Raw genomic sequence first — 63,475 nt, 5'->3', positions numbered from 1 at the left:
TTCTACAATTGGTATTACTAGGAATTTTGATCACAGTATTATATTAAATAAAACTAGGTTGAAATTATCCAAATTTCCAATAACAGGATGATGTTTGAGTAGATCATTCAATGAAATATTGTATAAAAAAGTCTTATTGAGGAACATTTAATATCTAGAAATTCTCACTATATAATATTAAGTGAAAAAGCAGGACATTACATTATATATTGTGTTAAATTATATAATACAAAAACAAGGTGTTAGCTCCTTTATAGTTTTCCAAACTTTTACCATGAACATCAATTGCTACTATGAATATTTATCAGAAAAAGTTAGCAAAAACTTTACCACTCCTAGAAAAATGTTAGCCAAAATATGAATGGTTAAGCTGGTGATTTAAAACAGAATATGTTTTAAATCATATGTTCAGAAGAGAAATGATTAGATTATGAAAGCTGTAACCTCACTGGTAGATTAATCTATTGATGGATTAATCATTTGAATGGATTACTGGGTGATAACTTTATGCAGCTGGAACATGACTGGAAGAAGTAGGTCAGCTGGGGTATGACTTGGGTTACATCTTCCCATGGCTCCTCCCTGTCTCTCTGCTTTCCTGATACCATAAGCTGAATATGACTTCACCAAATGTCCTTGTTACTAATTTAATTATTAGACTTACAGTGACTTAAGACAGAACGATATTTTGATATCACCCTAGAATATGCTACCTGATGTCATTTATCTCCTCATATGCTGTAGTTCCACAACTAGACTCAAAATCCTCAAGATACTTAAAGCCTGAAGACTTGCAGTACTTAAAGCCTGCAGTACGTCTTGGTTACCCTGGAACTCAGGAGCATGCATTGTACATAAAAGGACCTTTGTGTTTATTGATAACAGAAATGGGCCTTCCATTCAATGACTCAAAATAAGGGGAATGTTCCACAAACTGTTCATCCACACTACTTCCTAAAAAAAGTATCTGAGATGGCTTACAGTGAAAGACTTGTAGAAAATATCAGTTAGAAGTTTTTTAAAGGAAAAAGCAAATATTCCCTAAATTTGTGTGAAAGATTGAACCTCATTTCGCATTCATTCAATTAAGCCCAGGCAGAAAGAAAAATGAATTTTATGATTATGATTATTTGATTCTTAAAGTACATGCCTCTTCTTTGAATGGAAACATTTTCCTGGTACCAATTCTAAAATATGTTTATCTTTTTAAAAACATTATAGAACAATATAGTTGAAAGGTGCTTTAATAATCATTTTTAAGAAAATATAGAACCAAGTCAGGCACAGCGGTGCAGGCTTGTAATCCCAGCGACTCGTGAGGCTGAAGCAGGAAGATTGCAAATTCAAAGCATCAGAAACTTAGTGAGGCCTTAGGTAACTTAGCAAGCCTCTGTCTCTGAATAAAAAAATCAAAAGGGCTGGGAATATGGCTTAGTAGTTTAGCGCCACAGGTCAATAATCAATTTGATTATTTTAGGATATATGTATATTATACAGGTACTATTTTATATATATATATATATATGAACATGTCTCTCATATATATATATATATATATATATATATATATATATATATATATATATATATGAACAATCTTGATGTGATTGTTTCTTGAAGCTGCCTGTGATCAATGTGAAGAGGGTATCCCTAGAACACTTCCATCAAAAACCACGTCAGGCAATTGATGACCCATTTCTTAGCTCTCAGATGGTGTTACTTGATACAAGCATAGAACTTCCATGCCCATAGCGGATTTCTAAGTGCCCTTAATAAAGCTCCCCTCTGAACAGTTTTCAGTGGGCACTGAATAGCAATCAATTTAAGAGAAAGCAAGATCTCAGAATGCAAATATCTGAAGTTGCTGGTTACAAAAGAGCCCATATGCTTTGAATTATAAGAATGCATTCAACCTTGGAAATTACATCTCACCACCACTGCCTCGGATGCTGGACATGGAACCATGGCACCTAAAGTTTGCCCTGCTAGGTTTCCATCTTGCTTTGGTCTCATCCCTTCTTTCTATGCCTTTATTCTTCTTTTTTGGAATGGGAACATTTACTCTGTGCCATTGTATATTGGATGTATATAACTTGATTTTTATTTTTACAGGGGCTCACAGCCACAAGTTTGCCTTGAGTCTTGGAGGAGACTTTGGACTTGAGCAATGCAGGAACTGTTCAGTCTATGGGAACTCTTGGAAAAATACTAAATACATTGCACTGTAAGTACTAAATACATTTGCACTGTAAGTACTAAATACATTGCACTGTAAGTACTAAATACATTGCACTGTAAGTACTAAATACATTTTCACTGTAAGATGGAAATGAGTTTGGGGGGCCAAGGGGGGAATGTTATGGTTTGCATCTTGGATGTCCCCCCAAAAGCTCATGTATTAGGTAATTCAAGAATGTTCAGAAGAGAAATGATTAGATTATGAAAGCTGTAACCTCACTGGTAGATTAATCTATTGATGGATTAATCATTTGAATGGATTACTGGGTGATAACTTTATGCAGCTGGAACATGACTGGAAGAAGTAGGTCAGCTGGGGTATGACTCGGGTTACATCTTCCCATGGCTCCTCTCTGTCTCTCTGCTTTCCTGATACCATAAGCTGAGCATCTTTCCTTTCCAACGCCCTTCCACCATGATGTTCTACCTCACTCTGGCCCAGAGCAATGGAGTTGGCTGACCATGAACTTTGAAACCATGAGCCCAAAATAAATTTTTCCCTCTACTTTGTTTTTATCAGGTATTTTGGTAATAGTGACCCAAAGTTAGCTAACAGAAACAAATTTAGAACATGGACACCGTTGCTTTATTTTACACTCTATTTGTGAATTAATGACTTTATATGTTATTAACCACTATGAGTCACATTTCTTTCATCTATAAAATGAAAAGCATGGACTAGATGAGTTCTAAGATCTCTTGTAGTCCTGACATTCTTTAATGCTATTTTAACTTTTTATATGTTCAGGATCGAACACACCTTGCCCCTTGTTTCCATTTTTGATTCACAGTTTAGTTTGGACGCAGTCTTGATTCTGAGTTTTTGCTAATCACCAAATATGTTGCACTTTTAATAAATTTAGGCCCAGCTCCACTGACAGATTTCCTAACCCCCCAACCCCTAGAGCTCTTCACTCTTCTTCATATTTTCTCTAACTTTTAGACATTGTCACATTACATAATACTTATTTGTCTGCCTTCTCTATAAGCCTGTGTGTTTCTTGAAGGAAAGGGCAAAGGCTTATTCAGCACAGCCACTGGCTTATGAGAAAGGAAGGAAGGGGAGGAAGAAGGGAGACAGGAAGGAAGGCAGGAAATGATTGGCTGAATTATATCTGATGTCATAATCCCACTGAGGTAGAAAAAATTTACCAGACAGTTATTCATCCTTAAGCTGTCATAATTCTACCTCACAGCCAGAAATCATTTGTTCTAGAGAAGTATAATGTGTCAAATATTTAACCTGGCAAAGACTTTCTGAAAGTCCTTAATTTTGTCTACTCTGAGTTTTATTTGCATCAATCAACTGGACGTATTTTTCATTTGAGATGTTAAGAAGCCAACAAAAGATTAACTAGATGAAATGAGAGCTCAGCATATGTAGTTCACACAACACTGAACATAAATATATGCTATAAACCACAAGGGTATACAGTGGATCCTCATCCTGATTCTTCCTTACTAAGGACAGTGGCACACCTTTAGCCAGTATGGTCATAAGAATAGTCTGTGTCCTGATCCTCTTCTATGTGTGCTGGGCTATTCTTGTCCTACTGCCGTCTGGGTTAGGATCTTGTTACTTTGGATCAGGGCCTGTAGCTGACCCAATTTCATGACATTGTTTTTAAATACGGGGTTTATTGGTGGTACGCTAAGGCACTTTTCACTCAGAAGGACAAATTCTTATAGGCAGAAAACATTTCTTTGTTTCCTTAGCGTTCTCTAACCTGAGTGCTTTGTGTTCTCATTTCAGGAGCTTCATTTTTGTCCTTTTTATTTCTTTGCCAGATTGGAGGAAAAGTGAAGCAGGGGAAAGTCCCGTTCATTGGGAGGAAGAACTAATTGATGAAAGTCTGAGCTGAAGGCAGCTTCTCCCACTGGGCAAAAGCAAAGATGCTGTGTCCTGTGTGATCCCAATACCAAGAAGCATTTTCTGCTCAAAGCAGCACATCAGAATTTTCCTGCACAATTAAATCATGCCCACTATTGCTTAAACTACAAAAACAAGAGGGGAAACTTCATGTATCACATTGTCTCACCATAGCAGCCAAATAAACTACAAACATTTACAGAAAATACAGAGTAAAGAGGGAAAATTAAAAGCAAGGTAGGTGTAGTGTGATATTTACCAAAATACTCCTATCTCAATCTAGGTTTCCATCATAGCACAAAAAAGACATCACTGTCCTTGATATTTTGGGCTCGGCTAGCCATATCAGTGGCAAACATAAAGCTTCATGAAATGGAGTATGTGAAGTATGAGCTCAGGATACATTAAGTTATTGCAGAGGAGCACAGGTCATGGCTCACCCACTAAGCATCTCAGGAGAGTGACATGGGACAGCATGACGGCCATCTCTAGGATGAGGGACGTTGGAATAGAAACTTTTCCGCACATTTAATGAACATTTACAGGATTTCTACTGGGATACAACTACCTGACTTAAGTATGAGGCAAAATTAAACTGAGTTCCTGGTCCCTAAGGTGTCATGTCATTCAAGAGAAAACTGCCACAACCATAGTTCACTGTGACAAGTTATAAAATTCTGTGAAAACAATGACTTCCCTTATGGTCTTTCCTGTTCTATTAAAGAAAGAATCAGGGAAAGTTATGGAAGAAGGTGACATTTAGGGCCAGTTCTGAAAGGATGGAGAAGAGTTCACCGTAAAGACGAGAGAAAGTGGGAAGAGGAGGAACAGTAGATAAGAGGCGTGTGACTGAATGGAGAGTCAGGGAATGAGGAATCATCACCAGTGTGACACAGAAGAATCAAGGAACAAGAGAAAAGGCCAGGATAGTAACCTATTATTTTGACTAAATATATTAGACTAAAAAAACCTAATTTTTATTTCATAGGCAGTGGGGAAGCAGCTAAGGTTATAAACAAAACTTATAGGATTAGATCTTTTTTATATCACATTGGAGGTCTTAGAGATTAAGTTTGGAAGAGGTGGGACTGGACCCAGGAAGAGCACTTAGGAAACAGAGAGATGAGGAATGATGAGGTCCTCCCCTGGGATGTTGTATGATAAGTGTTAGAACGGACACATGCCAATAATATTTGTTACCCATTAAAAAATTAACCCAGTATTCATTCATCAAAGTTAATTAGTATGTATTATATATTGGTTCCTAATATGTTCAAGACTTAGAGCGACATGGAAGTGATAACACATTACCCCTGCTTTGTAAGAAACTCACAGTCTAGTCAAGACTAAACTAGGGCAGGAAAAGCAAAATAACAGGTTAGTATATTAAGAATCAAATGGGTATCATGTATCATAGTGAATGGGTACAATAAGTTAAAAGGAGAAAGCAACAATGATTGGCTGTAGTTGTCTGGAAGAGGCATAATTGATAAAGATGGGTAGAATTTGAAGAGGTACAAATACACAGATAAGTAAGACAGATGGGTAAGTAAATTTCCACATAGTGTGATTCATAATAGAGATGTACTTGAGGATCACAGGGAAGAGAATGGATATCAAGTTTGTGATAAGGAGAAAGATTAAGAAAGGTTTGCTAGAAAGGAATCCTTTCAGCTGGGTTTCAGTGGACAAGTAAAACAGCTCAATAAAAAAGAGAAAGATCCACAAAGGGATAGGCTCAGGGACATTAGAGCCTCAATATGTTTAGGCATATGTGTGTGACTACCAAATATTACATGATTGAAATTAAGGATGAGTTTTTGGGAAAGGCAGGAAATGAGGCTAAAAGAGGTAGACCAGATTCGGCAGGTAATAGCCCTAATGTGCTAATACAAAGAGTATAAATGTTATTATGGAAGGACTTGGGGTGAGAGTTTAAGCTTAAGGAGGAGGAGAGACATGATTCAATTTGTATTTTAGAAAGATCACTCTAGAAATAGTACAGAATGACTTTGAGGTGTATGACTGGAGTGGTGTCATTCACTAAGAGAATATAAGGAAAGCAGATTAAGGGGAAAGATTTATGAATTTCAATTTTGGATGTGTTGACCTTGAAGCATGTATTAGTGCCTGTGACTACTATGACAAATTACAACAAAACTTGGTGACTTCAAACAGAAATTATTTTCTCTTAGTTCTGGAGGCTAGAAAGTAGAAGTCAGCAATGTTGATTGCTTCTAGAGGCTCTGAGGGAGGAACTGTCTTTTCTCCTAGCTGCTGGTGGCTGATGACAGTTCTTAGAGTTCCTAGCCCAGTAGTCAGATTGCTCCAATCTCTCTGCCTGTGTCTTTCCATCATGTCCTTTGTGTATACCCTGTCCTCTCCAAAGAGACCTTCCCTTATGGGCCCACACCTCTAAATCCAAGGTCATCTTTTTTCGTTCTGCAGTGCCAGGGATTGAACCCAGGGCTTTGTGTATATTCCATAAGCACTCTACCTCAGAGCTACAACCCTAGCACTGGTAATCTTATCTAGAGATCCTTAACTTAGTCTGTGTCTCAAGCCATTCAAGATGCTATAATAGAACACCACAGACTGAGTGGCTTATTAAACAAGAGAAATTTTATTTCACCCAGTTCTGGATTTGGGGCAGACTAAGATCAAGGTTTGGAGTCTGATGACAGCACATTTTTAAAATTCATAAATGGAAACTTATCAATATGTTCTCACATAGTGGAAGGGACATATGAACAATCTTGGGTATAATATATAAGGGCATTAATCTCATTCATGAAGGTTTGAATTGGTTCCCCAAATTTTACGTGTTGGAAACAATCTCCAAGTCAATAGTGTTGAGAGGTATGACCTGTAAAATGAGTAGGCCATGAGAGTTTGGCTTCAGAAAGGATTAAGGATTATCTTGTGAAATTAAGTTATCTCAGGGGTAGACTCCTTGTGAAAGGATAAGGATGGCCCCTTTCTTCTCTTGCCCCCTTGCCTTTCTCACCTTTTGCCATCCTATGGTGGATGTCAGATGAGCAGCAAAAAGGTCATCATCATATACAGCCCTCTCAACCTTGGACTTCCCAACATCCAGAAACATAAGAAACAAATCCCAGGTATTCTGTTATAGCAGTGAGAAATGGAACAAGACATCTCCCAAAAGCCCCATTACTTCCCAACGTTCCACTTCCCAGTGCTATCGTATTTGGGCTTAGGATTTAAATATGAATTTGGTATTGGCAGAGGCACACAAATATTCAGCTTATAGCAAAACCCTATTTCCACAAAGATCACAAAAATACTGAGGGTTTTATGTCTTGGATATTACTTTTTTGAGGGACACTATGCAACCCACTACAAAGTGATTGAGAGGATAAATATCTTCATAGTCTGCTTCATACTGGGGAGTATGGGCTGTAGAGCTCTGCTTTGTGCTTCCAAATTTAATAACATACAATAGGCAAAGGAAATACAAAACGAAAGGCCGTGTTGTTTGACAGAAACAGTAAAGATTTGAGTAAGATGAACATGAGTTCAATCTTAGCTCTTTCTTCGTTGAAAACTTGGTCAGTCATTTAACTTCTACAAGCCTTGATTTCCTCACTTGAAATATGGGGACCTATCTCATAAGACTGCTGTGAGAATTATAGAGACATTAACAGGCACACAGTGGTCTCTAAATACCATTATGTCAAATTAAAAAGTTTGAAGATAATATACTTGATATCGCTTATGTTAAAGTTGTGATTGTATAAATGAGTTGGATCTTTTCATAAAGGACAGAGATTGGCATCAAGGACAATAGTGAAACAACCTATCAGAGACAAAGATCAACAATGAAGAATCCAAGAGAGGGAGATCTTCAGATAGCCAAAGGAACATTTGGCTTCAGGAAAATTTGCTGTAAGGGAGGTATCTGTTATCAGAACCCAAGTGGGAGCAACCTTGGCAAAATCAAGGCAACACTTTCTAGTCTCAAAACTGGAATATTAGGCATATTTTGAATAAATGTAATAAGCTTCATACTGTATCAGGCATTGGAGATAAAAGGATGAGACATAGACATACAATGCAATCTGAAGTATTACACAAGGGTAGGAATAGAGTTAAGAGAACTCCTAAAACAACCCTTGATAGCCTTGGAAGGATTTGAAGAGAATGAGACATTTGGATGGTCCTTGAGGATAAATAAAGAGTATGTCATCCAGAGAAAGGAGAAGGACTCTACAAATAGAGAAAAAAGAAGCAATGCATAGGAATTAAGGGATACCTTTCCAGATTCAGAAACAGAAACTCAGGAACAATTAAAAGCCCAGTTATCCAAATTTATGAATGAAAACAGAGCCAGGCTATTAACAGAGATTTAGTGTTGCCTCCCAAAGTCTACACCCATATATTTTTTTTAGTCTTCCTGACTACAATAGCAAGTTTTTCCTAGGGTCTGAGGCAAGAGCAAGCCTTCAGATGTGAGTCAGATAATTTCTAGCATTTGAGAAAGAAGATATGCCGATACTGATGACCAGCAGTCAGATACAGACCATACATAAAACCAGAGAATAGTAGGGAGAAAGATTAGGAAGCATTTACTACATTGAATTATCTAATTTAAACTTCACATTAATCCTCTAACATACATTACAGCCGTGAAATAACCATTCCAGCCATCAAAAAGCAAAACTGACCTAGTTCCTGGAGAAAGGAAGCTTTCTGCTGAGAGTCAGCCCTGGGTCCCAGGATGCTTTCTAAAAGTGATTGCCGCTGTGAGAAACAGTTCTTGCACCTTGGTTGCTACTCTTCATTACGTTTTTCTTTTTCGATGAAAGGATTGTTGGGTAATATCAACGACAAAGAACAATGAATATGTACTCAAGTTACTTGTACCTATGGGTGGCTTCCTGGTGTGCAATAAATGTTAAACTAGGTTTTCTAAGGACATAAATCTTCAACACTATTTCCAATATTCTGAGGGAAAACCACCCCCAATACCGTAGGGAAAAAAGCTTCAGATTTCATAGGTCCTCCAAAGTTTAGAAGCAGCCCTGAAGCGACTCGGTGTCGTCCCTGGGGACACTTTCCAAGATTTTAACCAGCTATTGGCAACTTAATTTCTGTCCACCTTGTCACATCGCGTCCTCGCCCATGAGTACGCAGGATGTCACCCCTTCCCACCCTAGCCAGGGAGACGCTGGCCTGGAGGACGTCACAGCTCGGGATGGCAGCAGCCCTTCACCAAGGGGAGTGGAGTGGAAGGGGAGAGGCGAGTTCTGTGTTTTGGTGGCTCCCTTTCGGGGAGAATCTAGGGGCGGCTGGGGGTCGCCTGGGGTCCCTGTTAGACCCTTTCCTGACTCGGCGCGGGAAAACTCGCCGCAGCCGCAGTCGCAGCTCAACATCCCGGGAACGCAGCTCCGGGGCGCGGCGGGGCGGGGAGGGGTGGGGCGGGGGTGTGAGCGGCGCCCGCCTCCAGTGCGCAGGCGCGGGCGCGGCAGGCGAGGCCGGGCCGGGAGCTCGGCGGCGGCGGCAGCGGCAGCGGAGAGCGCGGGAAGATGGCGGCAGCGGCTACGGCGGCGGGGGCCGAGCAGGTCTGTGAACCCCGCTGCGGCTGGGGCTAGAGGAGCGGGAGAGGCGGGGCATTGCGGGTAGGCCACCGGAAGGGTGGCCGGGGGGCGCGAGGGCCAGCGGGGAGTGGACTCCGCGGGGCGGGGCGGGAGGAGCTGTCCGCCACCGGGATGCTGGCAAAGGCGGGACGCGACCCCGAGCAGGAGCTCCCTTGCCGGGAAAGGGGAGCCTGCCGCGGCCCTCGGCCTAGCTTGGCTTGGCTATCCATCGTCGGCGGTGAGAAGCGGACACTGTCCTCAGGGATCGGGAGGCCACCGTGCCAGTCTGGAGCCTACTCCGGGACGTGCCCGGCTTGGCAGCCAGCAAAAATGCGGATAAAAATAACCTCAGTCCGGGCCGAGAGGCTCCCCAGACACCAGCCAAGAAATGGTCAGCTGTTGCCTAGTGTCAGATTGCGGCCACGTCTTGTTTCTGCCAACCCTGATATGCAGACGTGCCAGATTTCCCCTCCCACTTTTTGGTTTTTGGAGATTTAGTCGCCAGTATAAAACCTTTCCTGTCCCGTGGGTTTAAAATCACTTTTAGGAATGCATTATCAAGTATTTCCTGATCTGCATTGTAAACTTGTAACTTAGACTAGTTTCAGAGCCCCCCCCCCCAATCAGCCTATATTCATGCATACATATACATGCATATATGTGTACATACATGTATATATGGATGGTTGCTAGAGCGGTAATTTTCAGTCACTTCTTAATTCTTGTTTCCCTTTAAAGTAACTTTTTAGTTTATCTTAAGGAAGTGTCATTCTTCAACATCGTTGCAAAAATAAATGAGCCAAGTTGCAAACATTCTTTTTGACCTTTGGAAAGATTTTCGTAGGTGATTAACTTTTTAGGGACCTATTAGTTATATGTCTGGAAGTCTCATTCTAAGGGACAGAAAAAAATAGGAAAATGTGAAGTCTGCCTTCAAGGAGATTAAAGTCAAACTGCCAAATAAATGAAGAAAAATCAGCTAAAAATTCCAGTCAAGCTGCTAATTTAGTGATAGTTAATGTAAAGGAATGAGTGAAATGTAAACAAGTTTGGGACTGTTGAGATTAAAGCTGTTCCTTGGCTCTCATGACTTTCCTCCTGATTAAACAGCTTCTGTTTTAGATTATTCTTTTGCCATCGGTCATACCCTCTGATACTCTTGAAATTCTTGATGTTCTATTCTTCCTTTACACATAAGCTGGGTATTGTGATCCCTCCTAATCTTCCTTGTGAGCCATCTTAGACCCCTCTGTATCACACTCACATCCAAGAAGTCACTAAGTCCTCATAGTTCTACCTGTTAAATCTTCTCCCCAGTCTTCTTTTCATCTCCAAAGCCATGGTTCAGTTAGGCTCTCACTTGCACTATTAGAGGAACCTGCTGTTCTATTCAGTTCACCTCTTTTGTCATGATTTTGCTTGATGTAAATCTGAGTTGTATCACTCATAATTTTTAAATCTTCAGTAGTTCACTGTCTTTTGCAAAAATTCCATTCTTGCATTGGTACTTAGTGTCATTTACTGCCTCCTGCCACCACATCCCTTACTTCCTCTTTTGATTCATTACTATACCTATCCTCTCCATTCACATAAAGTTACCAAAGTTCCTTGACTCAGAGATGACTTGAACTCTAAATCTCAAAGTTGTTCCCTATGCCTAGAATGCCTCTCCCTGCTCTTTTGATGGACTAAATCCTGACCATCCTTCAGAATTCAACTTACTGTAGCCTCCACCCCCTAAGAAGGTTTGCAGTCCTCTTCTGTGCCCTTTTGGTATTGCTTTCACTGCTATGGTATGGCACTTACCATGTTGTACTGCAATTGTTAGTAACCTTGTCTGTCTACCTTATTGTCCTATAAGTAAACTCTTTGAAGGATATCTTGTTTACCAGTTTGGAGTAACTGTTACCACATAGTAAATAGTCAGTAAATGTGAAATACATCAAATTGAAGATAATAATGTAGATGAATTTGCAAAGACTGCATTTTGCCCTTTCTCTCTTATCTGTGGACCTATATTCATACTCAGCCTGAGACCTTTAAGTTGCCCATCTATTAAGCTATCACAAGCCCCTACTGTTCTGTACAATAAAAGAAAGCACTCTCACTATGGCATTTTACTCCCGCAACTACAAAAACAATCTAAACGCATACTCAATTCTAAAATGTTTGCAGGTCATGCACCCTCTTAGGTGTTGCAGCCTCACGAAGTACCCAACCTACACAACTGTATTTACATCTGTTTTGTTATAAAATCTTTTTTTTAGTAGAGTATTTTACTTTCTACAGAGCCTTCCTTATCATTCCTGATCTATGTCAGATCTAGCAATGTGGGGAGAATAAAAGTTTTGGACAAGTAGGGCATGCTGAGGAAGTTGTTGGATAGCAGAGTAGTTTTTTATGTTCTGTGGAGCTAGAGGTCACCAGTGGTTTTTGATCATGAATGACTTATGTTTCAAGGAATGAAAAAGGTAAGGCCATCTGTCAAGGACGAGTGAAAAGGGCAACTGGAATATTAATGTGGTGGCAGAGGTAGCAGGCTGATCAAAAGCTCATAAAAAATGGGAAAAAAGGGAAGTATTTGAAAGTTATATCTGACCCACCTACTCCTCCCCGTTTCCCTAGAAACTACAGCTCATCCTGATTCTCTCCCATTTGAAGCCTGCAGCATGTATTGCTATGCAGTTGGTTTGGCACCTGAATATTCAGAGTACTTTATTGCACTGTTAACTATTTCTGGCATAGGACTGTAATACATAGAGAATAAGGATGCTGGCCTATATGTCTTGTATCCCTAAGTATGATATTAATGTTCAAGCATAAAATTCTTAATACATATCTATTCAATAAGTGAGTTTTCTCAGAGCTCTAAAAATTATATAAGTTGAGCAGTGTCCATTTCTACCATTCCTTTCATGCCTAATTAAATAGGATTATTGCCTAATATGTCATTCAACCATAGTCTAGTTTAATGGTTCTCAAGTTTTTTTGATCTTCTATCTTTACACTCTTAAAAACTACTGAGGTCTTAAAGAGCTTTTGTTTATATAGGTTACATTCATTGATATTTACCTGATTAGAAATCAAAACTGAAAAAAAATTTGAAAATACAAGAATGTACAAACATTGCATTATCTCTGAGAGTAATAATGTCATCACATATGATCATGTACCCATTGTCCATTCAAGAGAGGAAAGTGAAAAAGGAAATGATATCTTAACATTATTTTGAAAATGTACCTGGCATTCCAAACCCTGGAAGGGTTCACTTGACCCCATCACAGCCAACACACACACACACACACACACACACACACTTACATATACACACTCAAAGGACTGCCCAGTCTGCTGATCTATGATAATATTAGCTCTAGTCAATGGAGTTTTAAGGAGCAAATTACATCAAGTACCAAATTCTTTTGAAAATATGCATATGAAAAAATTAAACATGTTAATAAAACATTAATAAAAATAAATTATCCACCCTAAGATATGTTTGTCAACTCCAACAAGAAATGAGGTGTACACCTGATTGACAATAAGACTGTTGAAAGCAAAGAGGGAAAATATGTTATTCAACAGTCACACTGAAGTTTCTGCTATGCAGTGCCTCTAAGTATAGTAATGTCCTTATTTGGAGCCTGCAACGCCATGACTTGCAGGGTTGTAGTGGAAAATATATCAGTAACTAGTTTAGCTTTTTTAAAAAATATTTTTTAGTTGTCAATGGATCTTTTATTTATTTATTTGTATGTGGTGCTGAGGATGGAACCCAGGGCCTCACACATACCAAGCAGGTGCTCTACCACTAAGCCACAATTCTAGCCCTAGTTTAGCTTTCTTTAGTTATGAATTTGCCCTTAATAAATGTATCAAAAAAGTGTGTTACAACTGTTCCATTGTGCTGTATTTTGTTTTTAGCCAAGTTCCAATGGTCCTGTAAAGAAGTCCATGCGTGAGAAGGCTGTGGAGAGAAGGAATGTTAATAAAGAACACAATAGTAACTTTAAAGCAGGATATATTCCAATTGATGAAGATCGGCTCCATAAAACAGGATTGAGAGGGAGAAAGGGCAATTTAGCCATCTGTGTGATTATCCTCTTGTTTATTCTGGCTGTCATCAATTTAATTGTAAGTATATGGTGCAGAATATTCTCTTTTAATCACCAGGGGGAAATTTTCATCTTGCTTTATGGTGATATTCTGAACTTAGTTTCTGTCACTTGTTGGGGCGGGGGCTGTCTTACTTTCTGATTTTCTATACATGTTTTATCTTGAATAGGCTTTAGTCAACATGTATAAAAAAACCTAGTAGGCTGAGGAGACAACACTAATTGCAGGAAAAGTTGAATGAAAAGACAGGAATCTATTGTTTTAGGAGAGGCAAAGACAATAAAATCATGGCAGAGTTCTCTTTTTGACATGACAGATTCTTCCCTTTAAAGGACTTAACTTTTAATTAGGATAGAGTCAATTCAGTAGAGGAGAACTTTGCCATGATTTTGTTGTCTTTGCCTCTCCTAAAAAATAGATTCCTGTCTTTTCATTCAACATTTCCTGCAATTAGTAATGCCTCTTCAGCTGGATTTTAAAATCATAAACCTTTTTAAAAATTATGATTATTATTGTTATTAACACCATACGCAATTTCTTCTTATTTTTTATTTTTATTGGTTAATGGCAGTAAAGATTTGGGTTTTGTAGTCCCAAGTCCCTATTGTCAAGAATGAAAGGATCTGCTGGGTGTGGTGGCGCATGCCTATAATCCCAGAAGCTCGGGAGGCTGAGGCAGGAGGATTGTGAGTTCAGAGACCGCCTCAGCAATTTAGCGAGGTGCTAAGCAATTTAGCAAGACCCTGTGCTCAGTGATTAGGCACCCCTGGGTTCAGTCCCTGGTACCAAAAAGAATGAAAGGATCTGGTAGGTTGATTCATACTATGGTGCTGAGGATCTATAGCCACCTTTTCCAAAGATATTTACTTTTTTACAAAAAGGGCTTATTAGTCTGAGTTCATGACTCTGATGGTTAATTTTGAAATCTGGAATGCATTTAGGTTGATATTTTTATTTTCAGAGAGTGATTAATGGTATACATAAGACTGCTCATAAACATGATCTGCAGCACTTCAAAAGTGAATTTATGTTATTATTACTTCTAATGCTCTCAAGTCAGCCTTGTATTCTATGTACATTTTATAGTAGGTACCATAAATAGCTTTACTAGGAGCACATATTCTAAATTTATTTTTATCTTATAACCTTGAAGATTTCTGGTTAAAATGGCAGAACAAAGACATTTCTGTCCTCTTCCAAAAAAATTTATCCCAAAGTGACAATGTCGAAATATCTTTGAAGAGGGTGAAAGACAACTGAAATCCCAAACCACAATATATGAAGACAAAAAGTAGGAGAAGAGATGCCAAACACTTGTCAGTGAGGAGAGATTGCGTGCCTGTTTGTTGGGAGGGGTTGCAGGGTGTTAGTGAAGTGCCTTGCTGAACCCTGCAAAGCCTCAGGAGTTGGAAATACAAGTACTTTGAAAAGCAGAATCAAGACAGGACCTGAACTTGTTTGAAAAAAATCTACAGTAGTCAGATGCCTAGGCCTCCCTCTGTCTCAGCCAGCAGTTAGGCAGCCGCCCCTCTGAACACCATCCGGCAGGTGTCTAGACACTTTGGGCCAGACAGGGATCTTTGTGCCTAAGCCTGTTGTAAAAAGGTGGGTTTCCAACCTGAAAGCAGTGCACTGAGGCTGCCTTTCCTGAACTCCCTTCTCCTCCTCCTTCAGCTCCCTGGCATCAGCCAAGAGGCAAAGGAGCCCTCCATAGGTAACTGAAGCACCTAAACAAAAGATGTGACAGTAGTGACTTTTGGCAGGTCCCAGTGAAAAAAACATCGACTCTCACTACCATGAAGCCAATAAGTCACAAGCCCCACCCCACATAGAGAATTTCCTATGATCTTTTTCTCAAAAATCACTGTTAAGTATGAACACTGAGCAAGAGATCAATAGATTTTTGAAGAAAGCTCCAGGAATTGAGAAATGAAAAGGACAAAATACCCAAGTCCTGGGGAAGTATAAACTCAAATTTAGGAAGATAAAGAAAATGCAATGATTGACAGAAAATATTAAGGATATTGAGTCCATGAGACAAGAAAGACATACCATATAAAAGGAGCAATTGAAGAATAGGAAGAACTCATAAAGATATACACACAGATGGATGAATAGATTTTGGAAAACAAAGAAAAGTAGCTCTTCCAGAATGTTCAACAAAAATGAAGAATCAGTCTGGGAGTTTTCTATTAATAGGAGATTCAGAAGCAAAAACAGAAAAACATTGGAAAGTTATCATAAGAAAAATTTCTAGAAGAGATTAAAAGCTACCATTCTAGCTCTGGAATAATGCATCAAGAAAAAAAAAAAGAAATCCAGACTCTTACTATGAAATGTTAAAAAATAAATAAATAAAAATAAATCATAAATAAAGACCTTAAAATCTTCCTAAAATTTTTCCAGGAAAAAAAAAATGACTCACTCTTATATAAACAGTAAGTCAGAGTGGCATTGGACCTCTCAAAAACAGAAGAGAGCTAGGCATGGTGGTGCACCCTGTAATCCCAGTGACTCAGGAAGGTGGATGAGGCAGGAGGATTGCAAGTTCAGGACCAGCCTGGGCAATTTATCAAGACCCTGTCTCAAAATAAAAAGGGATGGAAATGTAGCTCAGTGGTAGAGTGTTCCTGTACCAACAGAAATATTTTTTAAAACTAGCAATGGAAACTGGAAGGCAATAAAGCAATAGCTTTCAAAGTTCAGAAAGAACATCGTTTAAAATCTAAAAATGCATACCTAGCCAGAGTGTCAGTCAAATGCAACATTCTTGCCATGCACATTCTTCAGAAAATTTTGCTTCTACTCTGTTTGTGAGAAAACCACTAGCACTAAAGAAAGTTGGAGATAAGGAAACTGGGTATCTTTCTTGCACAGGAGAAAGACAAAAGGAAATTCTAGAAAAGTACAGGGTTACAGCTGTGCAAAAGGCCAGAGATTGGAGCAGGAAATCCCGACTAGAGCAGGAAGACAGGGGTTCCAGAAAGATTTTCTGAGAGAGAAAAATAAATACATTATCTGAGGAGTTTGGAAAGAACATTCATGGAGAGATTTATAGAAATGTTGGAGGGTTTGAGATTTAGTTATATTTTCAAAGAAGCTAAGCAAATTAAAGAAGTATACAAAGTACAAGAAAAGAACTGCCATCATAATATCATATTTGCTTTAGCAATGAGCAGTGTTTACATGGTCATAATACTGAAAATACCGAACATAGATTCATCTGAAACTTGAGGTTGGAGTTGGGAGAGAAAAGAGGTAGAAATAAGCTAAACTTCTCATCTGCTAAAATAAGAAATTTCTAGATAAAACCTAAATTTGATAAATGTAGAAATAATAGTATACATATATTATTTCATATATTATTTAAAAACAAGGAGATAAAGCCCACAGCTAAAATTGTTGAAAGTGATTAGCCTGGGGAATGAGACCTGGAAAGGTAGAAGAAATTATAAACCTTTCCTTGGTCTTTTGCATATAATGGCATGATAAGAATAAAATTGGTTTTGTTTATAAGTGGAAAATCAATTAATATATTCATCTTACTGATTAAACATTTTAGTAACTCTTTAATATTTTGGCAATGATTTTTTTCTTTTCATTTTCCAAGTGTGTCAAGTGTATACCTGTTAACAATGGGCTTGTGCTTTTTTTCAGATAACCCTTGTTATTTGGGCTGTGATTCGCATTGGACCAAATGGCTGTGACAGCATGGAATTTCATGAAAGTGGTCTGCTTCGATTTAAGCAAGTATCTGACATGGGAGTTATACATCCTCTTTATAAGAGCACAGTTGGAGGAAGGCGAAATGAAAATTTGGTCATCACTGGCAACAACCAACCTGTAAGTTACGACATTAATTGAAATGCAGTGTGAATGAAAAAGTGGAATTAGAAAACAAGTCTTTGTAAAAACCTCGAGTTGATTATAGGAAAGAGATATCTTCTTTTAGAGAAAATTAATATATTCATTTTATATTCGCAAATGTATTCAATATTTGTAAATATTTAGTATTCAATAGGGTTGGTTTTATAATCTATTAAAGTTATATGCTTTCTTAGTATTCTAGATTTTGTTCAATGGTAGCATTGACAGATATAATTAGTGTAAGAATGGGTAGATTACTAATCTCCACATGAAGCCATTAAGGAAGCTCCTTCCTGGGTTAGAATATCCCATGTTTTCTGATAATCTGAAAGAGAGTATGCCTCTCTGCTCAGTAGCAGGCCATTCCAAGTGGTTGCTCTAACATAGGCTTTTAACTGAGTGAAACCTCAAGAAGGTATTCTCACTTTCATCCCAGCCACCTTAGGCCTTGAGCCATGTTCCCTATGTTCCTCTCTTTATTTATGCAGAGCCAAATAAGCAAATAAACATTTAAGTTTTCATTTTAAAGAATTCTTCTCCCAAGGAAGTAGAGACAGAACACATGCGTTTAAAATCATTTGAAGTTAGTCTATTATTATAGTTAGTTAAATAGTGTTTCATAGTATTTTTTTAGAATAATGTTCTTCATGAATTTTGGTTGTAATATTGTTTGAAAATATATTCACAATAGAGTGTTTTTCTGAAGATTGTTTTTCAGCAAGGGACAACAAAGCTCAGTGTAGAAAAGAACAAAACTTCTATTACAAGTGACATTGGTATGCAGTTTTTTGACCCGAGGACTCAACATATCTTATTCAGCACAGACTATGAAACCCATGAGTTTCATTTGCCAAGTGGAGTGAAAAGTCTGAATGTTCAAAAAGCATCTACTGAAAGGGTATGATTTCTTTTCTTCACTTTACTAATGGGAGACAATTATTGTCTAAAGTTATAAAGTGGGAGGAGAGTTTCACTTCTTTTTTTTAAATATTTATTTTTTAGTTTTAGGTGGGCACAATATCTTTATTTTATTTTTATGTCGTGCTGAGAATCGAACCCAGTGTCTCATGCATGCTAGGCGAGCGCGGTACCACTTGAGCCATATCCCCAGACCCTAGTTTCACTTCTTTACAGTGGTATGAAAGAATGTATTCCAGAACATTGGAAAGGATTAGTTCTAGATCTTTCATTATCTAGTTTATGTGAGCAATATCAAGTCCTCTCTTTATTATCAGTTTCCAGATGTAAAAAATTTCCTATCCTCTCTCATGTTTTAAATTCTCATTTATCTGAGATAATTAGTCTCACATTATTTAGAAAAGCTTATCAGTATTTTTTTTAATTTTTAGATTACCAGCAATGCTACCAGTGATTTAAATATAAAAGTTGATGGAAAGGCTATTGTGCGTGGAAATGAAGGAGTATTCATTATGGGAAAAACCATTGAATTTCACATGGGTGGTAATATGGAGTTAAAGGCTGTGAGTATTTTCTTAAGAATTTTAAGAGAGTTATTAGGTTCTTGGATACATAAATCCATGTGTAGACTAGTATACAGTTACTAAAAATAGTGATGTATTTTTTTGTCATGAAAATATTTTCAAAATGGATTGTGAAGTAAAAGAAAGTTACAAAACAATTTATGAAATATTTCATTTTTATTTTTTAGGACATATCTGTTTATAAAAACTTACAATAATATGTCAAAATATCAACAATATTTAGTTATGGGTAGCAGGAAAACAGACAATTTAATTTTATGTTTATTTCTGTTAGTTTGTATTTTCTGAATTTTGTTGGTATTAGTTTAAAAGGCAAAAAAGAAAAACCCAAACTGGAAGATCAAAGTATGCATGCCCTAAAGTTGTTGTGTCTTCATGTCCTTTCCTGTTTTTTATCCAGTGTCATGATAAAAACAATTATCAAATGTATCAAGTGTATTTTATTTAAACATCTATTATTAATTATATAGGGAGAAGATTTTTGCCTTATTGCAGCTGCTGAAAATTAAATTTCTTTGTGTTTCACAGATTTTATATGAACTTTAGCAGATATCATACTTCATATAAGGGAGCCATAAGTTCAAAAACTTTTACCAGCTCATAATTCTGGTCAAATGCCTTTGGGCACTTCTATATACTACTTAAGTAAAACTAATAAATTTGTCTTACCAAGAATTGCATGATAAAAGTCACTTCAAGCCTAAAGACTTATTTACTCCCTTTTTTAAAAAAGTGAATTGCACATTTTTTAGGAATAATGAACTTTAGAAAATGAGGTAGTTGTTTCACTTTCATAAACAAATTTTTTCCCTAAAGCTCATAATTTCATTTCTAAATAATAAAGATAAGCAGAAAGTGTAATTCTTGCCAGAAACACCCTAACATTATTGAGTAGTTTTACTTGCATTGTGCTAAGAAGCCCTTCCTCTAAGAGAGCAATGTTGAGCACCAGCCACAGCTGGGCTGTTGTTTTGTGCATAAGAAAGCTGAAGAGAAAAGCAAGAGGTGTGAACCATTTGTAGAGACCATACACAAATTGTTTAAATGTTGAAATACTTGAAAATATGTATACATACCAGTTTCTTCACAGCTAAAAAAAAATGAAAAGATAACTAGCTTTATAATTCAGTTAATATCAATGGTTAGTTTTAAAGAATATAAGCTACTCATAAGAATTTTATCAAACTACCTTTTCAAATCCCCTTTTTCCTCACTTTCTCACCCTCTCTCTCTCCCCCTCCACCCTCCCCCCACCTCTCATTTTAATTTTTCTTTTTTGTGGTACTGGGAATCAAACCCAGAGCCTCACACACATGCTAAGTAAGCATTCTCCACTGAGCTACATTCCCAGCCCTTATTTTTCATTTTTAATTAACATGTCGTGTACATATTTATGAGGTACAATGTGATGTTTTGGTAGATAAATACAATGTGTAATGATCAATAGAGTAATTAGCATATCCATCACCTCAAACATTTATTGTTTCTTTGTGGTAAGAATATTCAAAATCCTCTCTTCTAGCTATTTTTAAGTATACAACATATTGTTAACTGTATTCACCCTACTATGTGATAGAACTCTAGAATTTATTGAAAATGCCTAAGTAATTTAAAGAAAGTAAAATTAATGACCACAAGGTGGCAGCATTGCAACAAAATTTGAAAACTAATCACTTAAGAATTATATTTATTCAGTATGTAGCTTGAGCATTCCTATTCCAAAAATTTGGATTTGGAATACTTGACCAGTAAAATATTCCCAAATCCAAAACACTGTGAAATGTGAAACACTTCTGTTCCAAGCATTTCAGATAAGGGATATTCAGCCTGTAACACCACTACATAGTACATTAGCCATTTCTATTGCTTTTTAACCATCTTCCTGTCATCTCATCTTGTAAATACCCTCTGCGAGATGATTTAGAACTCCTGCCTCAGCCTTTCCTCTGAACTAATTCATGTGCACAAATGCCTACTTACTTTCTCCACTTCCATGTCTAACAGCACCTGAAATCTAACAAGTCTAAAATCTTGATATCCTGCTTCCTCACCAGTCATACATTTCTTTCAGTGTTCTGTCCTGTAAAATGATAACCCATCAACAAAGCCTTCTGGCTTTACTTTCAGAAGATGTACAGAGGCTGGCTGCTTCTCATCACCTCCATCATCACCACTATGGTATGAACTGCCATCATTTTCCTGCCTGAATTGTTGGAACAGCCTCCTAACTGGTCCTTTTGTGACTTTCTTCACACCTATAGTTATTTTTCTGCCTTTCAACCAGAATGATTTTCTAAAACAGTCACATCACTTTCCCATTCGGAATCCTCTATATGGCTTCCGTCTAATTTCAAATAAAATCTAGAATTCATTCCTTTGACTTTCACGTCTGGTTCCTGATTATTTCTCCTCAGCCTCTGTGCTCCATTCATAGTGGCCACCTTATTGTCCCTAGAACGCCAGGCACATCTTTACCTTTGCATGTACCGTTTTCTCAGCTTAGAATTCCCTTCCCCAGTTACCTACCTGACTTAAGTTCTTCACTTCTTCCAGTTTCTGTTGGAATGTGACCTTATCAGGGAGGCCTTTCCTGACTTATAAAATACGATCCCCACTTGCTCACTCTCTCTACTTACCCCGTTTTATGTTTCCCCAGAATTTATCCCGTCTGCTGCCTTATGTGTCTTACCTCTTCATTTGTTTATTGTTTGCTCCCCTCCCTGAAATGGCGGCCTTCTTTTTTACTTCTGTGTCACTAGCACCTAGGATAGTGCCTGGTACATAGTGGGCACTTAATAATTATTTATTGAGCGAATAAAAGAGAGAACAAAGAAAGGAAAGAAGTGAGATACGCTTAGTGTTTCCTCTTAAAACAGGGGTTTTAAGAGCCTATGTTATAAACGTTTTTCTGGAGCAATGGCCTTAAAGAGGAAAAATCTCCAGACAGTTTCCTTTGAGTATCTGGTTTTCTAAATTATATGGTTTTAATCTAGTTAATTCAATCTTCATTAATTAAAATTAATTGCCTGTAAGAGAAAATGCCTTCTTCTTCTCATCATCACAAACTTATCAGTCAGTACCTTTGTTAATATTCTCTTAGGAATTAACAAATGAAAATGAGACATAATCAACATTAGTTTTATTATACACTTAGGAGTTTTGATGTAACTTTAACTAACAATTGAGAGTTATATGGCAGGTTTATTGACATTTAGTCGAACTGAATAAACTAAGAAGTCACCAGTTGAATCTTGATGATTGTTTTGGTTTTTGATGCTGCCATTATTGTTTTGGTCGTGATTTTACTCTCTAACTGCCTTCTTTTCATGTTAATATTCTGGCAAGTTTTGTTTAATAACTTTGTTCTATACTCATATGTGGAAGTAAATAAATTGTACTATTATCCTTTTTGTAGGAAAACAGCATCATCCTAAATGGAACTGTGATGGTCAGCACAAGTCGATTACCCAGTTCGTCCAGTGGGGACCAGCTGGGTGGTGGCGACTGGGTGCGCTACAAGCTCTGCATGTGTGCCGATGGGACTCTCTTCAAAGTACAAGTAACTGTACAGAACATGGGCTGCCAAATCTCAGACAACCCTTGCGGGAACACGCATTAGAAGAGCCCAGAGGTCATCAGTATGTTTATATCTTGACTTGACCTTTTTTTTTTCCCCCCTAAGTATGCATGCAAATCATGTTTTTACAGAGTTTGTGATAATTTGTAATTATTTTAACTGAAGAGCACTACTGTATCTATTATGTAGTCTCCATATTTAAAATATTCTTGAGAGTCTAAATTCTAATACATTTTATTAAGTTGCACTGATTTTTCAAGTGACAGTCCCCTAAAATCATTATAAGAAGTTAATAAAATCAAAATTAATCTTTAAAAAGTGTTTTTTTAAAATTCTACTATACTTGACTAAAGGATAAAGGGCTGACACAACTATTTAGATTCACTGTAATCAGTTTTTGATAATTCTAATGGGAATAGACCCATTAGAGATGTTTAAAAGGCATACCATCAGTGTTTCATGTTCTATCTTTTGGTTTCAAAAAGAAAAGATGTGGATTTTTAGGGTATTAACCTTGAACCATATTCTCACATGCCAGTAAAGTCATTAAAGAACTTGACATTTGTGAGAGAATAAACTGTGGTTCCTTAGCTTTTCACTAAGAAGAAAACACTCTGTGATAGAATGTTTATTTGCTATAATGATAATTATTGAGAGTTCACAGTGTGATAGAAAGCAGACACATGCTCAGTTTTAACTTTTAAGTAATGATAGCTTTTAAGTCATTTGTTGAGTGTCTTAGATTTCCAAGGCTTTGCATATTTAATGTCTCTAGTTCTCACTGAGGCTCTCTGAATAGGTGTTATTATCCCAGTTTTACCCATTAGGAACTGAGGATCAGACAAGTTAATAAACTTGCCTAAGATGATATAGTAAATAGCAGAGTTGGGATTGGAATGCAGGTGTGATTCAAACCTAAATGTAATTGATTCCAAATACCATGCTCTTTTCACTATCTGCACTGAATTCTCAATTATTTAAAACTCTAGAAAGATGAAAAAGGAATAATTCTAACTTCCCTAAGGTAAGAAAATCAAACAAAACAGTTAGACTACTCTAGTTAAAAGAAATAAATCTCAGATTAAAAAAAAACAATCACTGTCAGATTTTAACTATCTTTTAAGACAATTCCAAAATACTATTCTATATAGAGGTGTAATTGGCCTACCTATGACTTACCAGTTTTCCAAATAAAGGTCATTGGCACACTGGATTACCTGAATAGGTTCCAGAGGTACAGGGACATTCTCACCCTTCGCCCTAGGGCAGCTCAGTGCAGTGGGAGACAGTAGGCCTAGCCAAGTCCTGCTGGTTTTACTACAGCATACCACACTAATGTCACCCTTTTTAATGGGTCAGGATACGGAACTAAAGGCAGGAGATAATACACAAAATTTTTGAGTGTAAGAAGTTATCTTCTAATATCACTATCTCATTATAATTATACCCTCAAACCAGTTGATTTTTAACATATTTTGTATTTGATATGAAAGGAACTCTCTGGTATTATTAAGACACACACAGGATCAGGGACAGGGACCCCAAAGTAGATTGCCATAGAATAGGCAGTATAGGTACATATCATAGGTTCTGTTTGCAATGAAATATAACCATGTTCTATCATGGTCACTTTGAACTGTGTAGATAAGAAAATCAGTGCAAAAAATTGTATTCAATATAGTCATGGTTCTCTTTTACAGAAAAACCGTATACCTTATAGATTATGAAGTCAATAAATTTTACTGAAATAGGATTGATTTACTATATAATACTGAGAGCAGTTTTTAAGTGAAAAGAAAATGAGAGATTTCTGACCTCTGAGTATTATTAGTTACAGTGATATTTGAAACCTTTTGGATATCTTTTAATGTCTGAATGATTCTCAGAAAAAAACCATTGAAATTTTCATTTAGATGCTCAGTGTATTTTAAAATTGTACATTCATTACTTGTCTATTTAGATTTGTTTTGAAAGTTTCTTTAAATATTTTTATTAAAACCACAGAACACTGTATTACAAAGTATTATTTATTGAATCTAATTCATGATATAGTCTATTTTTACTTCTCTTTGAGAAATATTTGTGTTTTTGATACATTTCCATTAAGTGCTTTTGACATGAGAAGATATTTTGGTGTTTTTATAAAACTGACTGTTATCAGGTATAGCATTTTAGGATATTCTATAGGTAGTCTTTGCTTTTCCACTGAAATGTAGACCTGGAAAATTTATTGGGAAGCAGAACAAGAACAAACCACCCATTTTACCTGTGACCTATTTGATTCACAGTGAAATTTCAGCAACTCAGTAGCACCCCCTGATGGTGTTTTTCTATAAAGGGATAAATTTACCTCTTCCTGATTCCATTAAGCACTGACAGAGCAAGCAGCAGGTTTGGGGGAGGTGGATGATAGAGGACCCTGAGAAGGATGTAGATACATGCTTGTTTGAATAATGACAGTATTGTAGAGGTGGATCATCATGACATATGGAATAAAAATAAATAAATGCATGATTTCTTAGAGACTGTCTAATGGACAGATAGGAAAAATGCAAAACAATACAAAGCAGGGACTGCCTATACATAGTCTGCAATATTTTAAAATACACTAATTTGTATTTTTTTGGCATTGTGAAAAAAATAAATTTTGTGTGATAGTTTTGATGATGAAAGATAGAAATTCTATCTAGTTTTGAATGAGTGTTTTTTAAGGAAGTAAAATGTTTTGGTGCTAAACTTGACAACAAAGAGACCACTGAAATGCTGATAGTTTTACTCATCTGAAGTGTTAAGAGGGGCAAAGATTAGAAATCATGCCATACAAAAAAAATTAAGTAGATAAAAATTTGTTTCAGATTGCTAACTTGCATTTCAGTTCATTCAATTTGTAATGACTATTAATGACCTCTGTTTACAATAAAAATTCTGTAAACTATTGGCTGTTAGTTTTTTAGTATTTATATGTTCATGGATTTCCACTTGATCATGCAGACATTATAAATTTAAATATATTTTGAGAATGGAACTTCATCTGTATTTATGTAATATCTCTGGATATCAGATTTAGAAAGTTGCAGTGTGGATAGTCCTACCCCATTTGCATTGCAGAAGGCGTCTCTCCAGCATCCAGGGAATTAACTGTGCACACTGTTACCCTGGCAAGCGGCCAGTGCTGGAGATGAAAGGGTGAAGGCTTGCCACTTAGCTAGCATGATGGCAGGAGGGGAGGAGCCTCCAAGGCTCAGTTCTGAAATCATCCACTATAGACCCATTTGAAAACTACCTAAGGCTCTTAAGGTATGTCTCAGAAGCATTATATCATATTTTTTCCACATCTTCTCATCACCAAAATAGTCTTACTTTTTTTTCTTTCTCTTTTTCCAACTTGTTTTTATCTAAGAATGAATTCTTCATTTCATTTCCACTTTTTTTTCCTCTACTGCCTTCTTCCTCCTCTTTCTCTCTGATATATGCACACCCACGCCCAGTATTTCTAACTGCTTCTTCAAACTTCAGCTTGAATATATCTATTTAAAGACTTACATTTTATCTTATTGTTTTCAGTTTCCTCACAAACTTTTTCTGGAGTTCTTAGTGCTAAACAGCACTAAGAATTTATATATACCCAGTCTATATAAATTTCTATGTAATAAAAATAATGTTTCTTTATAAATAAATAACTTTCACTGTAAGATAATAGGATTATTCTTATGTGTTTTGAACTTAAATCCATTAACGTATCAATGTCTTCAATTTAAAAAGAAGCAAGGCAATAGAAATCTTTAAGTTAAAAACTTTTTAAGAAAAAGTATTTTTCAACTACATCTTTCTCTTCAGTACTACAAAGTGATGTGCTTCTTTAAATGATTTTGTTGTTGTTGCTAATATTATAGTATTAGCTGCATATACAATTATAATGATTACAGCTTGAATGTAGAAGGAAATATTTTCTGACTGGACAAATTAATTCAGTTTCTGTGCATAAGGGACACACTATAAATCACTCCTCCTGCTATAGGGCAGCTTTGCAGTTCATGGTCATGTGTATGAATTTAGATGTCATCCAGAATTTGGGAGAACTGACCTTGTGTGAAAAAAAGTTTAAAACTTAACACTGTAAATTTAATTTAGTCCACACATTCATTCATGCAAACAAAGCATAGCCCAGAGACAGACTACAGACTATTAAAAATATAAAATGGAAATGTGTATGTGTGTTTAAAAATATAAAACATGGAAATGTGTATGTGTGTGTGTGTGTGTGTGTGTGTATGAGTCATGATCCTTACTTTATTTCAGGGAGTTCAGAACAGACACAAAGCAAAACACTAAAAATGCAGGATAGTATTCATTCAATAAATATTTAATGAAATATTTGTGAAGGCATAAAGACAAATAGAGGCTAGAGCATAGGATTTGAGATGAGTATGGAAGAATGTATAGGATTTCGACAGAGGAGAGGAAAAGGCATTGAGCTTAGAATTGGGAATAATTAAAAAGCTAATTTTGACATGAGATGTGCATATATAGTTTTGTGCCTAAGCCATATCTTGTGGTTGCTCCACATGTATTTTTCAAACTAGTTCATGAGGTCAGCTAGATAACTCAAATCTTTGAATGCCACTCTGAGAGATTTGGACTATAGGCAGTAAGTAGCCCTTTGAGGATTCTGATCATATAATTGATAAGGGAATTACACAAGAAAAACAGTATTATGGGAAGATAATGCTTCAGAATCACCTAAAATGGATCAAGAAAAAAGAAGAAGAGTCAAGAGTCAAAGGCAGGAAGATCAATTAGAACATTCTAGTATTTTAGACTATAGCAATGAAAACTAGAAAGTGTGCCATTAAATCAGAAAGGAAGGAACTATTTGTTGTAACTGCATACTGAATAATGTGGTTATTTATACACTGATTTTTAGGTGGAATTTTAAAACAATTGCAAAAGCCCATTTGCATTTCTTTTTTAAATTATTTTTGTGTATGCATTCAGCCTTTGTGGCTTGTATTTATACTTATAAAACTTTCAGTTGCTTCTCAAGAATTTTTTAATGAAAAAGATACCTGAGGTTTCTATCTCTCACTATATCTATGTGGTTCTGAGGCAGAACATCCTTTTCATAACTCATTTATGTTGTATATATTAAATGATTTGAAAAGTCACACAAAAACCACAAAGACAAAGATTTTAGTTTTTCTAGTCATGGAAAAAAGTATATGTTTGGCAAGTTGAACTTTCTACTTACAGGGTTATGGGAAGTTCACAGTTTAGTGTAACTGGATATCATTCATGTAATAAACCACATGGCTTACAATTTTCTAGATAAGCATAGCAGACTTTGCTCCCTACTAATGATCAGCAAAGAAACAGAGAAGTCTTCTTGGTAAGTTTCACTCACTCCAAAGCAGACTACGCAGTGAATGATACTGAAAAAGCAGGTGTCAAGGTGAGGACTTATTAAATGTATATTTTCTGAAAATACAGACAAGTCCTTTCTTTAAAGTGCTATAAATAAAATTTTATGCTAGTTTTACCATTTCAGTAACTACTGAAATGTTTTTAATGTCTTGACTTCTAAGAAATCAGTCACTTAAATTGACAATCAAGATAACTTTCCTGAATCTTAGAAGTGGAAATTAAATATCCTGCTTCTTATTTGCTGCTACTTTTTATGTAAGTTATTTTGAAAAGTCAATTTTATTTTTTATTTTTCCAGGCATTATGAAAAACTTCTATTTCAGAGTTATTACCATAGTTATAGGTGTTTTCTTTACTGGAACAAGAGAAAATCCATCAAGAAAAAGCAGTATTTTATTCAATTCAGAGTACCAAAGTAATAAATATCTCCTAACAAATTGTTCTACTGGAAAGCATGAGCTACCCATGGACTCATCACAGACAGCAGCCACAGTGAACGTAAGCTTCAGTTTCTTTAGAGTTCTCTTACAGTCTCACACGATAAAAGAAGAATGGAAAATAAAACATCTGGACCTCCCTGATTCTCTCATATGGAAAATGACCTTGAGCCCTCTCACACATTTACATGCTTTGGAAATACTCAACCTGAGCAACAGTGCCATCCACTCCATCTCGTTGGATCTATCCAGTCCTCACTCCTCACCAAAAAAACACCAGAGAAGCAGCTTCCAAAATGAACTTCTCTTTCTAAAGGTGCTAATTCTTCAAAGAAATAAACTCACTGACACTCCCAAGGGTGAGTACAATTTGAAAAGGTGGACTAGAGAGAGAAACGAGTATGAGGAGAATTAATGTTTTATGTTAATAAGAATTCCATATTTGTTTTCAGTTTCAAGGGACCAACTGACAATAAAGCAATTTGATCAGAGCAAATACAGTAAAAGGTTTCACAGTGGTATTGGAAGTCATATGTAGAATTTATAATCAATACAATTTAATCCCTCATTATTATAACTTTAATGTTAAATAGTGTTGTTGAGAGACACTAAGAAGTATTGAAGTGCTAAATAAGAAAGTGTGATTTTTAAGCTATTTTGTTTATCAGCATTTTGTTAATATGGAAAAGCATGAGAAACAGCTAGTTCATATATTTTTAATATGTAATGTAATTTAAATTATGTTGCCATGTTTATAAATTTTTCTTTATAGAATATGTTTTGCCTCTTCTGATCTAGTTGTCCTTCAACTGTAGGCCAGAAATGTGCCAATATTACATATAAGTTTGTGAGCTTTCTGATTATCAAATCAAAATCAGAATTCCTTATTCTAGATTCTAACAGAATACTTTTTTTCTTATAGTAAATTCTCATGTGACATTCAGTAGTCTACGTGTTAGAATCCCTTTACTGTGAATTGTTTTATTTAGAATATATATCAGGTTCATAAGGCAAAACTTCTTTTGCCCTTTTTATATTCTGGAGTGCTGGGAAATTTTCTTATTCCGTTATTGTTGTTGTTTGTTTGTTTGTTTTGAGTCTTGTTCACCGTTTGTCAAGCACCTACTTGAAGCAAGATACTTATGCTTAAAAAAGTAATGATTTTGCCTGCTTTCTCCATCTCAAATTATGCATATTTAGCTTTTCTCATTTTTCACTTCTTATGTTTCAGATAGATAGTTATGGAGTTTTTTGTTTGTTTGTTTGTTTTGTTTTTTTGTTTTGCCTTTCCCCAGCTTCAGGCCTTCTTTTAAGAACCATTTGGCAATACTAATCTCTCAGGTAAAGGCATGATTGTTTCAGTCACCTTATCAGCAGAACTGTGTGAGAAGGTGGGAGTGTTTTTTTCTCTTTGACCTTCTGCATGAATACAATGTATAGTATTTTCAATGCAAAGTGTAAATGATTAGATTTCATTTTATAATTTTTATTTTTTGTTCTTATTACAAAAGGAATGTCTGCAATTTGTAGAATTTTCAGGGATTTAAGAAGCATTAAAAAGTAAAATTTAAACTCACTTATGTAATATATAGTCTTTAAGTTTATTCTTTATATCTAAATATACATTTTTCTTCCAGTGATACTGTACATAATATTTCATAATTTGTATTTTCCTATCAGGACATTTTGGGCATATTTATATAATTAAGTAATCTCATAAATAATATTTGAAATAGTTGGATAGTTCTCATATATGTTTCCTAATTGGATTAATAACTTTTATTTTCATTTTGATATATTTAAATAAGCATTATTATAGTTATATGTATCCATTTGACCTAACATATTTTTAAGCAAGTGTCGTAGATATAAACCTCACTCCACAAATTCAAGTGTCCTAGAGATGTAACATTCTGCAGTCTCTAACATAATTTGTGATTCTGAGTCCCCAAGGGGGTGGTTGTAGGGATATGTAACATCTTTCATTGGCCTTTCTCTGCCTTTCCCCAGATGTGTACTGTAGCTGTAGAGTCTTATGCCCTGACAAAATGTGTGTGTTCCTACCTGCTGCAACCCAGAGAATATTTCTTCTTAGTCTGTACAGTTTGGAGAAAATTCCTTCCCCGTTTTGTTTCTTCCATACCCTGTGTGTCTAGAAGGTCCTTTCCTCTGAAGGTTTAGAACTTATAGGCTGGGCTGCCTCTGCCTTGCCATGTGCCTTCTCTGGAGTAGTGAGCATGGAGCCTGTTTTCTGCTTGAATGGAGAGAAAAGGAAAGAGAAAACTATAGGCAAGGATAAAGATAAATATGTCAAAATATTATTCTACCACAGAGTACATAGAGAAGTGCTAAGTCTCTCTCCTTAGAGCAGATGAAGACCCCAGGTTAATCAGTGTTTAGGGCTAATACAATTCTACTTCAGGACCAAATATTCCTATAAATACAGCTACAGACTCATCTTCAAGTTAAACTTCTGCCTCCCAAGATATGTTGAACCTTCGAAGGTCAAAAATAAATAAAATGAGCAAATCCTGTATCTGAAATTCCATTAGAATTCTGGCAGATGAAACCATAGAGAAATGAACAAAGTAGATACTGAAAGTCCAGTGTAAGTCATAATCTAATTAGATATAATTCAGAGTCCTTTTATCCTTGGCATTTGGTGATTTGAATTGTTTTTCTGTTATCATGATATGCTTTCAATTTGTCCTGGGTTGAATCCCCTGTAACTGAATTTAAAATTCCATTTTGGAGGAAAATATTTTATTAAAAATATGCTCCCTGGGTATTGTAGTTTGGATGTGAGGTGTCCCCCCAAAGCTCCTATGTTGATGCAGGAATATTCAGAGGTAAAATGATTAGAAGAGCTGACTCACTTTCTCCAGTTAATCCTAGTTAGCATGGCTTGACTGGTGGTAACCACAGGCCTATGGGACACAGCTGGAAGAAGTGGGTCACTGGGGGTGTGCCCTAGAGGGGTGGTTCTTCCTGTGGCCCCTTCTCCCCTCTACCTTTCTCCCTCCCTCTCCCCCACCACCACATTGCTACCATGAGGGAAGGAACTACCCTCTGCTATACCCGTCCCCCATGATGTTCATCCTCACCTTGAGACCTCCAAAACCATGAGCCCCAAATAAACTTTCCCTCCTCTAAACTGTTCTTGTTGGGTATTTTGGTCACAGTGACAAAAAAGCCAACCAAAACACTGGGTCACTACCCAATTTTTGGCCTTTCCTTTATTCTTTTTCAATTCCTTCATAAGTCTGTTTTGGGAGGTTTGGGGTTATGTTTGTTTGTTTATTTTCTTACTACTACACTACTGGGGATCAAACTCCAGGCCTCTGACATGCTACGCAAGCACTCTACCATTGAGCCAGATCCCAGCCCTCTGTTTAAAGGTAACATCTAAATAATACACATGTTCCTCAACTTAAGATGTGGCTACAACTTTGTAAATCCATCGTAAGTTGAAAACATCATAAGGCCAAAATGCATTTAATACACCTCATCTACCAAACATCATAGCCTACCCTTTCTTAGACATGCTCAGAACATTTACATTAGCCTATAGTTAGGAAAAATCATGTAACACGAAGTCTGTTTTATTATAAAATGTTGAATATCTCAGTAGTTTATTGGATACTATAATAAAAGTGAAAAACAGTGATTATATGAGCATGCTTTCATACCTTGTAAAGCCAGAAAACCTTAAGTGGACCCCTTATAAATTGGAAACCATCCATATAATATTTATGCATAGAATTGTGAAGATAAATGAAAAATATATCTTAAGAAGCTAATTTAACATGGTAGCTGGCATAATAAATGGAAGCAATTAAACTACATGAAGGGTATTTTGTAGACTCATACTTTGCAAATGTTAGTTTTTATTGCTCTCTTGGCACAAATTGAGAATAACAGTATACTTAGAAACAAATAATTAATTTGTTTTTCTCTAAATCTCAAGTTAACTTTTAAAATGTTAAATAACTATCACTGTGGATGGGATTCATAGCCCACTATAATTGATGAGCATCGAACCATTTGTGTCTGTCTAGATGTGCTTGCATTCATCTACAATAATAATAAATTAGATATCCCAGAAGGCAGCAGTTAGCCTTGTAGCACATACATACCTTTATAACTCATGTTTCATGTGTATTTAAATGGCAACTGTTTACAGAACACTCAAATGAGCCCATTTTTGTAAGGGTGAATCATCACATTGACAAACAATTATCAGATAATCTCCTGTGTCCAGAGTCTGCTGATGTCACCAGTAAGTTTGTGTTGGGAAAACACACAGGTGAGGTACTGGCCAATGCAATACACACAAAGCAGAAACCATCCATGAATTTAACCTTAATGATGATTGCACCTTCCTTCCTTAATTTTGAAGTACAATGTTCATAACTGAGAAATTGGTGTGTTCTTTAGCTTTCTGTTGCTGTAACAAAATACCTGAGATAGTCAATTTATAGAGAAGAAAGGATTGTTTTGGCTTATGGTTTTGGCAGTTTCATTCCACCTCAGTTGGCTCCTATTGCTTATGAGGCTTGCTGAGGTAGTACATCATGGCAGGAGCATGTGACAAAGAAAGCTGCTTGCCTCATGGTAGCCAGGGAATGGAAGAGGAGAGAGAGCAAGGGACCTGCATCCTATAGTCCCCTTCAAGGGCATCTGTTGAAACATAGTATCTACCTAAAATGTCCAAGGCCAGCCATTAATGCACATCACAACCACTTTCATGTAACCCATCATCATTGACTCACAAAGAAATATTTTTAAAAAACACATTTTCCCCCCATTTAGAAATGCAGCCAAATATCATGGAAGAATTTACTCAGATTTCCCAACTCCATCTTAAATGTCATTTTCAAGGACCACACCAGTTATCTTAATAAAGTAGAATTTTAATTCTCTTAAATTGGAAAAAGAAAAAGTTTCATATAGGAGACATAACTGAACTTTATGGTGTTAATTCTGATCTCCAGAAGAAGCTTACCTTCTTGAAGACTCTCGTTTTGATATTATCAAAGGAGTTGAATAAAATTTTTTATTTCCTTATAACTCTCTATATTCAAAACCACCCATTCCCTCCATGATTGGCCCTGTTCTGGGCCCATTCTCATTTACTCTTATACTTCTGTTATTCTACTTACGTGTTTATTGACCTTAAAGGAATCACTTAACCTAAAAATGCGTCCTGGTCCTTATCTTTAACTGAGGGTAGTTATATACCCAAAGTTGGTGTTATAATTAGAGATAGTGTGTATAATGACCATAACACATGGACTGATGATATATATAAAACATCTCTCATAGTGCTGGTACACAGCAGATACTCAAAAACGATTAGTTCCCTGTGTCAGTCAGCTTTTTTGCTGCTGTGACTAAAGAACCTGACCAGAACAAGTATAGAGGAGGGAAAGTTACACTTGAGGGCTCATAGTTTCAGAGGTCTTAGTCCAGAGAAGGCTGGTACCATTTCTCAGGTCTCCAGATGAGGTTGAACATCATGGCGGAATGCATGGCAGAGGGAAGCAGCTCACATCATGGTGATCAAGAAGCAGAGAGACTGACTCTACTTGCCACATATAAATATATACACTAAAGCCACACCCCAATTCTCACCTCCTATATCTATACCCTACCATTTTGGTTAATCCTATCAGGGATTAACCCACTGGTTAGGCTAAGGCTATATAATCCCGTCATTTCTCTTCCAAACTTGTTTGCATTGTCTCACATGTGAGCTTTTGGGGGACACCACATCTAAACCATAACATTCCCCTTTAGCTCCAATTGGTAATCCTCTACCTCTAATTTCTGTTTCCTGTTCCAATCTTTGCTATAATGATCACTTTCTTGATTTGAGATAAAGATGATTCTAATTTCCTGTCTGTAAATATTCAGAGTTTATATGAAGCTGAGTATTTGTCAGTAGTCTCGTTGCTACTGTTTATACTGTGCAGGTCTGTGTAATATTGAAGGCCTCTGCTTCTCCTGTTTCTGAGCTCTCTCTCATCTGTCCTCTAACTCTGAGCCATACTGATCTGTGAAACTGTTGACATTATCAAGATGATGACCTTTGCATCAACTTAAGTTTCTTCATGCCCTTTTGTAATCTTTCTTTCCCACTCATCACCTCTCCCCAGCCATTGATCTCTTTTCTATCACTGTAGATTCATTTGCATTTTCCATAATTTTACATAAATGCAAATCATACAATAAAAATGGCTCCCTACTGATTCAACTTAATGATTACTTGGCTTCATGCTGGTGTGAAAGCAAAACACATTAAATAGCAACTGTACTTTGAATTTTGATCTTCTCCTACTCTAGTGAAATGGGGAGTGATATGCTGTTGTGATGCTGAGCAGTGGCAGCCAGCCCAGTCAACCAGCCACATGATCACAGGGAGACAACTGACACCACAGTGCACCATGTTGCTAAGCTGTGAAACTTGGTAGGTTAGGTGTATTAAATGCATTTTTGATTTATGATATTTTTAACTTACGATAGGTTTATTGGAATATAACATCATAAGTCAAGGAGCATCTGTATGTTTTGTTTTGTTTTGGTATTGGGGATTGAAGTAGGCATTTAACCACTGAGCCACATCCCCAACCCTTTTTTTTTATTTATTTAGAGCAACTCTCATTTGCTGAGGCTGGCTTTGAACTCACAATCCTCCTGCCTCAGCCTCCCGAGCCACTGGGATTACAGGTGTGTGTCACCTCACCTGGCTTATATCTACTTTTGTTGTAGCTTCTTTCTTTCAGTATAATTATCTTAAGATTTATTCATATTGTCGTGTATATTAAAATTTCATTCCTTTTTATTGCTGAGTAGAATTCCTTCATGTGGATTATCATCTACCTATTGATAAGCTGTCTTTTTTGACTCTTGCAAATAAAACTGCTAATTAAAAGGATGGAGAAATAAATGATTAGATGAATACTAATCAAAAGAAAGAGTATTTCAGACAAAGCAGACTTCAGAACAAGAAAATTATCAAGTATAGGAAGAAATCATCAATTCTTGAAGAAAACATAATAATCCTCAACATGAATACACTTAACAACAGAGCATTAGAATACATAAGAAAAAAAGTGATAGATCAACATCACCTTGCCATTGATAGATCAAGCAAGCAAGCAATCAATAAGGATCTAGTTGACTTGAAGAGCACTATCAATCAACTTGATCTAAATTATATCTATAGAATGCTTCATCTAGCCAGACACAGTGACCCAATGCCTGTAATACCCGCAACTCAGGAGGCTTAGGCAGGAGGATTGCAAGTTTGAGATCAGCCTCAGCATCTTAGCAAGACCCCCAGCAACTTAATGAGATCTTGTCACAAAATTAAAAATTCAAAGTACTGGAAATATAGTTCAATGGTAAAGCACCCCCTGGTACAATCCCCAGTACATTCATCAAGTTCTGTCACACTATGGATCATAAACATATCTTAACAAACATGGGAAAATAGAAATCATATAAACTGAGTAATTCAGTTACAGTGGAATTGAACCATGAATCCATATCAAATATAACTAGAAAACTGTAAAGTCTCTGGGAACTAAATGTGTTAGTCAGCTTTCTGTCACTGTGATAAATACATCAACTTAAAGGAAAGAAAGGTTTATTTTGGCTAATGGTTTCCGAGGTTTCAGTCCATGGTCATTTGGCTGCATTCCTTTTGAACCTGTGGCAAGGCAGAACATCATGGTAAGGGAGCATGTGGTGGAGCAAAGCTGCTCACCTCTTCATGGCCATGAATCAAAGAGAGTAGAGAGGCCAGGTCTCAATATCTTGTTCAAGGGTGTTCCCCCAATGTCCTAACTTCTTTAAACCTCCTCAAGCTCTACCACCTCCAAGAGCACCATGGGCTGGGGACCACGACTTCAACACATACGCCTTCCAGGGACATTCAAAATAATAATGCATAGGTCAAAGAAGCCTCAAGAGTAGTTTTTAATATTTTGAGCTGGTTGATAATGAAAATGCAACTTATTAAAATTTGTAGGATGCAGCAAAAACAGTGGCTAGAAGGAAATTCATAGAATTAAATGTACATATTAGAAAAGAAGTAAAAAATCAGTAACCTAAATTTCCACTTTAGAAAACTAAAAAAACAATGCAAGCCTAAAGTAAGCAGAAGAAAAGAAATAAAATGATAGACAGCAAAAAAATTAAAAACAGGAAAAAATAGATAAAATGAGCAAAATCAAAATTTGGTTATTTGAAAAAATACATAAAATTGAAATCCTCTAGCCAAACTACTCCTCCACAAATAAAATGAGGGAAGACACAAATTAGGCTAATATCATAAAGAGTGGTTATCAGCACTATTCCCATTGACATTTTTAAAATAGTAAAATTTTGTGGCAATCTGTTTTCATTTCCCTTAAGTAAATAACCTAGTGGTTGAATGGCTGGGTCATATGTTGGATTTATGTTTAACTTTTTAAGAAATTATCAAATTGTTTTTGCCACGTGGCTGTACCATTTTAAATTTCAAGTAGTATTATGTGAGAATTTCAGTTGTTCTACATCCTCACCATGCTAGGTATTATTGGTCTTTTTAAATTATAGCCATACTAATTGATGTACAATATCAGTTTCATTTGGATTTTTCTAAATTACTGATATTGAATATCTTTCTGTGTATTTATTTGACATTTGTTACATTTTTTTAATGATGTTTGCAGATCTTTGACTCATTAAATTACTGAGTTTTGAGAGTTCCTTACATATTCTGGATATAAGTCCTTTAAGAGAATGTGATTTCCAAGTATTTTCTTCCAGTATATAGAATGATTATTCATTATCTTTAACAATGTCTTTTAAAGAGCAGTTTTTAATTTTTTTTATTTTATGAAGTCCAATTCATAAATTTGTTATTTTATAGATTGTTTTGTGATGTCATGTCTAAGAAATCTTTGCCTAACCCAATATCACAAAGATTTTCTCCTCTTGTAGAAGTTTTACAACATCTAATTTACATTTAGGTATATGATCCATTTTGAGTTGATTGTTATATGTGATGCCAGTAACCATTTTATTAATGTATAGTTGTTCCAGGTTAATTTGTTGAAAAGATTATTTTTGAAAAGCTTTTTGCTCTTGTCAAAGATTAACATAGGTAAAACTATTTCTGAACTTCTTCCAAAGATCCCTTGGTCTATCTTGATCCCAATACTACAGTGTATTGATTTCTAAAGATTTGTAATAAATTTGAAGTCAGATAATGTAAGTCCTCCAAATTTGTTATTCTTTTTTAAAGCTGTTTTGACTATCCTAGGTTGTTTTCATCTCTATATAAATTTAGAGTCAGTGTGTCAATTTCTAGAGAAAATCTTGCTGGGATTTTTATTGGAATTGTGTTGAATCTATAGATCAATTTGGGAAGAATTAACTTCTTAACAATACTGAAGTATTCTGATATATAAACACAGAATTCCCCTTCACTTATTTAGGTCTTTAATTTCTCTCAACAGTGTCTTATACTTTTCAGTGGATATGTCTTGTACATATTTTGTCAGATTTATCTCTGTGTATTTCATATTTTTGATGCTGTTTCAAGTGAATTACATATTTATCTTTTATCCTACAACCTTATCAGACTCAATTCTCAGTTCTAGACATTTTTTGTAGATTCTACAGGGTTATCTATAATGACAATTATTACATCTGCAAATAAGAGCAGTTCACCTTTTTCTTTCCATTCTGGATGCCTTTTCCTTACAATATCACACTAGCTAGAACCTCCAGCACAGTGTTGAACAGAAGCAGAGAGAGTGGGTGTCCCTGTCTTGTTTCTAATTTTAGAGGAAAAGCATTTGGTCTTTTATCATTAAGCCTGGTGTTAGCTATTGGTTTTTCATAGGTGCTCCGTTTTGGGGTGATGAGATTTTCTGTATTCCTAGTTTGCTGAAAGCTTTTATCAGGCACAGACATTGAATTTCATCAGATGTTTTTTTGGATCTATTAAGATGATCATATGGTTCTTATTTTTCATCTGCTAATATGGAAAATAATAGAAATTTTCAATATTAAACCAAATTTGAATTTCTGGGATGAATTTCATTTAGTCATGATGTACTGTCCTTTTTACATATTATTGGGTTCAATTTGATGAAATTTTGCTAAGGAATATTGCATCTGTGTTCATGAGGAATATTGGACTGTTTTTCTTTTTTGTAGTATCAGTTTAAGGTATCAGAGTATTACAAACCTCATAAAATGAGCTGGGAGATATTTCCTCTTCAGTTTTCTGGAAAAGTTTGTTTAGAATTAGTTTTATTTCTTCCGTAAGTGTTTGGTAGCTTTCCGCAGGAAGCCATCAAGCCATCTAAACCTTCAGTTTTCTTTATTAAAAGAATTTAACTACAAGTGCAATTTCTTTACTAAATGTAGGAATATTCAGATTATCTATTGTTTCTTGAGTGAAAATATTGATAATTTGTTTTTTTCAAGGAATTTGACCATTTCATCCAAGCTATTAAATTTGTCATAAAATTGTTCATGCTAATTCTGTACCTTTTTAATTTCTATAGACTATGATTAGTGATACTGATAATTTATATCATTTCTGATCAGCCTGGTGAAAAATTATTTTTTATCAATTTTATTTTTTATGCTTTATGTTTATTTGATTCTCTCTATTATTTTTCTATCTTATATTTCGTTTGTTTTCTTCTCTTTATTATGTTCTTTCTTCTGTTTATTTTTAGTTTCATTTACTCTTACAAATTTTTTAAGGGAGAAGCTGAGGCCACTGTCTTGAGCCCTTTGTTTTTTCTAGCATAGACATTGTAGTCAATAAATTTCCCTTAAGAATTATTTAGCTATATCCCACAAATTTTGATATATAGTGTTTTCACTTTAATTCATATCAAAACATCATATTTCCTCAGGAAGCTGAGACCGGAAGATCACAAGTTCCAGGCTAGCCTGGGTCACCAAGGGAGACCCTATCTTAAAATAAAAAATAAAAAGTGCTAAACTTGTAGCTCAGTGGTGGAACACCCCTGGGTTCAAAACCCACAGGAATCTGGAAGTTTTGTTGTTCAGTGCATAAATGCTTAGGATTATTATGTCCTCTGGATGAATCAGTTTATTTGTCATTATAAAATCATGTCATTATAAATTATGCCTGGTAGTACTCTTCTGCTCTGAAATACTATATTTTACATTATTATGGCCACTTCAGATTTATTTTCGTTATTGTCAGCATAATATATTGTTTCCATCCTTCTACTTCTTTTTACAATATTTTTTAAAGATATGACTTATATGCATAAAATTCTTCCTTTCAAACTGTTTGATTAAAGAGATTTTAGTGTATTCAAATAGTTGTGCAACTATCACCAATATCTAATTTTAGAAGGTTTTAATCACTCCAGAAATAAACCCCATCAACATTAGTAGTCAACCTTCATATATTTAATTTTTAAAAACAGATTTATTAAGGTATAATTAACATAAAATAAGCAACATACATGAAAGTATGCAGTTGGTATATTTTGACACATCTATACACATGTGAAACCATCACACTCAAAATGGTGAACACACTATCACTCCCCGAAGTGCCTTCAACCCCTTTGTAATTTCCCTCTCCTGCCCTTCACCATGCCTCCACCCTGAAGCAATCACTGATCTGCTTTCTGTCACTATAGACCAAGGTGTCTTTCCTAGAGTTTTATATAAATGGAATCACACAGTATGTATACTTTCCCATCTGGCTTCTTTCATTCAGCATAATTTTTTGGATTTATTCACTTTGGCGTATATATCAATACTTTGTTCTTTTTTGTTCCTGAGCATTATTCTAGTATACGGATATGTTATGCTTTGTTTTATTCATTCACCCATTAAGGGGACCTTTTAATTATGTCCACCTTTCAACTACTATGAATAAACCTGCTATGGAAATTTGTGTTTGTATGGAAATATATTTTCTTCACTCTTGGTTAAATGCCTACTTGTGCAAAGCTTGGATTGTATGGTATATTTAACTTTTTAAGAAATTGCCACACTTTTCCATGGTTGCCATACCATTTTCCATCAGCAGTTCCTCCACATTTAGTAACACTTAGTATGTTAGTCTTTTTCATTTACGCTAATCTAATAGGTGAACAGTGCTGTCTCCTGATTTTAATTTGCATTTTCCTAATACCTAGTGATACTGAGCATCTTTTAATATGATTATTTGCTATCCATATGTCTTTTGCTGAAAATGTCTTCAATGCTCTATTAAAATCTTTGGTGGCTTTTTATTTCTGAGTTTTGGAAGCTTTTTAAAAAAAATGTATCTTGGACACAGCTATATCCTTCTCAGACTATTCTCCCATTCCGTGTCTTGTCTTTTCGTTCTCCTAACAGTACCGTTTGAAGAACAGAGGTTTTCATTTTTGATGAAGTTCCTTTTGTTCCTTTCATTTGTTCCTTTCCTGATTATTTTAGTGTCATATCTAAAAACTTTTTGTCTAGATAAAGGTCTCAAAATTTTGTTTTCTTCTAGAACTATCAGTGTTAGGTGTTGGGTTTAGGTCTAACCATTTTGTGTTAATTTTTCTATAGAATGCCAAGATTTTTTTTCATATGGATATCCAGTTGTTATAGCACCATTTGTTTAAAAGACAAACATTTTTTGTCCTCTTTCAGCTATCCTGTGTATGACTTCATATTTAAAGTGAATTCCTCATAGATATTTTTAAAAAGCAAGATATTATTTGAAAAAAAAAAAAAAGTAAGAGCTTTTTTATCACAACTAAGAATCCTTGCCTTATTTAACAGAGGTTCTTAAGTCATTACTTAAATATACCATTTAGGTTTTTTTTTTCCTGCTTATTCTTTCTGCTGTTTCTCTCTCCTTGTTTCTGTCATTTTTGTATTAGTTGTATATTTTTTAAAAATTATTCTTCTTTATGTCCATTGTATGTTTACTAGCCATAATTCTTTGCCATTTTTTGTTTACTGGTTGCTTCGTGTTTCTAATATACATCTTAATATCACAGTCTGTTTTCATGTAGTATTATATATTACTTGCCTAGAATATAAAAACTACAACTGTATTCTCCATTTTTCTTCTCCTGGCCTTTGTGCAAATATCGTAAGACATCGTACCCCATATATGCTATAAATTTTACAATTCATTTATGCTATTTTTGCTTTAAACAATTGATTGCTTTTAAAGAAATTTTACATAAGAAAAATATTTATTGATAACTCACATAGTTATATTTCTGAATTCTTTGTTCCTTTGAATAGATCCAGACTTCCATCTGATTTAATTTTGGGGGCTTGGGATATAATCCTACAACACAAAACCCAAAAAGTCATAATCTTAAATATCAATATCCAAAAAGAGCAAAATCCCTGAAGTCTGAAATCCCAAAAGTACCAAAGTCCCAAAATTATAATTCTGGAAAAATAATTTTCAAAGTTCTGTAAAATACATTTATTTACATTTATAAAGGGGAGTTCAAGAAACATAAAAACATAACAATATATCATAGGCTACTTAACACAATAAAATTGGCAATAATAATAAATATAGTTTTGCAAACATAAATACTCAAGTACACTACAGCAGTCACACAGAGTTTAATAGTTACAAGTAGACACACCATATTCATAAGGAAATAGATCAAAATAGACATGTGTAAACACTTATCATTGTGGTTGCTTATTGTGTGTACCCAGTTTTACCACTGCAGTCATCTGAAATGCCTGATGGACAACTTAAGTCTTTTGACAAGATTAATCAAAAGCCAGGATGGGTCACTTCAGACTGCTGGTGTAGGCAGTCTGGCACACGTTCAAGCTGTTGAGCTCGGGAGTTGTGATATTCAAGGCTGCAGGAGGAAACACTGCCTCAGCTCTCTGTCACCAATTCACCTTCTGTGTTTACTCTCTGTGGGGCCAATTGGCTGGCGGTTTCCCATATTAAGGGCATATCTTCCCCACTCATACACTCACAGATAGACTCAAAAATTGTATCGGGTATGGGAAACTGAGGCAGGAGGATCACAAGTTCAAAGTGAGCCTCAGCAACTTAGTGAGGCCCTAAGCAACTTATCATTGTGGTTGCTTATTGTGTGTATGCCACAGTCTGGCTGGGCACAAATCACCGAGCTGCCACAAAGCACTTGTATGTTCAAACAGGAAACTTTATTGCCTGAACTCCAACAGCACTCCACGCACACTCCCGAACGCCACCCACATGGCTCCTCTCTGGCACACCACACCAACTGGAACTCCCTCCACTGGAACTTCCCCAACCAACTCGAACTCCCCAGGAAATCCCCGGAGAACTCCAAAGTATCCGGCGCCCTAGGCAGACACAGCAGGGGTCTATATACAATTGAATCAATCCAGCATCATCTTAATGGCTCGCCTCTCAACCATTACTTTTGGCAAAATGCCAGGGGCCATTCCAACTTGGCTGTGGCTCTCAACTTGTGTACCCAGTTTTACCTCTGTAGACCTATTTCAAAATAAGATCCTGTTTCAAAATAAAAACTAAACAGGGCTGGGGATGTGGCTCAGTAGTTGAGTGCCCCTGGGTTCAATGCCCAGTAAAAAATGCTTCCGCAGGTTTCTAGTTATTTATCCACCTAACACAATACCACTGTGTACAATCAAAAACACACCAATCTTCCCCAGAATTTGGCTTTCTACCCCTTTGTTGTTGTTGTTTTAATTAGTTACATATGACAGTAGAATGCATTTTGACATATCATACATAAATGGAGTATAACTTCTCGTTCTTCTGGTTGTACATGGTGTAGACTTATACCAGCCATGTAATCATATACGCATATAGAGTAATAATGTCCAATTCATTCTAACATTCTTTCCCCCATACCCCCCTTCTCCCTTCACTCCCTTCTCTCTAATCCAAAGTACTTTTATTCTTCCCTAGCCCCCTCCTCCTCATTGCAAATTAGCATCCACATATCAGAGAAAACATTCAGCCTTTGGTTCTTTGGGATTGGCTTATTTCACTTACCATGATATCTCCAGCTCCATTCATTTACTGGCAAATGCCATAATTTCATTCTTCTTTAAGGCTGAGTAATATTCCATTGTGTATATATGCCACATTTTCTTTATCCATTCATCTATCGAAGGACATCTAGGTTGATACCATAACTTAGCTATTGTGAACTGAGTTGCTTTAAATATTGATGTGACCGTGTCCCTATAGTATGCGGATTTTAAGTCCTTTGGGTATAAACCAAAACATAGGATAGCTGGGTCAAATGATGGTTCCATTCCAAGTTTTCTGAGGAGTCTCCATGCTGCTTTCCATAGTGGTTGCACCAATTTATAGTCCCACCAGCAATGTATGAGTGTACCTTTTTCCCCACATCCTCACCAACATTTATTGTTGCTTATATTCTTGATAATTAGCATTCTAACTGGAGTGAGATGAAATCTTAGAATAGTTTAGATTTGCATTTCTCTTGCATTGATATTGTATTTCTTCTTTTGTGAAGTGTCTGTTCAGTTCCTTAGCCCATTTATTGATTGGATTAATTGGTTTTTTTGGGGGGGTATTAAGTTTTTTGAGTTTTTTTATATATCCTGGAGATTAATGCTCTATCTGAGGTGCATGTGGTAAAGATTTTCTCCCATTCTATAGGCTCTCTATTCACATTAAAATGTTTCCTTTGCTGAGAAGATTTTTAGTTTGAATCCATCCCATTTATTGATTCTTGATTTTACTGCTTGCAATTTAGGAGTCTTGTTAAGGAAGTCAGTTTCTAAGCTGACATGGTGAAGATTTGGGCCTACTTTTTTTTCTATTAGGCACAGGGTCTCTGCTCTAGTGCTGAGTTTGTGCATGGTAAGAGACAGGAGTTTAATTTCATTTTGTTGCATATGGAATTCCAGTTTTCCCAGCACCATTTGTTGAAGAGGCTATCTTTTCTCTCTCATCATCCCATTCACAAGTCTGCCAGCACTTACAAAACAGTCCAGAATAATTCACACAGTCACCTGAGGCTGATCTCACTAAATGACTTCGATTCTATAAATAAGAAAAATACTGTGGCATCCAGGAGCAGCTCTGATTCTAGTCTATCACAATAGGTTGTTATCCCTCAGGAGATTATACCTATCACCTTGAAGGTGATACGGTGGGTCCAAGTCTATTCCACATGTCCCTCGATTGGGGAAGCCAGGCCATGTTCTTTTTATGGTCCTGGCAGAAGCCAAGAGAACAAGTGCTACCACATATATATGTTTGAAACCTTTGCTCATGCCATATCTGCTGACATTCCAGTGGCCATAGCAAGTCACATGGCCAAAAAAATCTCAGTGGGAGGAAAAGTGTATTCTGTCCACTGGAGAGTGAATGTTTGCTGGACCATAATCTAAACTATTAGGGCTTCCACTGGGCTCAGAAGGCTGGAAGATCACAGTAGTCAAAGCAGATCTCGTTTTCAGTTGTGAGAAACAAGTTGTAAGGAAAGTAACTGAGACATGGAGACCTTAAGTGATGTTCCCTAACTCACATCAAAATCACTAACAAAGATGGACTAAAACTTGGTTTCTAAAGTCCCCCTTCAGGTCACTATTCCATGGCACAAGCAGGATAACTAAGCAACCCTTAACACATTTGACAGTTTTATTATGTATTCCATGATCCAGACCTTTCTCTGATTAGAGAGTCCTGCCCTCTGCCTTCTTTTCCTTTTTTTTTTTACAATCAAGATGGTGTTGTTTTGTTTTGTTTTTTAATTTGATTGTGGGCATGATGACTGGGTAATGTTAAGACACCTGAGTTTTGATCCCAGCTCCATCTACCATGACAGTAGACAAGTTCTTACCTTGCATGAGCCTAGGCGATTTCATTCATAAAATGGTGATAAGCCCCAAGACTTTGTGAAGAGTAAAAGGAGATGTTTGTAAAATGCTTAGAGCATAAAGAGTGTACAACTAAATAGTTCCAAAAAAATTTTCCCTCCACTTCAAAGCTAGTCATGAGCTCTCCCTTCATTGAGCCCTAAGTTACTTATTCAATTCAATTAAGCTCTGAGGATATTTTAGGAACCATAAGTTCAAATTCCGAAATAGTCCAGGCAGATATCATGAAAATGTTAAGGAACCTATGGAGTCTTTCACATTGTTATCTTTTTTTTTTTTAAAGAGAGAATGAGAGAGGAGAGAGAGAGAGAGAGAGAGAGAGAGAGAGAGAGAGAGAGAGAGAATTTTAATATTTATTTTTTAGTTATCGGCAGATACAACATCTTTGTTTTGTATGTGGTGCTGAGGATCGAACCCGGGCCGCACGCATGCCAGGCGAGCGCGCTACCACTTGAGCCACATCCCCAGCCCCTCACATTGTTATCTTAAGCTGCATTTTTCTTACAAATCCATACATATGCATATTAAAGCATGTGGGAATATTCTCTGCACAAAGAAACATATTTTCTCCAGGGATTTTATTAAAAATATTCAATGACTGGCCTTCAGCCGGGGCTCTTCATTTGGATGCTTTATGGCTGAGGTGTTGGAGCAGGGTCCTGCTAGACTGAGGAGAGTGAGGGGAAAATAGACCAAAGTGCCCAGGGCCATGGGGCAGCACATAGGGACTCCAGCAATGGCTATTTATGAACCAATATGGCAATATTTTTTACTCTTATGTGTCAACTAAACATGAGCTTTGGTTTCTCTCATTGTTTTTTAAACATATAGTCATGTTGGCTATCCTTAGTATTCCTATTTTTGTAGAACATGAGTACAAAGAAATCATAGTCTTGTATATGCTCAGGCCCCCATCTGAAGCAGGCAGCCCTCATTCAGCTCCAGCCAAGTGTTGTCTTATGCCAGTTGGAACTTCCAGTTTTTAAGAGAAGCCAGAAATGCAAATTTTTGTATTAAATCTTTAATGTTGGTTCAATGGTTTCTAAATCTCTGCACAGGGCAAACCCTATGGCCTCTGATCTATTGAATGTATACTATATACTCCTCAGACATTGCAAGAATCCAAGCAATGAATTCTTCCCTGAAGGACTTGATCCTCTGGTGGTCAAGTGGACAGTCAAATAATAGGTAATTTTATAGTTGAATGGTGTGCATAATAAACTAATTTGGATAACTAAGTATTTTTTTCTTTCTGTATATCTTATTATACAACCAGAATAAGCTCCTTAAGGGTAAGAATTCTGAGCTCTATTTGTCCTTCGCACCAAGTCCCTTTTTCATAATGTTTTGATTGACTTACTGCCCTAGGAGTCTCTTGCTTAATCCATGTAACTAAAATGAATGTGTAACAACCTACCTGGTGCAGCCATTTTAATTAAGTCATCATCTCTGCATAATCAGTCAGTCCTACAGTAAGTACCTTGCAGACTGGTAGGCAAGAAATAAACCCTTCTGGAATTGAATCAGTTTACTCTGATATGCGGTAGTTAGTTAAAGACAGCCACATGCTAGAGCAGAGCAGAAGAAAATGTAAATATGCAGGCGCTTCCTTGTGAGACCCATCTGGGAAATCAAATTGGGGCGATTGCTATGACTGGCACCTCATTCTCAACCTTTATTTTCAATGCCAAACAGACCTTCTGGTTACTTCCTGGAATCAAGTGAAGTACAAAGGCAGAAACCAAACTTCAGTTTGATTATTGTGCTGAAAAACAAACTCTAGCTATAATGTATTACCTTTGAAAATGCAAGAATACCGAGGAAATGGTCATAATGACAGCAATAAGTAGTATAAGAAAGGACATGGCTACAAAATACAGCCAGATAATCTTAAAACTGGAGATATTTATTTATAATAAAGCACCAAATGACATATTTTCTCAGTTATCATAACAAGATTATTCAATTTTATCCATGGTTCAATAGAATAAATAAATATTTATTCATCACCTCCTTTAATCAAGGTTGGATTTTCACTGATGCTTTTATTTAAAAGTAGTGTATGCTCATTGTAGGAAAGAACTCAAAAGTACATAAAATAATATAGTTTCCTTCCATTTCCCTCCTCCCTTCTCTCAATAATCCTGCTAAGTATAATGACTACTAATAGTTCAGTTTATCTCCTAGGCCTTTTTTCTGCTCAAACATATAGCTGTCCCCCCACCCCCCCAAAAAAAAAAAAAAACATTGGAATCATACTCTATATAGTTCTGCAGCTTAATTTTTTCCTTCCTGTTCAGTCAACTCACAGGTGTATCTACCCATTCTCTTTTAAAACTGCCTATTATTTGATAGTATTAATACACCATATCTGACAACTTCTCAATGGAGAACTATTAATGTTGTCTTCAATTTTCCATGCTTACAAACAATACTGCAGTAAATGCTACCAGTTTAACTTATATATATATATGTGTGTGTGTGTATATATATATATATATATATATATATTTTTTTTTTTTTTTTTTTTTCCTTTTAACAGGACTATGGAAACTGAAGTCATTGCAGAGTTTGGATCTGTCATTCAATGGGATATTGCAGATTGGGCTGTCTGATTTTCATAACTGCCTGCAACTGGAGAACCTTTATTTAAAAAGCAACAAAATATTCAAAATTCACCCAGAAGCTTTCAAGGACCTCAAAAAATTACAGGTTCTAAAATCATTTTTATAATATCTTAGATATTCAGACATATGGGCAATTGCATTGGAAGACTTTCCTTTGAGGAGTATTCTCATATCCTTTTTCACTGGTTATTAATCAAAACATGTAAGTCTATTTTAAAATCCCCTAGAAGAGCTGAAGTCTCTTCATTGCTTCAGAAATCAAAGGCCACATTAATGGACATGAACTTCACCCAAACAATACTCCACAGCAAAAACTGGCACATTATTTTCTAAATCAAATTAAATTGAACTCCAAGCTTCCACTTACCATTTGGCAAGAAATTAAATCTGCTGTTTGTGAGGCTGCCTCCCTAAACTGCAATATGAGTCAAAGCCCTTGGTGTCTTACATGCAAACTGGAATGCTTGGGGAGACCCCTCTGAACCACTCTGGACAATGCTGAGTTGTCAACAATTCAGACTATCTGGGCCACTAAGAGCCTGTGACCCTTTTGCTTCTATGCCAAAATGGTGATGCTAATGCATTTTGTACCACACCCACCACAGGCCTCATACTGTTCTAAACATCAGACACGTACTGGGGGAACCTGTGTCACATTTTGGAGCTGTGCATTAAGTTTCCTGAAGTCCTCACAGCTGTGAGAGTGAGGAACCCCAAGCCCTGTTCTTGGTTTGGCAGCTTCAGCCCCTTTTCCTCCAAGCACTTTCCTCCATGCCCTTGTGCTTTGGAAAGGCATTGTGAAATCTCCCCTCATTGGTCCTTTAGAAATACCAGAAGGGCCTCCAGAGTGGCACACAGAAATAACCTGGGAGAGTCTTCAGTTATAACCTCTATCCCCCACCCCCATTCCTTCCATAGGCCAGTATTATTCACAAAAACAATGTGAGCCACACATACTATTTTAAATGTTCTAGTAGCTACATTTAAAAAGTTAAAATAAGCAAGTGAATTTCATTTTAGTTATATGTATTATTTAACCCAGTATATTATCTTTTACACATGTAATCCATATAAAAATTCTTAGTGAGATATTTTACATTCCCTTTTTTATACCAAGTCTTCATACCTGGTGTGTTTTATATCCCAACATGGACTACCCACATGATAATTTCGTGATAGCTACATGAGGCTCATGGTGGTTTTTATTAGGCAGCACAGACATAGATAACTGACATTTCCCCAGTGTGATGGGAACTGCTATGGAAGCATAGCCATGAAAAAAGTCTCTGGCTCCCAGAATGGCTCCCTAATCCCTCCACCATGGAAAGGAGACTGGGGAAGCAGTGGTCAGGTCGGGGAGAGGCATTCTAGAGCCAGCTGCATGGGGTTCAACCTAGACTCTGCCACTTTCCAGCCACACCATCTTGGTTATCAGATTTCTCATCTATAAAGTGGAGATGACTTGGTTCTTTCTCATAGAGTTTTGTTGAGAATTAAATGTTTTAATGCATACGAAGTTCTTAGAACAGTGCTTAGGATTCGGTAAAACTCTTTTGTTCATGTAGACTACATATAGAAATTTTAAAGTGGCCACAGTACTCTGTTCTGTTAATATACAAATCTGATCATGCCATTCATTGGTTAAAATTCTTCCAAATTTCTCAAGAAGGGTCCTGGCCCTGCCTGCTTCTCTAACCTCATTTGAAGCTACTCTCCCCTTGCATACTGGTCTCCTACCTGTTTTCACCTCAGGCCTTTCCCACTTGCTGATCTTTTACCTGGAAGAGCTAACTCATATTAATTCTTTCAACTTTAGCTTGAATGTCAACTCTTTAAGAAGGGTTCCAGATTAAGTCAGGCCCCCCTTTTTCCCCCACACTTTATAGTATGCTATGTTTAATGCTTATTGCACTTATCCCAACAGAAACCATTTAGTTTTAGTGTGGTTAGTTTATAAAACCCATGCCCCCTCACCCTATTACCAGATGAACACTCTTTAAGTATATACATCATGTCTGTTTTGTTTTCCAGTGCTTAGCTAGGACATTTAAAAATATTTGTTGAATAAATAAATGAATGCATGAATAGATGATGTTCATGGATAATTAGGAAATTATTGCTACATAACAATTTACTACACATTTAGCAGCTTAAAACCACGCACATATTATATCTCACAATTTCTGTGGATCAGGAATTCAGGGATGGCTTAGCTAGGACCTCTACTTGAGGGTATCTCAAGAGGCTGCAATCAAAGTCTTAGCACAGGTTAAGACTCACCTTAAAGAGTCTCACCTGAAAGAGTCTCACCTGAAAACCCAGCTGAAAAAGTATTCATTTCTCAACTCTGATGGTTATTGGCCAGACTCAATTCCTTGTTGGGCTGTTGAGCTGAGAGTTCTGCTCTTTACCAGCTGGTGACGAAAGCCTGCCCTCAGTCTCCTGCCTACGGCTCCAGCTCCTCCACAGAGCACTTTATGGCATGGCAGCTTGCTTCAGAGCAAGTATGATTTACATAATGTAATTATATAACTTAAATAATGTAAGTTCCATTTTATATAATGGAATCACCAAAGTGGCATCCATTGCTTTTGCTGTAGGTTCTTGGCTGGAAACAAAGCATAGGTCCTGCCCACAGCTGAAGGGAGGAGATTGCTCTAGAGCCTAGAAGTTAGGATCACTGGGGACCATCTTACAATCTGTCTGCCATGGAACTTATTAGAGAAGATGAGACGGTCCACTTCATTTGGCAGTGCACGTAGATTGACAAATTGCCTGGGAACCTCATTTAGTGCATTATATATGGATTATATTTGTATGTGTAATTTTCCCTATGTCTGTTTACTTCCTGTGCATTTTTAGTGTACTTTATGAGTCTTCTGCAACTCACAGGTGATAGATGCGAAAGACAAGCTGTAATTCTCAATTCACCAGAACTGCCAAGAATCCTACAATTCCTCCTTCTCTATTACCCTTCCACATGCTTAGCAGTAACTTTAAAAACTGGAACATGATGAACATATTTGGTACCAAAAAAGCTGAATATCACAATGGATGTTGTTTTTCTTCTGGGAGATAAATTTAATACTTGCACTATTCTGTGTGTATTCCCATGTGGGAATCTTTTCAGAAGCTAGATGGATTTTTCAAAGCATAATTTCATCACCATGTTTAAATGCAATAAAATAAGTTCCATTGACATTTCAAATTAGCATTTCTTTTCTTAATCTTATCTCATTCTTCTTAGATGCAGTGATTTGTGAAACACTATTCATATGCTTCTCCAGTCTCTCTGTAATGTACAGCCTTTTCAAATGCTAGTGGATGAGTGTTTCTTTAGGCAAGTGTTACCATTCTGTTTTAATCTTTTCTCAGAAATTTTTTCCTCCTGAATCACTTTATTAATTTCCTTTCTTCCCTTCAGTTTTGCTTTCAGTTCCATGATTTGTAATATAAGATGCCAGGATGAAAACAAAATGCACTACAAAGAAAATAACTATCTGAAAAACATCAGAATATCTCACTCTGCTGTTGAGGAGGGCTACATAAGAAAATAACCATCTGTCTTTTAAAAAATGGGATATCTCAGTCTATTAGATAGTTATTTTATTTCTCAGAGAGTTATTTTCAAAATGCATTTGAAAGGGCTGTAGATTACAGAAAGACTAGGAGATGCATATAATATTGCTTCACAAATCACTGCATCTAAGAAGAATGAGGTAAGAAAGCTACTGATCCTAGGCAAGACAAGGCCAAAGCAAAGTGTTTTCTCCTTCCCAACCCTAGTCTTCTGCTTCCTGTTGTTAGCAACCTTCCTTTGAAAGTCAAGATTGCTCTCAGAAAAAGTTCACCAGGAATTCTGATTCTATACATAGCGTTCTTGTTTGTAGCACTATTTAGTTGTTTGAATTAGCTCTTCTTGGGAATTTATATAATCCAAGAAGTAAATGCTGATTTCCCCCCTGATGTTTATAAAAGCAGTTGGCCTTGATAACATTTGGCCTTTAGAGTTTTTATCCATGGGCCTCTTTTTTTAAAGCAAGGTTTGCATTTTCTGTTTATGATTTTCTCTTCTCCCACCTGTACCTGCCTAAACTTCACATCCCCCCTCTGTGTCTCCTGCTCCAGGCCTCCTCCACCTTGTCCCTCTTTCTTTCTAGTGTGATGAGTCTGGGAGGGTGTGTTCTTCAAAGGCACATAGCTGTGAAGCCAAATCAAATTGCAACTCTGCCACTTCATTTATTCATTCTTTACTGAACAGTTGCAGTGTACCAGGCCCTTGTGCCAAGGTCTGTGTGGAATGTACTGTGTGGTTCAGCCCAGTTTCTTCCTCTGTAAAAAAGGGGGAAAGTGAGGACATTGTCAGAGTATTAGAGATAATGTTTGTGAGGAACCCAGCACAGTGCCAGATATACAGCAGTGCTCTGCAAACAGTAGCTGGAGCTGCATCTGACTGTTTTCCCCTGCTTTATCCTACCCCTGCTAGGTCTGACTGTTCTGGGTCTCTAAACCGTTGAGTCCTTTATTTTTCCCAGTCTCCCCACTGCATTTTTTATTAGACTAGACAAATTGTCATCTTGCAGGTTCTAAATATCCATAGATGCAAAGAACTGCAGTACTATCCTTGAGAAAATGTTTGATGTAAAAGATCTATCTTTGCAACTTCTCGTCAACCAGATTTCTTCTGTGTTCTTGGTCTTCATCATCTGGCATCTTTTGCTACTTTCAAGATCACAGCGTTTCTAGAAATTCTAAGCCTGTATCCATTTCTAGACCTTGACAGCACAAAACTCTAGGTATATTTAACAGTATAAATTATAATTCATAGGAAAGAAGAAAGAGAAAATGTTTGGCCATCTAATGCAGATACCATGCTTAAAGCTTTCACATACATTTATTCTTTACAACACCTCTGGAAAGTAGGTTTGCAAAAAGCAAACAATTTGCTTAGACTTACAGAGTTTTTAGGGGCAAAGCAGACAATTAAACCCAGTACCTTCTGATTTTCAAATGAGTACTAAACTCATAGTGCTTCCATAGAGATGTAAACAATATCATTCTATAACATTTATTTTTATCTCTGGATATCTTTATTCACAACTTTCTTAAATTTGTTTCTTCTCAAGCAGGTTGTAGACCTCAGCAACAATGCTCTGACCACTGTCCTACCAATGATGATCATTGCTCTAGAATTTCCCCATCTGGAGGTTGACTTGACAGATAATCAATGGCAGTGTGATGATAGAGTGACATTCTTCCAAAGTTTCATTTCTGAATCCTGGAGGAGAAAGTGGAATATACTTTGCAATAAGTCTGTAGGTAAGTCAGTCACACTTCTTTTCTCTGAAATGGTTCCATTTTAACTGAAAAGTGCATATAAAAATGTAGTGTCATTTGAAACAGTGACAGTTCCTCTAAAAGCAAGATTGTTGAACCCCAGCAATAGTCAGCCTTGGACTGTGTCACAGCCATTGATGCCTTACTATATCCTCAGTTTATGAATGATTTTCTTCATGTAGTAAAAAAAAAAAAAAAACTAGTTCATATCACTCAGAATCAATTGGTTATAGTAAAAAATAAATTTCAGTAGAAGAAAATTTTACCCTGAAGCCTCAAAACATCAGTTTTACCCTAATTCTCGAAAAAATTGATTAAAGAAATTACTTTTAAATTTTGAAACATGATTTTAAATGCTTGCTGAGACTCTGAAAATGTGATACTATACATACACAAAAAACACACATATTTCAAAAATATATTTCCCTTTGATTTGTTCCTTGCCTCTCCCAAAATTCAGTTGGAATTAAACATTTTGGGAAGTTTTTTTTTTCCCCCATTATTAATTAGCTATCTTGAAGGAGGAAAAAAAAAACTTGAAAACAGTCAGATTTTCTAAAAACTGAACCCTGGGCTCAATTCTGTTCAGGACTGCCAATAAAGTAGAATCAGAGACATACCTACCAGGCTCAGAAGACATTCACAAAGAGCAGAGGGAGGTTAGAATGTTGTCCACCACACTTACGTCATTCCTTTGTACAAACCAGTACTGGCATTCTGAATAGAGAAGACAGAGGCCAGGGACCAGAAGACAAAAATGAATGTATTTTTCTATTTACCAGCACTGAGGAATGGTGAGAAAAGAATACTGCAACCCTGGGAAGGAACAAGACAGATTTTGCTGGAGCTAATAGAATGTTCTGGCAAACATGAGGTAGTTGAGTGTATAGAGGGAGGAGGAGCGATATGGTTGTCCCTCTGGTCTGGCTTCTTCCTCCCATAGGCAGCAGGCAGGAAGCCTAAGAAACATGCAGTCTCCTGGGGCCAGCAGCAGCTCTACTCCTGACAGCCATGTATAACTGTGCACAGAACCATGTGTATACTGTTGGCATTAGACAAGAATGAAGGAAGGAAGGAAGGAATAAATGAATGAAGACTGCTTGTCATCATTTAATATACACTTGAAAATATAGTAAGATAAGGACTGAGGAGAACTCACAGCTTTGATACACCCTGGAACCTTATTTTCATATCCACTCAGTGTGTGGTTTTTGTCTCCCACTTACAGGGAATGAGAAAGCACATTTGGAGATTCCCAAAAGCAGAATTTCCAGGGAGATTCACCTTCCTCCCATTGATCTGAACCACATGAAAAGCCTCATAAGGAACAAAGCAGCGAGGCCCCAGGGAGGAGCGTCTGTGCGCTTTTCCACTCTGAGGAAGGAGGCCCACACCGGCTCTGATCTCAGGGAGATGCAGGGACAGCTGCCAAGAGTGGGCAGAAATGGCGGGGATGTTCAAGCTGCTGGCAGAAAGGAGGACGCTTCCCAGGACCTTGTCCTGGCCATCTGCCTATCTGTGTTCATCACATTCTTTGTGGCTTTCTGCCTGGGGGCTTTTACAAGACCTTATGTTGACAGACTGTGGCAACAAAGATGCTGGCACAAAAGCCCCGGTTCAGATAATGCCTATTCAAATGAGGGCTTCTATGATGAAATCGAAGCTGCAGGGAGCACACAGCATCCAAGGACCGATCTGCACCAAGCTTTGCATGTTCCAAAACTCTGTGAGAACCAGCACTTTTTTTTGGTGACAGAGCCAAGTCCACGTGCCACTGTCATTCCTGACAGAACTCTGGGAAGCAGCAGAAAGGAACCTGGCAGTCTGCAGAGCACAGAACAATGCAGGGCCAACACTGGGGCAGCAAGTAGAAATGATAACATGTTTCCAAACAGCAGTGCAACCCATTTCACTCTGTGCAGACATCCAAACGCTCATAATGATGAACTAATTTCAGCAGCACATGACCACATCTATAGGAATGATATTCTCGGGGAATTAAATTATGAAACTGTGGCCCAGGAATATTCTCCCAGTGAGCATTCAATGGGTGGCTCTGCCATAGCTGGCACATTAAGGACTTTCTCTGGCTCAACCCATAATCATTTGAATGAATTAGACCCGTCACTCCCCAGAGAAGTGACAGCTTCTGAATCCAAAATGCTAACACATGCAAATGCACAGAGGACTGGAGAGAGTAAGGAAATAAGGGTCCCTGAACAGTCACCTTTGGAAACTTCGGGTTTGCAAATAGAATTTTCTAAGGAAATGCAAGTGAGCAATTTCATCAGCTTGCTGAGTGCACAGCAGCCAGGGAGCCAGGGGGCCAAAGCTGAGGAAGAGCATTCAGAAATCTACAGTGCAAGCACTTGTATCGACCCAAGAGATGCAGACCTGTCAGCCCTCATGCCAAGATGGGCTAGTGACCTCAGTGTCACTCCTGCTAATGAGAAGCCAGTGCCCAAAAGTACACCGTTTGACACTCAGTATGACTTGGAGACTGACTACGATTCCGATGAAGGATCTTTGTTCACCCTCAGTTCAGAGGGTTCAGAGGTGATAAGGGACATGACTGAAGAAGAGCAGCACGGTGAGGAGAGCAGTGGGGCCACCAAGCCCCTGCAAGTTGAGAGTCCAGGGATGCACAAGGACAGTGTGATGTTAGTGGAAAGTCTTCAGGACAACATCACCTTCCAAAATATTCTGGGGAAATATGAAACTCGGGAAGATAATTTTGAAAATTCTCCCATTTCTGGATCAGACTCTGGTTTGCACAAGACTTCTTTGGAAAGTGCCTCTAACATCAACATATCTGAGGATCCATTAACCTGGCCCAGATCCCTGGGTAACAGTCCTTCAAGAGCTGAGATTCCGGACATGTCCGCTTATGATTATGACATAGCTCTGCAGGAGACCCCAGAATGGCATTACTCACTTAGAGACCTAGAATTTTCAAACATGGACATTTTACCACAAACACCTCCACATTCTGCTGAAGATCTCTCAGATACTGTTGAGAGAGCCTGCCATGAAAAAGATCTAGACACTTGTAGATATGAGCCTTTCGTTCAAGGAATAGACACAGCTCAAAAAGATTTTGCTCTCAAGATTTCTACAGTAGAAAACTTAAAACTCTCACAACAAGATTCCCAAGGGGGAGACCAGGATTCCAACCAAATGGACACTGATGCAAATAAGGGGCTTTATGTCCATTTGAGGACACAAAATCCAGAAAATTCATAAGCTGAATGTAGGTGTTACAATCCTATGGTGATAAGCTGGCTCTTAAGTGTGAAACGGGAGAATATTTTGGAGATAGTTCCAAGAACTAAGCACTATCATTACAAGAGCTTCCAAATAAACCCAGTTCACTAAGAGCATAAGAGCATTTCAGTGATAGAGACCAGGGTAAATATTCAGAGGAGAATCCATAGAAAAGATGATTACAAGGTCTGTGCTCGGACGCAGACCCAGAGCAACCTGATGAGAGTTGGCTGTGTATGTGAACAGCCCCATTGTGACAAAGACAAGGATGTTCAACCTGGTAATTACAGGGGATTCAAGTGACATTTTAGTCCACAATGAAGCACTTACATGGAAATGTTGAAGAGATTTTTAATGAATTCTCCACAGAGACTAGCACAGCTTTTTGAAGACTGATCATGAAACCATAAGATTGGAAGGGTTTAGAACAATTTAAATATTTTTAATAAGTTACAGAGAGACCATTTTATACAACAAAATGTTAATTAAAATTCAATTTTCAAGAGAAAAAGTAATGTTTTCCGTAAAAGAAACACCATTGTCCTTGATGAGCCTTCTTGGTGTGACTCTCCAGCTTGGTCTCTCATGAGCTGTTCTGTTTATTCTTCAGCTTCTCTGACATTTTCTCAGTTTCCTTCTTGACTCTCCTTCTTTGCTTGCCCCCTTAAAGGCAGTATTCCTCCAGGATTTTTCCCTAGTCTTTCCTTAAGACCCCTTTACCAGTACCAGGGAATGGTGAAGAAACAATACTATAAATCTGAGTTGGGCCAAAACAGGTTTTGCAAGGACTGATGGAAAGTTCTTGCAAATGTGGAACCTACTGCTTCACAATCAGCTTGATATAGATGATGCCAGATCTGCACAACAAGGCCCAGTCTCCCTGTTACGTTCCATACTCACATCCTTAAACCCACTTGCTCAATCCATGTGAATTATCCAGCACCTAAAATTCATCCTTTTCCTTCACAGACAGCACATCCTATATTGTCTTTCTTGATTAACAATAGCATGGCATCCTCCAAGTAAATCCAGTTAGTTACAACTTCTGACTTAGTTCTGACTCATTCTCTTTTATTTCCTACATCTGAGTAGCCTGTAAGCCAAGTACATTGGAAGTTCCTGGATGGCTACAAGATAAGGAGATAGGTATGGCAACCTGGATGGATGCTTGGCAATTTGGCTAAATCAAGGTTTATGAAAAAGATGGAAATTGATAGAGTGTGGGAAAGAACAGAAAGATTAAGAAAGTCCCTTAATCTACCTCATGTTAGAATCCTGTGGGATCCATCTCCTCAATAACTCTTAAACTTGTTCTGTCTACTCTCAGTCTCCAAATAAGGTGCATCTCTTGCCTATCACCTAGATTATTGTGATCTTTAATACTTCTCTGTGCCCCACTCATCTCCTAACAGTCTTATATCCAGTTTACTACTCCCCTGCTCAAAAACCTCTGATGGATGCTGTTATCTTTATAAAAACCAAATTCCATAATATGGACACATCCCACCTTTCCAATTGCCTCACTGTACATTCTATTCTTGTTTATATCATTTACGACAATTATTTATCTCAGCAAACTCCTGAGACCCTTACTGGATTCCTGATTAATTTCTTTCCCACTCATAATTACTATTTTAAAACTTTGACTATCCTTGATGTTTCACTGAGAAAATTTGGAAATCTGGACTGTGAGGAAGAAATTCCTTTCTTTTACCCCATAGCTGTAAACATGTTTATATCCATATTTACCCTCATTATTTTTCTCCAATCTAAGAATAAATCAGTATTCTTTGGTCAAGGATAATCCCTCCAGTCTGCTTTTGCTTCAGTCCTGGGTATAGATCCTTCATTCACATTTCCCATTTCTGCATGCCCAAGCTCTCCATATCTATTGGATGTTTCTTGATGTTTCATGTTCAAGTCCTCTCAACATTAAAATTAAAGAAAAGAACACCTAGTAGCTTCCTCAAAATACTGCCTTCTCTCTGTCATAGCTAAGTTCTTCAAAGGAATGGTCAAAGGACTGTCCATTGACTTTTCGGCATGCTGTGGTCAAGCTTCATCCTCCCTCTAACCTGTGCCATTAAAAGTCAAAAGCAACTTTCAACTGACACATGCAACGGACTCTTCACTCTTCATCAAGTAAAACCTCTGCAGCACTTGACCCTTGGCCACTCCCACCTGGAAACGTTGGGTTAGTCAACTTCCCACTGCTGTGACACAAGAACTGAGACAAATCAACTTAAAGGAGGAAATGTTTATTTTGGCTCATGTTTTCAGAGGTTTCAGTCCAGTTTACTTTGGGGCCTACAAAGAGGTGAAACATCAGAGCAGTGGGAGCATGTGGTGGAGGAGGCTGCTCCCCTCATGGTGGCCAGGAATCAGACGAGAGCTAACTATACTGCAAAGCCCTTTGACAAAACCCACTAACCTACGAAACCATTGTTGAGGTTGGAGCCCTCATGATACAAACACCTCCCGAAATTCCCACCTCTGAACACTGCTGCACTGGGGACCAAGCCTTCCACACATGAGCTTTGGGGGAGAGATTTAGGATCCTGTGCCTTTTGTGATATCGTTCAGTAAAGGTGAGGATCCCAGAAGGACAGAGATTGCAAGAAACAGGGATGACTGAAGACACCTTCATGAAGAACCATTTGCAAAGACCCAGGCAGGGTTAAAGGAAACTAACAAGGGAAGATGAAGGATGTGAGGGCTAGCAAGAGGGGAGAGGCTTTACCAACCTCAGGCCTAAAAGACTGGGGAGTTGCCAGTTTGCCCGACAGTCCAGCAGGAACAAGCCAGGGAACCCGGACCCTCAGCCTCTCCATCTTCCAGTCTCCTCACAGCGCCTCCCAGTGCCTCCCAGTGCCTGACCTCCAGAAGCTAGAGTGGTCAGCCTTCCCAGCCACAGAGCAGGATGGAGAAGGGTAGAAAGTAGGTTTTGGAGAATATCCACCCCACACTGGCTCCTAATTCTGCTCCTCTGATTGTTCTTTCTCAAGCTCCTTTTCCAGCTTCTCTTTCTATGCTCACCTCTTAAATATGCAGGTTTTCTAGGGTTTGGGCCTTGACTATCCTGTCTTCTCACTCACCTCACTTTCCTTGTGAGAGCTATCAATCCTCATGTCTTCAACTACCACTTAATGGCTAATATTTCCTATTTCTGTAACTCCAGCTTTGAAATCTTTCCAGAACTTTACACTCACATCCAATTGTCTATTGGACATCTGCATAGGCACTTCAAGCTAAGCATATCTAAAATGAAACCCAGTATCTCCCCCTAATCCTCTACCCACCAAATCTAATACTTCATGTGTGTGATGTGATTACACATAATTACCTTCACATGGGAGAGCTTATCACAAGTAAAATGATTATTTTATTGGTTATTAGTTTAACATATGCCCATTCTATACAGAAAATACCAACAACAACAAAGATGTCTGTCTGCCCAAGGTCTGGCATTTAGTAGGTCTCAATATATGCATTTATTGAATAGATAAGGAAAGAGCAAACTTGTTAGTACAGGACAAGGACATCCATGGTCTGTTTACCCTCCAGCTTGCCTTTCATTGTATCCTTCCCCATTCCTGGTACCCAAAATTCAAGCCAACTGTACCAACCTGCTCACAGTTACAGACACGCCCGCCTGCATCACTTAACTCTGCCTGGGCCCTCGATGCTGCCTACTTTTTTAGGTTGCACATCTGATGTCACCACAATGAGCTGGCAAGCTTCTTCTCTTCATTCAAGGCTCTATTTAAGTGTCACCTCCTCCGAAGCCTGGCTCACTTCCTTCCAACTCACGTAGAACTAGCTCTCCCTCGCTCCCTTAGGCCTCCACTGCACTGTTCTGCACTGTAGGAGAAATGAGGTTTCACATAGCTTGATAGAGACCTACTGGACTCTTCTGTTGACAAAATTCCAACTATTTAGTGATTTTCAGTCCCATCATGCAGTCTGTGAAGTTAAAGGTCATCTCAGTGCTGGCAGGTATTTCATAAAGTAAAAAAATAAATAAAAATTTTAAAAAATTATATTCCAGAAACAGAAAAAAAAAGTATGCACAGCTTTGAATATTTTTGTTTGCTTTCTTATTTTTGTTCAGACTTCCCAAAAGAGTTCTGGTAGTGTGGCATAAACATCATAAGCTTTTTAGTTAAACAGCTCTATTTCTTAGCAAGCCCCTTGTTTTCTGTAAAAAATAAAACTTTTGGGCTGGGATTGTGGCTCAGCAGTAGAGTGCTCGCCTAGCACGGGTGGGACCCAGGTTCGATCCTCAGCACCACATAAAAATAAAGGCATTTTGTTGTGTCCATCTACACCTAAAAATAAATATTAAAAAAGGAATGTTTTTAAAAATATATTTTTTTGTACCAGGGATTGAACCCAGAGGTGCATTACCATTGACCCACATCCCCAACCCTTTTTTATATTTTGTTAGAGACAAGGTCTTGCTGAGTTGCTTAGGGCCTCACTAAGTTGCTGATGCTGGCCTTGAACTTGCAATCCTCCTGCCTCAGCCTCCCAAGTCACTGGGATTACAGTCATGCGCCACCCCCTCCCATAAAAATAATTTCTAAACTTCTCAGCTTAGCTTGATATAAGATTTGAGGCCTGCCCTGTATCAGATTTCCAAAATTGCTAGGGATCTGCCACCAAATAGCCTCAAACTTTAAGCTGCTCAAGTTATACTGAGTCCCTATTCCCCAGTTTTGCCTTTGTTTTAGTTTCACTTATTCTAATTATGTTTCTAGTTCTAGTCTTACTTCAATGGCTTTAAATCACATCTTACTGTTTATTTCAATAACCTTCTTTGCATTTCTTTGGCAGAGTAACTCTTAAATTTTCATCAGCCTAACAATTCCTTATCATGATATTGTAACCTAAAAAACATTTTTTAAATCTCTGATATAAGTTATCTTCATGTGTTTCTAAAGCCATTAAATAAATATTGGATCAATACTTACCTAACCCAAAGCATGAAATTTTAATCCTCTCCTTGAAGAGTAGCAGGTCCTATAAATGATTTGTCATTATTTAATGCTGCATCCTAGAAATCCTTCAGCTTCAATAAGGTCATGTTGGGATCAGAAGGACAGAACTTTCCTCCCCGTCCAAGGTGTGAGGCTGGTCTTTTGTCTCTCCTGAAGAAAGTTTTGTCCAGTTCTTTTCCAGGACCATGCAGGGCAAAAGGGAGAATCAAGAGAGTAACCAGGAGTACACAGGAATAATTCTTAGAACTACCAGCAGAAGAAAATAAATGCAGTCAAGCGGATGTCCACTTGCTTACAATCTATTTGAAATATGAAAGCCACTCTCTCAAGGCTGCAACTTTTGTTTGAAGTACTTTGAGATCCAAGGGAAATGGAGGTAGGAGGGATGGAAGCAGTTATTCCTATGTGTGCCAAGTTTTGATGGAGGTCTGTAGTGCTTTATACTAGATTAATCAGCCATCAAGAAAACATGAGTGACAAGCTGCAGGCTTACCACAGGAGGTCTGGTCAGCCTGCCCACTGATTCAAGGGGAGAGAGGCCCATCTTTTTGCTGCCTGAATACATCATATCTTTTGCACTTGAAGGCAAGACTGTCTAGCTCTCTGAATCTAGTTTCTGCACAAACGTATCCAGTTCACTTTTTTCAAACTCCCACCTTAATATTTCATTAAACTCTAGGAGACATGGGCAAAGGATGTGTGACTAAATTCTCAGACTCTCTCCATAATTTGGTATATAATGAATGTACCTCTGAAACTACAGAGAAGGTAAGGACATTCCAAACCTCGGCATGAAATTTTTTCAGTCTTTGGTTGACATATATTTCATCTGCCTGTGTGTGTGTGTGTGTGTGTGAGCGCGTGCGCGCATGTACTCCTGAAGCAATTCATAGAATTATGCAGGAATAACATCTTTGCTCATTTGAATATATACAACACTCACTTGCTATTTGAAAAGAAAATTCTCATTACTTTTCTTTGGCTATCATTACCGATTCTGGCTTTTCACAACTGAACATAATTTCAAGTAGCCATAATTTTTAATTTTATTTCTTGATGGCCAAATTATCACAGCTGGACCAATGGGATCCCCTCTCAGCTGGCTTCTGTGTGTTAATCCAGAATTTCTAAATTACCATTGCTTTTTGACAATAAATGTTCCAAGACGGTCTATAATATTATCCCATGATTGGAAATGAGATTATATCCAAGGACCCTGCTTTCTTTTAGTGGAAAATAAATTGTTCAGGTTTTTGTTTATTTGTTTGTTTGCTATGATGTGAAATTTGTATTAATAATGGTAAAAAGCCTCACACTTCATACACCTCATTCTACAAATCCCACACCAAAAGCCAAGGAGCTTGTGGGGCAAATAAAGCTGGGGAGACTACAGAGAAGGTAAGTAATCTCATAACCAGAGTACTAAGGAAAAGTCACTGGTATCTTTGAAATCACCTTGATTGACACAGGCAGGCAGGTAGGCATGGCTAGAGGCTGTAATAGTAGAGATTAAAAATTCACATAAACCAACCAGGCACACTGGCACACACCTGTAATCCTAGCTACTCAGGAAGCTGAGACAGGAGGCTCCCAAGTTCAAAGCCAAACTGGACAGCTTATTGAGACCCTATCTCAAAAAAAAAAAAAAAAAGAAAGAAAGAAAAATGGACTAGGGATGTAGCTCAGTGGAAGAGCACTTGCCTAGCATGCACAAGGCCCTGGGTTCGAT

The 63,475-nt window shown here is 37.2% G+C and overlaps 2 protein-coding genes across 2 annotated transcripts; both read left to right on the top strand.

The window, feature by feature from the left end:
- Positions 1-9,585: 9,585 nt before the first annotated feature.
- On the top strand, positions 9,586-25,702 carry Sgcb (sarcoglycan beta). The gene is made up of 6 exons (XM_046459982.2): positions 9,586-9,690; positions 13,630-13,839; positions 17,479-17,664; positions 18,395-18,586; positions 19,038-19,169; positions 22,606-25,702. The coding sequence occupies exons 1-6, from the start codon at positions 9,655-9,657 to the stop codon at positions 22,807-22,809; spliced, it is 960 nt and encodes a 319-aa protein (XP_046315938.1). The 5' UTR covers positions 9,586-9,654; the 3' UTR covers positions 22,810-25,702.
- A 126-nt stretch (positions 25,703-25,828) lies between these two features.
- On the top strand, positions 25,829-63,006 carry Lrrc66 (leucine rich repeat containing 66). Its single transcript, XM_058584253.1, has 5 exons — positions 25,829-26,064; positions 28,487-28,984; positions 48,061-48,230; positions 53,275-53,464; positions 54,711-63,006. The coding sequence occupies exons 2-5, from the start codon at positions 28,492-28,494 to the stop codon at positions 56,723-56,725; spliced, it is 2,868 nt and encodes a 955-aa protein (XP_058440236.1). The 5' UTR covers positions 25,829-26,064; positions 28,487-28,491; the 3' UTR covers positions 56,726-63,006.
- The last annotated feature ends 469 nt before the right edge of the window (positions 63,007-63,475 follow it).

The sequence above is a fragment of the Marmota monax genome, unplaced genomic scaffold (genome assembly GCF_021218885.2).
Source record: "Marmota monax isolate L192 unplaced genomic scaffold, Marmota_monax_Labrador192_F-V1.1 WCK01_AAM20220418_F8-fsc00025, whole genome shotgun sequence".
In the NCBI taxonomy this organism is placed as follows: Eukaryota; Metazoa; Chordata; class Mammalia; order Rodentia; family Sciuridae; genus Marmota; species Marmota monax.
The sequence above is the reverse complement of the archived record's forward strand: the minus strand, read 5'-3'. Positions and strand labels throughout refer to the sequence as shown.

Coding starts and splice junctions, on each gene's coding strand:
- Sgcb (XM_046459982.2), top strand. CDS start 9,655: ATGGCGGCAGCGGCTACGGCGGCGGGGGCCGAGCAG. Junction 17,665..18,394: donor TCACTGGCAACAACCAACCT/GTAAGTTACGAC, acceptor GTTTTTCTGAAG/ATTGTTTTTCAGCAAGGGAC. Junction 18,587..19,037: donor AAAAAGCATCTACTGAAAGG/GTATGATTTCTT, acceptor TTTAATTTTTAG/ATTACCAGCAATGCTACCAG.
- Lrrc66 (XM_058584253.1), top strand. CDS start 28,492: ATGAAAAACTTCTATTTCAGAGTTATTACCATAGTTATAGGTGTTTTC. Junction 28,985..48,060: donor ACTCACTGACACTCCCAAGG/GTGAGTACAATT, acceptor TCCTTTTAACAG/GACTATGGAAACTGAAGTCA. Junction 53,465..54,710: donor ACTTTGCAATAAGTCTGTAG/GTAAGTCAGTCA, acceptor TCCCACTTACAG/GGAATGAGAAAGCACATTTG.